Raw genomic sequence first — 61,002 nt, forward strand, 5'->3', positions numbered from 1 at the left:
TTGTTTAATGATCTGTGTGACAAATATGCGATAAACTAAGAAATCAGGAATACTTTTTAATGGCAGTATAAGTGATACTGAATAAAGAGCTACTCAAGTACTCAGTATCAGATGTCAAAAAATAGTCTGACAAGCAAACATACTGTCTCATTTGAATCTTCTTTCTGGTTTTGTATTACTTGAACACTAAAGTGGCCCTCCAATGAGATGACAGTGTTTGCAGTGGCCCACAGCTCATTTAAGTTTGAGAACCCTGATTTAAAGGGTAAACAGTTTCATCAAAAAGTACATTTCTCTGAAACTTTGAGGAGTATCTCTCTGAAACTGCTCCTGATCAACAAATTGGGATAAACATTTATTTTGGAGGTGACTAACCAGCCTGAGTAACAGCTTGAAGACCACCTGAGCAGCAACTGCTTTTATTATTGTAGGGTCTACCTTACTATATAAAGCACCTTGAGGTGACTGTTGTTGTGATTTGGCGCTGTATAAATAAATTTAATTGAAATTAAGAAAAACTGAGTGAATAATGAGCATTGGAGACACATCATCAAATACAGTCTTGCAAAAAGAAGTTATCAGTTACCACATAAGCTATGAAATTATTTCTATTAAATAGAAAATTGCTATATTTTATTGTCTGGACAACCAATACTATACGGATCATATGGTAAAAAGTACCTGTATTTTGAGATTTTCCAATTATTTTATTTATTTATTCTTATTTTTACGTGGAATTAGATTAGATTAGATTAGACTGATAATCAGATAGGTGTGGTAAGACTTACCTTTTACTAACTAAACCCATGGCTTGAGTATAATGCCTTTTCGACTATGCTCATAGCTGGACTGGCCATCGGGCATACCGGGCATTTGCCCGGTGGGCCGATGGTGATTTTTCGTTTTTATGGGCAGATGATTGTTTTTTATTATTATTATTTTTATAACAGTATAAACAATGAAAGGTGGTGGATTGGCCAGATGCTGGCCCATGTGTAAAAATAACTCAGTTGTTTGGTGGTGGCTTTGGCAGAGCTGCCACAAGAGGCCAGGTGGATGAGGGAAAGGGGAGGCAGGAGGATCAGAGACCCGAGGCAGCCACCGGTCCGAGTGTCAGGTGAACTGAACTTCAGGTAAGAAGTTATGACCTGCAGTCTATCTGGGTCAGATATAAACCAAGTTTAGGTGGAGTTTATTTTCGTTGTGCTGACTTTTTACCGTCAGTTACAATAACTCGTACTGCGTACTAGCTAGCATGACGGAGTTTCTATACAGCTGTTCGGTTGTTATGATGTTACTGATAGTGAACTTTATTTTATTCATAAGGTTAGTTAGTAGAGATGCCAACCATCCCCTAAAAAATGGAATCGTATTGAGGTGAAAAGGAGCACAGTTTGTCCCGTACTTCAGCTAGAATGGAAAAAAAGACACAAAGGTGGATTTATTCTGTGTCTTTACACTGTCAGCTGCCTCTTCTTCTCTCATTCAATCATGAAACTGATCAATGATCAGCTGATCGGCTTTTCTCGTTTTTTTATTGCCCACTTTGCACCAGAAAGAGGAAACCAGTGAATGTCACGCTAAACAACAGCAGCACGTTTAAGCTTGATCAGCTGTTGTTAGAATTTATTTATTATTAATTTCTAGTATCAGCTGGTGTTTGCTGGAGCCACAGCTGTAAAGCTGCTGGTCATGATGCCGGTTTGGATATGTGGTGAGAGGGAAACATGAAGATGAAACCAGGAGATGCCCTTACTGAATCATCAAAGCTGAACAGGTGATGGAGAAACAGGTTTACATTTTAAGTGACATGAATGAGTTGAAGGGAAGTTATGAACTGTTTCTGAGAGACAAATAACACCAGGATCCTTTTCTATGTAGCTGACAGCTGGTAACTGTGCAGGGGCGGGTCTAGCAAAGTTTTGCCAGGGGGCCAGGTAGGGCATTAACAGGGAAAGGGGGGCACAAAGAAATACTTTTCTTTCTTATTCTCATTTAAAATGTCTAGCTTTTATTAAATAATTATCTGAATCTTACAACCAAAATTTTTATCTGATGTAAAATGTATAGAAATCATTCATATGTTCCTTTGTCCTTTAAGCATGCTGTAGTCCACCCGATTCTTAAAAAAAGAAATTCTGACTGTTATGACCTTTCAAACTATAGACCGATCTCTAAGCTTTCGTTCTTGTCCAAGATCCTGGAGAGACTAGTTCTCTCCCAACTCCAGGCGTACTTGGACACGAACAATATTGCTGAGAAATTTCAATCTGCCTTTAAGCCATTGCATAGCACTGAAACAGCGTTGGTTAGAGTTCTTAATGATATTCTTGTAATCACTGATACTGGACGCTCTATGGTCCTAGTTTTACTGGACCTCTCTTCGGCCTTTGATATGGTAGACCATAACATTTTATTACTAAGACTTGAGCACACTGTGGGTATTAGAGGCACTGCCCTCGACTGGTTTAAATCATACCTCGCTGATAGATCCTTATCAGTTCACTTAGGCACCTTCTCCTCTTCCTCTGCTCCGGTCTGTTGTGGTGTGCCTCAAGGATCAGTTTTAGGCCCTATTCTCTTCTCATTGTATTTGCTCCCTCTAGGCACAATCTTTGAAAAATACAATATCGCCTTCCACTGTTATGCCGATGACATACAGATCTATTTTGAACTTACTGACGACCTTGCTGTGTCCCTGCACTACTTTCAAGAATGCATGCGGGAGGTCAAAGAATGGTTCCTGAGTAATTCCCTCGTTTTAAATGATAAGAAGACTGAGATTGTGGTGTTCAACAGTAAAATCCCTCGTGCCCAACTCTGTGCTGCCCTGGGTTCCTTTGCTAGTTTTTCTTGTGACTATGTCAGTAACTTGGGTGTACTGCTGGATAGCTCGCTCAAACTCGATAAGCAAGTGTCTGCTGTAGTGAGATCTAGCTTCCACCAACTGCGCCTTATCTCTAAGGCTAGGCATTATATTCCGCATGAGGACCTGGAGAAGCTTATTCACGCTTTTGTGACCTCCAGGTTGGATTATTGTAACTCCTTGTACTATGGTCTTCCCTCTTCTCTTCTTCTTAAACTGCAAACAGTCCAAAATGCAGCAGCCCGCCTTTTGACTGGTACCAGGAAATTTTGCCATATTACCCCTGTCCTAGCTAGCCTGCATTGGCTGCCCATAAAGTACCGTATTCAATTTAAAATATTACTCCATACTTTCAAAACGATTAATAAATTAGCGCCAAGTTATCTTAGTGAACTTCTCAAACCACATACTCCTGCTAGAACACTCAGATCTGCCACTCAACTACTTCTGACCCAACCCAGATCTCGACTGAAGTCCCGGGGTGACCGTGCGTTTGCTCTGGCTGCCCCGGTACTGTGGAATACCCTTCCTCTCGACCTCCGCGCATCTGACTCCATTGCACTGTTCAAATCACGATTAAAAACCCACTTATTCAATCTTGCCTTTCCCTCTAGTTAATATTTCTTTTATGATTTTATATCATGCACTTCTATGCTCATTTAAATTCTTGTTTGCTCTGTACCTGTTGCTTTCCTATGTATTAGTGACAGTTATCTGTTTGCATATTTAGTACTTGCTTTGGTCCTATTTCTATTATCCTCCTCCTATACTCTATTTTACTTGTTAAGCACCTTGGCATACCCTTGGTTTTTAAGTGTGCTTTATAAATAAAGTTTATTATTATTATTATTATTACCAACAAGACAGTGTACATCACTGTCACAACAGTGTTTGTTTTCATTCAAAGGCTTTATGTTTTTTTCCTATAATACCTGGTGGGCCAGTCTCTAGTCAAAATGCCCGGGCCGATTTTTTGTCCCAGTCCAGCCCTGACTATGCTGCTTGTCAGGGTTCCTGGGTCGTTGACCCAGTGATTTCAGTTTGTTCATGTTCAGTTTAGTTCGCCACATTAATGTTTCACTTCCTGTTTTTTCCCCGTGTCAGCTTGTCTCTCGTGTCATGTTTCCAGTCATTGTCATCATTCAACCTGAGTATTTAAGTTCCTCGGTTTCACCAGTTCTTGGTCGTGTCATTGATGTTAATGTCGTCTCTCCGTCTGTATGTTCAGTTAGTCAGCCATTCATCCAGTCTTTCAGCCAGCCAGCCACTCCATCGTTCCTGCTTTGTTCATTCACCCGCTCCAATAAATCCTCTTCATTTCTGCACCGTGAGTCCTGCGTTTGGGTCATCTCTTCCACGCCTCCACACACAACCTCTGACAGAATGACACGACCCGTGCCAAGAAGACACGCTTTTGACCCAGCGGACTCGGACCTTTTCGAGCGGCAGGACGCAGCGCTCTCCATTTGGACGGAGAAGCTCAGGTGGAAACAGCGGCTCTTCTCAGAGAGGGAGCACGTCTTTGAGGGGACCCGTCTGGCTCTGGGCGGGCCTCGGAGACGCCGCGGTCCTCCACTTGCTGCCTCACCTGCATCGGAGCATTCGCCGCAGAGAGTGGGCGTCACAGGCCAAGCTTCGGCCACTCGCTCTCCCGCTGCTCCGCTCCTCGCTCGCCCGCCAGCCGTTTTACTCACCGGACCTTCAACCTCGCCATGGCCCAGCGGCTCTGCCTCCCACCTCAGCTCAATGGAGGCTCCCGTGCCAGAGGCTCGGCTGTGTACCCCGCCCGCTGTCTCTTCCCGGAGAAAGCGGCGCACACGCCACCATAACATGGACTATTTTCAGGTGGTGAGTTCCAGTGACTGTCTTCCACCCTCCACATTCGACTCTTCACTTAAAACAAATAACAAACTTATCTCTGATCCGTGGGGTGTTTCCCTCCTGGAGGAGGATGTGGACTGGGAAGAACTTTTCAGCTCTGCTCCCTCTGAGCTGGGATTTATTAAGGACAATATCCGCACTTCAACACCCTCGAAGACCGTTCAATTAAAGACTGTAAATAGTGGTGGCAGGAGGACCAGAATAATCCCAGAGAAACCTTCCAGTATCACACACCCAGTCACCATTTCCACACCCATCACTCAGCCTTTTCCTACCAGCGCAGCGGCCCAGATTTGGCCTTCCTCTTCAGCCGTTTCACCTCCTCAGATGACTAGGGCCCAGCCTACACCCACACCAGTGCCAGCTCCCAGGAGGAGGGCAGCTGCGACCCAGTCTACCTCCACATCCGCTCCTGTTTCTCGGGTGGGGGTGACTGACAGCCACCTTCCGTGCCTGTCCCAGCGCCCAGGCTGAGGGCAGCCAGAACCCAGCCTGACCTCCCTAGAGGCTTGGGAGCTAACCGGTCCATCTGCTACTTCACCCCTTCATCTACCTCCTGATCCAGTTTTTCACGCCCTCGCACTATCACTGGTAAAGCTAGCTGAGGTGTCCCCTGCTCAGGCACCAGCTTTATTAGCCCAGGCTGCAGTTTTGTCCCCTTCACTAGCTCAGTCTTTAGCTCAGCCATTAGCCTCACCGACCTCTGCTTATCCATTAGTCTCCTCAGTCCAGTCAGTTCACTCACCTGCTGTTCAGCTTACAGCACCGTCAGCTCACACGCCTGCTGTTCAGCTTCCAGCCCCGTCACTTCAGTCACCTGTAGTTCAGTCTCCTACTGTCCTCCAGTCTCCTGTAGCTCAGTCCCCTGTCCAGTCAGTCCAGCCTGCTCCTGTCCAGCCTGCTCCTGTCCAGCCTGCTCCTTTCCAGCCTGCTCCTGTCCCCCAGTCGCCCGTCCTCCAGCCTGCCCGTAGTCCAGTCTGTCGTCCAGTGCCCTGTAGTCCAGTCGCCCGTTGCCAAATCTCCTGTTCAGTTCCCGGACCTGCAGCCACAGCATCCAGGGCCGGCTGCGAGCTCTCCCGCTCCTCAGCCAGGGGTTTCCGCACCCGCTGGCCCGGCCGCCCCTCAGCCAGGGGTTTCTGCTTCCACTGGCCCGGCCGCTCCTCAGCCAGGGGTTTCCGCGCCTACTGGCCCTGCCTCTCTCCAGCCAGAGGCTTCCGCGCCTACTGGCCCTACAGCTGTGGCTCCGTCACCCCCGGCTCCCCTGCCGTCGCCTGGTCGAGCATCAGACTCAGCCTCTGCCTCGCCTGGTCCAGCATCAGACCCAGCCTCAGCTTCGCCTGGTCCAGCCGCAGCCTCAGCCTCAGTTCGCCTGGTCCAGCCTCAGCCTCTGCTTCGCCTGGTCCAGCCTCAGCCTCTGCTTCGCCTGGTCCGGCCTCCGCTTCAGCTTCTGCTTCGCCTGGTCTGGCCTCAGACTCAGCTTCGGCTTCTGCTTCGCCTGGTTCGGCCTCAGACTCAGCTTTGGCTTCTGCTTCGCCTGGTTCGGCCTCAGACTCAGCTTCGGCTTCTGCTTCGCCTGGTCCGGCCTCAGACTCAGCTTCGGCTTCTGCTTCGCCTGGTCCGGCCTCAGACTCAGCTTCGGCTTCTGCTTCGCCTCGTCCTACAGCTGCTCCTCAGTCTCCGCAGGTTCCCGCGCCGCCTCCTGCAGCTGCTCCTCAGCCGCCTTCTCCTCGTCGCCGGCGTGGTTGACCACCGGACCGGCTGAGCGGCCGCCGCCGTCTTCCTCGTGGCTGCCCACCGGATCGGCTCAGCGTCCGCCGCCGTCTTCCTCATGGCTGCCCACCGGATCGACTTCAGCGTCACTGCCGGCCACTTGGCCGCCCACCTGAACTGTTTGGGCTCAGCCACTGGCCGCCTGGCCGCCCACCTGAACTGTCTCTGTTTGAACTCAGTCCCTCCGTCCTGGGCCCCCTCCGCCCGCCCTGGTCTGGTTTTCCTTTCTTTCGGCCATCAGGTGCCGGCCTTTGTCAGGGTTCCTGGGTCGTTGACCCAGTGATTTCAGTTTGTTCATGTTCAGTTTAGTTCGCCACATTAATGTTTCACTTCCTGTTTTTTCCCCGTGTCAGCTTGTCTCTCGTGTCATTAGTCAGATTATGTTCAGCCCTGTACTCACCTGTTTCCAATCATTGTCATCATTCAACCTGTGTATTTAAGTTCCTCGGTTTCACCAGTTCTTGGTCGTGTCATTGATGTTAATGTCGTCTCTCCGTCTGTATGTTCAGTTAGTCAGCCATTCATCCAGTCTTTCAGCCAGCCAGCCACTTCATCGTTCCTGCTTTGTTCATTCATCCGCTCCAATAAATCCTCTTCATTTCTGCACTGTGAGTCCTGCGTTTGGGTCATCTCTTCCACGCCTCCACACACAACCTCTGGCACTGCTATTACAAATAAGAACAACATACAGCAAGTTTCTTGTTTAAGGACCAGGTATACTTTTAAAATGTCTTCATTAATTTATCTTAAACTATTTCAGTTGCAGGGAAACTTTTTTTCTCTTTTTGAATTTGGTAAAGAATTGATTGGTGAATACATGTAAGTCATGATAATGATCATGTAAATAAAGTCTATGTGTATCCATCTACAGTAACACAATTGTTTCCCATGAGTAAATTTCACAAGTTGTTGACAAGTTGATGACATTTGTTTCTCTCAAGTCAAATGTTAATGTGTTTCTACTGCAACTCTGAGCTTCTTACCTTAAAGAAAACTAAGTTTGTACCCAACTTTTCTACTGAAAAAAATGAAAAAGAAAAACACCCAAAGAAATCCTGATCCTGATTAAGTGTTGCATTTGGAGTCAGATTAATCAAATGTCTGCATTGAGAGTGTCTCAAGACACTTTTGGCTGATTGAGAGTGGCCTAGCCCTGTGGATTCATGGAGTTCTTTTTTTATAATCAGGCCTATGGCACCTTCCTGCATTAAGTAGGGAGGCAGTAAAATATGGCTCCCCCAGCTGTGGGCCGCAATCCCCTAGGTAGATGATCAGTTTCACAGGCTGGCAAATGCCTTTGTGGGAAAGGTTGATGGATTTGGCAGATACAATGGTTTCTTCAAAGACACAGTGGAGCAGAATGAGTGATGGTGCTACTGCCATTTGCTCACTGTTTGCTGAGAGCAGCAGTGAGCTTGATTTCCTGCTCAAAACCTCATCTCAACCCTTAGTCATAAGAGGCCACCACTACAACAATTACAAAAGAGCTACTCTGTTTCCAGATTCATAAAGGCTCATTCTTAAAAAACAAAACAAAAAGAAAACAAAGGAAACTTTAATTTCTTCTGTGGAAACCAAAGTTTCTTTTTGTTGGAGGCCACTCAAGCAACACTAAAAGGAGTCACATGAAATAAAGCAAAAGTGTTTTAGCAGAGGAATAGCACCACAAAATAACAATATTGAGGGCCTCTAAAGGCAAAGACATTAGTGCAAATTAGCAGTGAGACCAATTGAACATTAAGTCTAGATGTATTGTCAGCATGTACACCAGTCCTTGTCGACTGCTTTCATCTTTGTTCTTTTCCAACAGCTTGCATGGCAGCAGTCTGTATTAATGATCTGATTTAATGACTAATTGACTTTTGTAGTACCATGGAGCAATATTTGGAAAAGTTCCACAGATTACGGGATGGCAGTAAGACACTGACAGTTAGAAAAACTAAATAGTTATTGTGTTGATATATTCAGTATAATTAAGAGTGCTCGGTGTGTGGTTTGATTTTAACTTAAAGTGGGGATGAAATAGGCCAGGCTGAATGGAATACACAGAAACGCAAGAAAAAAGTAATAAGTGAACACCTGAGACCTGGTCAAATAATCCCTGAGAAGGTATTGTTAAAATATTCCAACACTCCTGTAGGTGAATAATTATCTAATATCTTTTTTTTTTTTATGCCTGGAAAAATGACTCATTCTACATTGTCCATTTTAGCTGTTCAGAGCCTTAAAACCCTTGCCATTCTTAGTGGCAATTTACAAATGAACTAAGTATGTTTCAACCATATCCACTAGGGTGGCTGTAGCTCAGGTGGCAGAGCAGGTCAGCCACTAACCAGAAGGTCAGTGGTTCGATCCCAGGCTGCCTCCTGGCTGCATGCCAAATATCCTTGGGCAAGATACTAACCCCGTGTTTGCCTACTGGTGGTGGCCAGAGGGCCCGGTGGCGCCAGTGTCTGGCAGCCTTGCCTCTGTCAGTGCGCCCCAGGGCAGCTGTGGCTACAATGTAGCTTGCCGTCACCAGTGTGTGAATGTGTGTGTGAATGGGTGAAATGTAGTGTAAAGCGCTTTGGGGTTCTTAGGGACTGAGTAAAGCGCTATAGAAATGCAGGCCATATCTGAAAAACTGGAGTTGGACCATTAGTTTTAAGCCATTACTGGTTCTTTGACCGATAAATGAAAAGTACTTTATCAACCATTACATGAATTAGTATGCAAGTATTCTTACGTAGTCCAATGACTACGGTTATCATTCCCAGGTAAACATAATATGACAACACTGGCACTATCATGTAGACTGGTCTGCCCAACCAGTCTACATGTGTTTTGTGGACTCGGAGAAGGCATTCGACCGTGTCCCTCGGGGTGTCCTGTGGGAGGTGTTGTGGGAGTATGGGGTGTCTGGCCCATTGCTACGGGCCATTCGATCCCTATACAACCGTTGCAAGAGCTTGGTTCGCATTGCCGGCAATAAGTCGGACTCGTTCCCGGTGGGTGATGGGCTCCGCCAGGGCTGTCCTTTGTCTCCGGTTCTGTTCATAATTTTTATGGACAGGATTTCTAGGCGCAGCCAAGTGGCGGAGGGCTTTCGCTTTGGTGGCCTCAGAATCTCATCTCTGATTTTTGCGGATGATGTGGTTCTGTTGGCTTCATCGGGTGAGGGCCTCCAGCTCGCACTGGAACGGTTTGCAGCCGAGTGTGAAGCAGCGGAAATGAGGATCAGCACCTCCAAATCTGAGGCCATGGTTTTCAGCCGGAAAAGGGTGGAGTACCCACTCCGGGTCGGGGATGAGTTCCTGCCCCAAGTGGAGGAGTTCAAGTATCTCGGGGTCTTGTTCGTGAGTGATGGGAGAAGGGAGCCGGAGATCGACAGACGGATTGGGGCTGCAGCTGCAGTAATGCAGACGCTGCACCGGTCCGTCGTGGTGAAGAGGGAGCTGAGTGTAAAAGCGAAGCTCTCAATTTACCGGTCGATCTACGTCTCTACCCTCACCTATGGCCATGAGCTGTGGGTAGTGACCGAAAGAACGAGATCGCGGATACAAGCGGCAGAAATGAGCTTCCTCCGAAGGGTGGCTGGCCTCTCCCTTAGAGATAGGGTGAGAAGTTCGGCCATCCGGGAGGGGCTCAGAGTAGAGCAGCTGCTGCTCCACATCGAAAGGAGCCAGCTGAGGTGGTTCGGGCATCTGACAAGGATGCCCCCTGGGCGCCTCCTGGGTGAGGTGTTCCAGGCATGTCCCACCAGGAGGAGGCCCCGGGGCAGACCCAGGACACGCTGGAGAGATTCTATCTCTCGGCTGGCCTGGGAAGGCCTTGGTATTCCCCCGGATAAGCTGGAGGAGGTGGCTGGGGAGAGGGAGGTCTGGGCCTCTTTGCTTAGGCTGCTGCCCCCGCGACCCGGCCTCGGATAAAGCGGATGAAGATGGATGGATGAATGGATGGCACTATCATTAAGTACAGCTTTATAAATCAGTAGACTCCCAGGGCTCTGTGTAAACTATGCAAATGTGATTATAAGTTCAAATCATCTTGAGACAGTAGGAGAGGCCCAGTTAACAGGACATTTTAGGGCATATTACAGTGCAAAGTGAACAGATTGCAAATGTGGACAGAGGCCACTGACATCTTTTTCCCTCGTGTCTTTTGATTTGGCTATGACCAGCGTTACAACTGATAGTCAGAGACAAGACCTGTACCCTACAGATTCTGTACAAGTGGTCCATCTCAATCAGAAAAAGACTTCATGATGGTGGTCTGAATGTCATGGTCCGGGTGAGTACGGGGTTTTTCCACTCCGCTGGGCTCCACCTTCAGGCAGAGACTCCAATCAGCTTCCACACCTGGTTCCAATCAAGTCACCAGCATATAAGAAAAGCATTCACAACAGACCTCTGCCAGATCTTCTGCTAACTCACGTTAGTGCTAGGCCGCCAAGCCCTTGTGAGAGCCCTTAACTACTGCTCTTCTCCTCACCGTGTTTTCTTTGTCATAGGACCCACCTGGCAGTCGCACTTCCCAAGCTAAACTACTCACATCCAGAACCTGGACGCTGGTTCTGTCATCTGGTTGCTTCCTTTCCATCATTGGACTACACCTGCCTGCCTCCCTGCCAAGTCCCTCACTCCAAGTATATTCTGGACCCTCTCTGGACACTCCTCACCCGGAACCCCTTGGACACCCCCTCCTCGCATGACTCTTTAACCTGCAACACGTAAGCCCTAACTACCATAGTCTAATCCTTCAGCTGTGATTCACTAGACTGCCACTGACTACTCTTCTCCTCTCATTATAGTGACTGCGTACCTCCATCCAAGCCGCTGCACCTTTTTCCATTCCCAGGATCCACCCGTGAAATCTATCACCTAGTCATAGCACTCAGAGTTTCATGTTCATAGTTTGACCTCATAGTTCTCAGTTCATAGCTTCCACGGTTCATAGCATTCTCCGTTCATAGCATTCATAGTTTCCTGCTTTGTAAGTTAACTAGGCACTGTAAATAAAGCTGTGTCTGCATTTGAGTCCACACCCACAGCCTGGCCCTCTCGGTTGTAACACTGAAGGCCTAATGTCTAGTGCTAATTGCACAAAAATGAGGACAAATGGAGAGTCCTCTTCACACACTAAGGTTAATTATGGAGTTAACAGGGTTCTGTGCTAGGACCAATTCTGTTTACATTATACATGCTTCCAGTACCGTCAGAAGGCATAGCATCAATTTTCACAGATATACAGATGACACACAACTTTATCTATCCATGACGCCAGATAACACACACCAATTACTTAAACTGCAGGGTGGAAGACCTGGATGACCTCTAATTTTCTGTTTCTAAATTCAGATAAAACTGAGGTTATAGTACTCAGCCCAGAAAATCTTAGTAATATGGTATCTAACCAGATTATCCTAAATGGGCATTCTTAAAGTCAGCAAAGAGGCACAGAAAAGAAGATCAGACACCAGCGAGGGAGGATAAGAAGGACAGATGCAACAACATTGTCATCCCCTATGTAGCCGGTGTATCAGAAAAACTCAGGAGGGTTTTCTCCAAGCATGACATCCCGGTGCATTTCAGACCCAGCAACACGCTCAGACAAAAACTGGTTCACCCGAAAGACAAAACTCCAAAACACAGACTTAACAATGTGGTGTATGCTGTACAGTGCAGGTTCTAGGTTCTTTATTATTTGTCACATGCATAGTTATACAAGTATAACACACAGTGAAATGTAGCCTGACACGCTCCTCGACATGTGCAAAAATTGGGGGGGGGGGTGTAGAGGAAGAACATATATATATATATATATATATATATATATATATATACAGTGTTGGTCAAGTTACTTGAAAAAAGTAATCAGTAATTAATTACTGATTACTCCCCCCAAAAAGTAATCCCGTTACTTTACTGATTACTTATTTTCAAAAGTAATTAATTACTTAGTTACTTAGTTACTTAGTTACTTTTTAAAAACACGATTTACAACCTGAAGAGGTGATAAAGTGATAGATCTTTCAGCCCAATTCTACTTTTTCTACATAATCCATCATACAAAATGTAATCAAATGGAAAAGTCTCTTTTTTTAACTTGTTTTATCAGTTTTAATCTTTTAACTTTATGCATCAAGCAAAACATTTAATTATATGCAACATTCTCTGACTTGAATAAATTAGTTTAACATTTAAACCTATTTTCTACACATTCCAGCACATAAAATAAAATATTTTTTGTGTTTTCACTCACTCTTTCAAGCAGATGCAAGTAAAACACAGCAGAAAATAAATAAAGTCAAAGACTCAGTGGTCCTTTTGCTCTATTTTCACCTGTAAAGCAGGAGCAGGGTAGGCGGAGGGTTACCCTGGTGTAGGTGTGCTGCGGTCAGTTGAAGAATCCGCGCGAGTGTCTCTGTGAGTTTCCCATCACGTCGTAGCTACTCGGTGCTTGCTCGGAAGTTTAGGGGTTTTTTTCGCTGTAAAAAGAAGTTTTCTTCCCACGCACGATGGACGCTAATGTTTTTGTCACTTTTTATGGAATCAAACTCAAAGTAAGGTCAGTACTTCCACACTTTAAACGCTGCACGCTCATACTCTCTCCTGTACTCGATATATTATCCATTGTTGATCTGCACACAGCTGCTGTCACCAACATCGCACTTGTTTACGTCACTGTCATGAGACATTCTCGCAAAAAAAATCACGGTTTTAGTAACGCAGTAACGCAGCGTTCCTACGGGAAAGTAACGGTAATCTAATTACCGATTTTGCAATAGTAATCCCTTACTTTACTCGTTACTTGAAAAAAGTAATCAGATTACAGTAACGCGTTACAAGTAACGCGTTACTGCCCATCTCTGTATATATATAGTATATACACTGGGTGCAGCAAGCAGGTGAATTCTGTACATTAATATGAATAGACATCTGACTATTTTACAGGATAGACAATATAAACATATTTAAAATTAAAGGAATTGAAATGTACATTGTGCCTTGGTTTAGTGTCTGGAAGAGTCCTGTCTCAGTCAATTATAGATGATGTGAGAGGGCGGGTGTGTGTGTTTAGGGCACGGATGGCTTGGGGATAGAAGCTCCTCTTGAGTCTCTCTGTCCTTGCCCGGAAGATGCGGAACCTTCTACCAGATTGCAGAAGTTGGAACAGTTTGTTGCCAGGATGGGACGGGTCCTTCAGTATCTGCGCTGCTCTAGTCCGGCATCTCCTGGTGTAGGTGTCCTGAAGCGGGGGGAGAGCAATCCTGCAGCAGCGTTCTGCTGTACGGATCACTCTCTGGAGAGCTTTTTGGTCCTTCACACAGCTGTTCCCGAACCACGATGTCATGTTCTGTGTGAGGATGCTCTCCACAGCGCCTGTATAGAAAATCCTGAGGATCTTTGGAGAGACCCTGAACTTCCTCAGTTGTCGTAGGTGATACAGGCGCTGCCTAGCCTTTTTGGTCTGGACCAGCGAGGAATGCACATTGGAGAGACCAAACAGCCACTTCACAAGCGCATGGCACAACATAGAAGAGCCACCTCCACAGGACAAGACTCAGCTGTCCATCTGCATCTTAAGGATAAAGGACACTCTTTCGAGGATGCCAATGTTCACATTTTGAACAGAGAGGACAGATGGTTTGAAAGAGGAGTGAAAGAAGCCATCTATGTCCACTGTGAGCGACCATCTTTGAACAGAGGCGGTGGTTTACGACACCAACTGTCTGCCATCTATAATCCAGTTTTGAGTTCCCTCCCCAGACGCCTTAACGCCCACTCACATCCTGGGCCATCTGACCTCAGGAATTCGCATGATAAGGTGGGGCCAGGTTTCACAATGAACTCACCCGAAACTCTGGCTGATTGGGACCCACACCCAGTTTCACATCTTAGCTCAGGCGATTAGAGGATCATCAGGGGGTCCTTTTGTCCCTCTGTGGGGGGATACTCCCACTAGGTTTATATCTGGGACTCTCCACCATTTGACCTTAGAACTGAAGAAGCTTCTCGGATGAGAGGTGAAACGTCTTCAAGTAACTTAAAGAAGTCCAGACGCTTTTCTTTGCAAGCTCCTTTGACTAACCAGATTCTTACTCTGGATGGCAGTACCTTGGCCTCCAGTAACACTGTGAGGAACCTTGGAGTCATTTTTGACCAGGATATGTCCTTCAATGCACATATTAAACAAATATGTAGGATTGCTTTTTTTTCCATTTGCGCAATATCTCTAAAATTAGAAATATGCTGTCTCAGAGTGATGCTGAAAAACTTCATGCTTTTATTACTTCAAGGCTGGACCACTATCAGGATGTCCTAAAAACTACCAGAAAAGACTTCAGTTAATCCAAAATGCTGCTGCAAGAGTACTGACAGGGACTAGAAAGAGAGAGCAGATTTCTCCTGTATTGGCTTCCCTTCATTGGCTCCCTGTTAAATCCAGAATTCAAAATCTTGTTCCTCACATACAAGTCTTAAATAACCAGGCCGCATATTATCTTAATAGCCTTATAGTACCATATCACCCCATTAAAGCACTTCGCTCTTACACTCCAGGCTTCCTTGTTGTTCCTAGAGTATTTAAAAGTAGAATGGGAGGCAGAGCCTTCAGTTTTCAGGCCCCTCTTCTGTGAAAACCAGTTTCCAGTTTGGATTCAGGAGACAGACACTATCTATACTTGTAAGATAAGGCTTAAAACTTGGCCACCCCTCTCGAGCCTGGTTCTGTAGAAGGGTTTCTTCTGGGTAAAAGGGAGTTTTTCCTTCCCACTGTCACTAAAGTGCTTGCTCATAGGGGGGTCATATGATTGTTGGGTTTTCTCTGCTGTATTATTGTATGGTCTACCTTACAATATAAGTGCCTTGAGGCACTATATCAATCAATCAATCAATCAATCAATCTTCATCATATAATCATGCCTCCCCTATCTGGGTGGGATGCCGAGGACCTCACTGAAATAAGGGATCTCAAAAGCTAAAAAAGCAGAGAGATCAAAGAAACACTGCAAATAAACATTTTCTTGTCTGGCAACACTGTGTGCATCAAGTCCTTTCTGTTACATTAACCAAAACAAATCCAAAAATACAATTGTAACCTGGACACAGATTACAGCAAAAATATTCCACATTGTATTCCTCTCAGAAAGCCTAATACCCTGGCAACAACTGGGCCCTATTTCAGGAAGCCGGTTTAGAAAACTCAGAGTTAAAAATGATACGCAGGGTTGAGTAACCCCGAACTGTCCAACTCGGAATATTCGGTTTCAGAAAGGCTGATAACAATTAGTTCAATCAACGCGGAGTTGCTTTAACCCCAAGTGAAGCGCGCGGACGAGGATACATAAAGCCCTGATAAGCGGAGCACAGATTAAGCGAGTCACCATGGAGACGGAGGGAAAGAAGGCGCGGTCAATGTATTTCACAGCGCTTGAGGCCGAAATTCTGATGGCAGCATATGCCGATAACATGCAAATTTCTCAGAAAAAAAGTAACACAGCCTCAGCTGCAAAACAAAGGGAGCATGCATGGCAAAACATAGCCGACAGAGTCAATGCGTGAGTGTTAATATAAACATTGATCTAGGGATTTTCACCCATTTAACACGTTATTTTATCATATGTTATTTTATTTGTTATTTTATACATTTTATTTTGTGATGTGATGTGAGCGCAGGTGCAACCCAACAGGCCCCAAACGTTCCTGGCAGCAAGTAAAAATTAAATATAAAAATATAGTCCAAACAGGTAAGGTGTAATTGTATTATGAGCCATAGTGCTTGGTCTGTTTGTCCGATGTAAATCAATTGCAGTTAGAGGCTACATTAATTTCCCCTCTGTAAGCACTTATTGAAATTATCTGAGCACATTACAAGTACATATTTGCTTACTCTGTATGCTCAAATGTGACCCCGTTATAGCCAACAGAAAAAAAGCGGAGGCCCGAAAAACAGGTGGGGGTCCTCCACCACTCACAGAGGCTGAGCAGTTGGCCCTCAGCCAAAACAGTGGGCGCCCTGTGGCCGAAGGCATCTCTGCGGGGACATCCTCTGAGTCAATAACCCCGCAAGACACAAGTGCCTACATAGGGGGTAAATTCAAAATAATACATGATGTGCATACATCCTTTCTTCACAGTCACCTTTGCAGTGCTACTCATTCATTTGATAAACTCTTTACCATAATGGATTATTTTGTAGTGAAGTTATTTTCCTACTGATTTTGCCTTCCCTCAGTCTTGGTTGTCTTTGAGAGCATAATGACAATGAAGTGTAAGGTGATTGGTATGTTTGTTAATTGCCATTTGGTCCCTTGTAAGTTATAAGTGACCTGTATAAACCTCATATTCTATCAGTTGATGGTGGTGGTGTACTGCATCTGGTGCAGCCTCCTGTTGAGCCAGACCAACATGCAGTTGTGAGTAATACTCCACAGATTATATGAGTGTACAGTAGAACAGCAATGTTGTTAACTTCTTTACTACAGGAAAAATAATGAAGAAACATTGACAGCTGTTACAGAGGAGGAAGCAACAGAGACACTTTATGAGGTTTACATCTTTTAATACTTTGTGTACAGCAAACACAGGCGACCAATAAAGCCAGTTGAACAAAAAATCTGTTTATTCTTCTTTCAACATGTTGAGGTGATGGGTCAAAGGAAATGATTGTGACATATGGTGTCTCTGACTGCGCTTCCATCTTGTATGTCCGTGGGAGGGTCAGGATGTTCATGGTTTGGATCACTGCTGATGTTTGGTTCAGAAGGACAGTGTTCTCCTCTAATTGTGGCAATGTTGTGAAGAATCACACATTTTATTTATTTGTATGCCACAATAATGTCACATGCCCTTTCTGGGGTGACCCTGAGTCTTTGCAGGCACTGGAACCGGGCCTTAAGCATTCCGATAGTCATTTCAATTCTGGCTCTTGTCCTGCAATTAGCCAGATTATATCGCTGCTGTGGGCCCGGTTCAGGGTCAGGGTTAGGGGTAAGCAAATAGGGTAAACATGGATACCCCCTATCACCAAGCAAGTAGCCAGTGAACTCTCCTAAGACAGAAGGATACACTTCAGTTCAAATGTCCCTGAAGCAATTGGTCTTTATATATTTTACAGTATTCTCAACTCACCATGTCCAAATTTTGTGCTCAGTGTACATTCACGGAATATTTGTGAGTCATGGACAGAGCCTGGCCACTTGGCTTCCACATTTGTGATAATGTTGGCAGCATCACATATGATCTTCACAGTGCAGAGAACACAAATTAGCATCCATTACTATAATGAAATAATTTGTTAGTTTGAAATGTTACAGGGAACTATGTACCTGCACATTAATGCTGTGGAAAGACTTCCTGTTCACATAGTCTCCTTCATTTACTGAAGGAGCAATGATTGGAATGTGAGTGCCATCTGTATAGCCAATCACGCCTGGGAACCGTGAAAATAAATGTAAAATTTAAGTAGTAGTCCAAGTATCACCACATCATAAATTAAGTTTTGTTCATCCTGATACCTGCAATTTTGTGGAATCCCTCTTTGATAAATCTTGTGGGTCTATGACCAGGGAACACCACAAACCAGTACAGGAGACGTTTCAGTGCAACTGTAACATTCCTGACTGCCCGACAGACGGTAGCCTTGGAAACGTGCTCAGCGTCACCAATATTATAGAGAAAGCTCCCGTTTGCAAAAAACCGAAGTGCAATACAAATAATATGTACAGAACTGAGAGAATGTCCACGATGTGTCACATGCGTAATATATGGCCTGAGGATGTTATCCAAATAACTTATAGATTGTGCTGAGAAACGGTAACATTCACACAGGAAATCATCAGGAAATGATAAAATGTCCAAACGCGCTCTAATCACTCTCTCCCGGCGGTGAGCTCTGCGGAGAATTTGGGCTTCACGATCTACTGGCTCTTCAAGGAAGTGGCACGCCATGTCCGACACTTCCTACTGTCAGGTTTCCGACAAAGGGGCGGAGACAGTCAGGGTTAGTTGTAGTAAACCTGCTAGGGGGCAGGTTAGCTTCACGGAGTGTGTCGTCATAGTGACTCACTGAGGCTTCATCTGAACTCGCTTTGTGAAACCGAAAACCCAGAGTTTTCGTTAACTCAGGGTATACTTACTCAGTTTTTCCACTAAACCGGCTTCCTGAAACAGGGCCCTGGGGCCCGTTCTTCGTACGTCGCTTACTACATCCAAGATCAAATGACACATCCAAGATCAAATCATCGCGCTAACCGTGAGCTCGCTAATCCGGTTCCCCGAACACACCTGCTGTTGACGATTACTACAGCTGGACGCAGGAATGTGACATCACTGGGTGTCGTAAAAGGGGCTACGCATCGATAGTAGAAACATTGATCGGCAACCCGCTGATTGGTCGGCGAAAATGTCGAAGGGGCGTGCTCGGTATTTTCCGGCAGCAGAGCAAGAACTCTTGAGTGAGGGATTTCAGGAGTTTCAGAGTTTAATTAAAACGCAAGAGAACACTGCAAAGGCTGCAAAAGCAAGGAGAGAGGGCTGGCAGAAAGTTGCTGACAAATCAAACTCGTAGGTAATTTAATAATAATAATAATAATGGATTGGATTTATATAGCGCTTTCCAAGGCACCCAAAGCGCTTTACGATACCACTATTCATTCACTCCCACATTCACACACTGGTGGAGGCAGCTACGGTTGTAGCCAGGCTGCCATATCGCGCCATCGGCCCCTCTGGCCAACACCAGTAGGCGGTAGGGTAGATCTATCATATGACACTATATTGTCCAATATCATATGGCATTATATTATATTATAATATGTTATATTATATCCCCTTTCACATTAGAGCCACAACAGGACCCACAAGAACATGGGAACAAGTAAAAGTGGAATACAGGAGTATTCTACAGAATGGTAATATTTATCTCTTAGATTGCTTTGCGTCTCTTGGCAAGGTAATACTGGCCTGTAATACTCTGTTAGTTTGTTCATAACAGCAACCAAGAAAAGGGCAGAGGAAAAAAAGACAGGTGGTGGTCCTGCACCCCCTCGTCAACAAGTTGGTTAAGTAAATAATACCCTCACGGGAAAATCGATATCTCTCTATGAGCACACTGTCGCGCTGAGCTAAAGGATCCTGTCTATCCCGCAATATACGCTGAATTCTGAGGACTCTCCTTATCAATCTTGCACCTTCCGCAATGGGCTGCTCGCGTATACGGACAGGACATGGCTGCGACAGACTTCCCAAATCCACCTTCGCTTTTATAGCCGTGGTCTCTCATCTTGATTACACGAAGTAATTTACAATTACTACTCTGAAATATGAATTACATCTGTAATAATCACATACATGTAATAGAATGTTAATAGTACATTTCCCTTTTTTAGGAAATGACCTGTATGTATCTGTGTGAAATCAATAAATGGATCAGGTGCTGCATTGTCTTTAGTTACATTGATAATATTTATTTATGGTGAAACAGTGGTGGAATATCGCTGTTGCTTTCGTATAAATGAAGCGGACATACCTGCGTGGCCGCGATCTAATCCTGTTTACATAAAGTGAACCTGCTCCCGAGCAGGTTTACGCTTACGGCTCTGTTGCTATGACAGCAAGTCCCGGATGAGCTTCGGGGAACCGACTGATCCAGGATCACGCGAAATCGTCAACAATCTAATCCGGCTAACCTACTTAGCGAGGTACGAAGAACGGGCCCCAGGACACAGAAAAAAACAAAAACAAACAAACAACCAATGCAGATTTAGATGTCACAAAGCAGACCACACAGTCATGACAAAAAAAGGCAGAGGAACACAAATGCCAATTAAAACAAAAGCTGTTTATTTTACATGGAGAAACAGGAGAGACCTTAAAGTCAAAGGAGCTTGCAAAGAAAAGCGTCTGGACTTCTTTAGTTGCTTGAAGATGTTTCACCTCTCATCCGAGAAGCTTCTTCAGTTCTAAGGTCAAATGGTGGGGAGTCCCAGATATAAACCTAGTGGGAGTATCCCCCCACAGAGGGACAAAAGGACCCCTGATTATCCTCTAATCGCCTGAGCCAAGGTGTGAAACTGGGTGTGGGTCCCAACCAGCCACTCACATCCTGGGCCATCTGACCTCAGGAATTCGCATGATAAGGTGGGGCCAGGTTTCACAATGAGCTCACCCAAAACCCTGGCCTACACTAACAGGCCTACATTAGTTAGGCTTTAGAAAAAATGGCCTCAGCATTTATTTCACCTTACTCTATTTAGGAGCATTAAGTACACAGAAGAAACAAGATTAAGATTTACAGATATATATTTAATTTTTAAGATATAGTTTTTGTTAAAAGCTTGGTTGTGTTTTTTGGTGACTATTTGTTTTTCAGTAATTTTGGATTAGTTTGAATGTGTAGTTCTTAGTGCAATGGGCCTATGTATAGATGTTGTCTTTAGTCTTTATGTATATAATTTACGTTCAGTTTTAACACAACAGAAGAGCTAAAGAAATATATTGTGTGTATATTCTAAGCATGGATTCACATGTTTGTAACAGGATTTCAGCAACAATGCAATTAGAGAGTATTATGTTCCCTGGACTTTGAAGACCCTTGTCCTCCATGAAAATGCAGTAGCCCTAACAGCAAGTAAAAACTGTAAAAGAACTGTCAGCTACAGCTTAATCAATTTTGTTAAAACACTGATTACCAACTGGCATGTAGCTTTTCAGGTTCCGATTCAAGTCAATTTCAATTTTATTTATAGAGTGCAAAAAATCAAATCTCAGACATACGCTATGAAAAATGTCTGAATCTTTTTTGTGCTTTAGAGAAAGAAACATTTACATTCCAGGTCTACAAAAACCCAGGTTCAAAACATATGAAAAGCTGAAATGTGTGTTTTATTGTGTTAATTACTTATTGTGGAAAGTAACAGTCAATGATATAGTAGTGATTAAAATGTGTTCAGAATTTGCAAATTGCGAATTCATCTCATAAGTCATTGCACACTACTCTCCCCCAATTAACTGCCTGAATAACTTCGGCAATACTGGCCCTGTATTTACTTGGTATTGGATCGATACCAAAATTTGTAGTACTACTGTGAATGAGGAAAAATGTGAATGTTAAATGTTTTTGTTGAAATGTCCAGGCAAGTATGTATATATTAAATGACAAAATGACAAGATGTACGTGTTCAAATAGCATCAATTAAACAACTTCAGGTTTTTTTAAAATTTCTAGATGATAATTCTTTATAATTAAACAATAAGAACAAATAGTCTGATGTCCAGATAGCCCTGTTTTCAAAAGATGGCGCCAGTGTGTTCGGCAGGCCGTCTCCACTGTTCTCTGCTGTTTCTTACCTTTCTGCTAATATGCTATTCAGGTGGCTCTGCATTGCTAACTTATGACTGGCTTACTCTTCTAAGTCTCCGGCCACCCTATACTTAGGGGTCATACTTCCATGGATCGAACCCGTGGTGGAATTTAGGAGATACCACTCTGCCGCGGACGGATCACCTCTCAGGAACGTACCGCCGATCTCCGCTTCCTCCGCTTCCTTTGCACAGGAGACGCTACAGGAAAAGGGGTAAACGGAGTGGTGTCCTTGTCCACATTAAGACTTACCTAAAGGCACGGTATGTGGCTGGCTTCGACATCAATGTGGATGCTCTCTGCCTTCCCCCAACTTTCTGGGAGCACTTTAGATTGTTTAGGCATCGATGGATTCGCCATGCTGAGTTGCAGGCCCGCCCTGCCGCCACAGTGGTTTACTCGCCGGCTCGATGTTGGATTAAGCCCCCTAAAGGCGGCGTGTGCTATGGCAACCTATGCCGCCCGAGATGTGCTTCCAACTGCGACTCGGTGTCTTCTACTCGGATGGCGCTATTAAATGTTAGGTTGCTGACGAATAGGACTTTTATTGTGAGCGATTTTTTTACTGCTACAGGACTGGATTTACTATTCATGACGGAAACTTAGATTCGTCCCGGTGAGTCTTTCCCTTTATCAGAGCTCCTTCCTCTGAATTGTGCCTTTTTTAACTCACTGAGACCTTCGGGCAGGGGTGGAGGACTGGCAGTGGTCTTTAGGAATAAATTCCGAGTACGGCACCTGCCTACCCCTATGTTCCCCAGCTTTGAAGCTCAGCTGCTGGAACTTGCTGGTCCCCCTTTGACTCTCTGTGTTGTGATTTACCGTCCCCCGAAATATAATAAGACTTTCATTAACGACTTTGGTGACTTTTACCTAAATTATGATTGTGTTCTTATCACTGGCGATTTTAACATTCACATTTGTTGTAAAGATGATGTGTTTGCCAAGGATTTTCTAGCCTTAGTTGACTCTTTTAATCTTATCCAGTGGGTTAATGCACCTACCCACCTTAAAGGACATACCCTTAATTAGATTTTTTTCTTATGGACTGGACATTAGTATCAGGGACATCAGCAACATTGGAATCTCCGATCATTTCCCAGTCATCTTTGATGCTGAGTTATGCAAATTGGACCAGAACTTTTAGGGTCCTTGACGTCTTGTGCGCATAATCAATCCTGGGACTGTGGCTGAATTTTTGGCTGCTTTCTCTAAATCTGTTCTCCCTGACTTTGATCGTTCTACACCCTCTTCAGTTGATGATTTTGCTAACTCCTTTCTCTCTACCTGCTCCACTTTACTGGACGTTGTGGCCTCTATGAAAGAAGCTGCTCTCAGCCATGGCTAAATGACTCTTTACGTGCTTTACAACGCGTTTGCCGCCAAGCTGAGAGACAGTGGAAAAAAGATAGGCGCCAGGTGTCTTTTGATATCCTTCGCAGGACCCGCCTGCAATTTCAGAAATCTGCTAAGTTGGCTAAAGCGGCTTTTCTGTCAGGTGTCATTGCGGATAATAGTCACAACCCACATATTTTATTTAAGACTTTTAACTCATTGATCAATCCTTGTCCTGAAACGCCTAGATTGGCTTCCTTAGCCCTTTGTGAAATTTTTTTAACTCATTTTACAGGCAGAATCTTATCTCTAAGAGTCTCACACCCCCCTGTGATGAGTCAGGCCCCAGCATTACGATGCTCTACTAACCTCAATCAGTTTGATCCAGATTCGCTCCCTACTCGTAAGGGTATAATTGATCACCTAAAAAACTCAAACGCTGCTCATGACATCCTTCCATCTCGCATTATTAAATATGGGTTTAACATTATTGGGCCCTGTATTTTATCATTAATTAACCTGTCACTGTTATCGGGTTGTGTTTCGGCTGCTTTTAAACAAGCTGTAGTGCAACCTATACTTAAAGAGTTCCCTTGATCAGAATGACCTCGTTAACTTTCGACCCATTTCCAAACTCCCGTTTCTGTCTAAAATCCTAGAGAAGATTGTTCATTCCCAACTTCAAACTTATTTGGATGCAAATAATATTGTGGAAAAAATTCAGTCGGGTTTAAGCCACGCCATAGCACGGAAACTACATTACTGAGTCTTTAATGATCTTCTCTCAATTGCTGACTCAGGGCGCCCTGTGGTGTTAATTTTGCTTGATTTGTCCTCTGCTTTTGATTTGGTGGACCATAATGTCCTTTTAATGAGGCTTGAGCATCTGGTGGGCATCACGGGCAGTGCCCTTAGCTGGTTTAAATCCTATCTCTCAGAAAGGTCCTTTTCTGTCACCATGGGTACCTACGCCTCCTCCATTGCCCCTGTTACCGCTGGTGTCCCCCAGGGGTCTGTGCTGGGTCCCATGCTGTTCTCTTTATACTTGTTACCCTTGGGCCGAATCTTTGATAAATACAATATTTCTTTCCACTTTTATGCGGATAACATTCAAATCTATTTTGAACTAGCTGAGGATGTCACGTCGTCGTTGCAGCACTTCTCCAATTGTATGAACGAAGTTAAAATCTGGCTACTGAGCAATTCCCTCATTCTAAATGATAAGAAGACTGAAATTGTAATCTTTGATACTCTCTTCTCTCGGGCTGAACTAATTGGTATTTTTGGGCCCTTTGCTGACTCCCTTTCTGACACTGTGAGGAACCTGGGTGTTGTCTTGGACAGTTCCTTCAAGTTGGACAAACATGTGTCCTTTGTAGTTAAATCGAGTTTCAATCAATTACGTCTAATCTCTTTCTCCAGGCCCTACTTACCACATAAGGACCTGGAGAAACTTATCCATGCCTTTGTTACATCAAGATTAGGTTACTGTAATTCCCTTTATACTGGTCTCCATTCTGCCCTTGTTCACAAACTGCAGCTCGTTCAAAATGCGGTTGCGCGTCTTTTAACTGGAACTGGCAGGTTTGAGTCTATTACTCCAGTTCTGCACTGGCTCCCTATTAAATTTTGTATTGATTTTAAAATCTTATTGCTCACTTTTAAAATCATAAATAACACCGCGCCCAGCTATCTTACGGATCTCCTCAGCTTTTATACCCCTGGGAGAGCACTTAGATCAGCAGGCCAAATCCTCCTGGTGCAACCTAGATCTTGGCTCAAGACCAGAGGTGACCGCACATTCGCCGCTGTCACACCCTACCTCTGGAATAACCTCCCTCTAGCTATTGGGCGTCTGATTCAATTCAATCTTTTAAATCTCGATTAAAAACTTATTTGTTTAGCCTTGCTTTCCCCGCCTCCTAGAGCCCGCATTTTTGGTGTACTGTAAGTTATGTTTTTCGCTTTATTAATGTTTATAATGTTTTAACCTTCAGCCTTTCGGGTTGTGCCTACTATGCCTGGTTAGTTATGTCACCCGCCTGTTAGTATATTTTATTTGTATTTTGTGTTTTGTATTTGTATTTATTATTGCTCTAACTTGTTCTGTGAAGCACTTTGGCACTATACCTGTGTTTTTTTAAATGTGTTATATAAATAAAATTGTATTGTATTGTATTGTCCTGTAATCATTATGAAGCTGTAATTTGAAATACAATAAAACAATACGTTTTTGTACAAATTATCGGTATCGGATCAGTATCATCGATACCACCCTGAATTTTACTTGGCATTGGATCGGAAAGGAAGATTAGTGGTGCACTTACCTGTTCTGAATTATTATTTTAAGTGTGAATTTTATCATTTTTTTTATTGTATTTTATTTTGAAAACCCAGAAACCGGATCTCACTCTAGCGTTTAGAAGCTGCTAAGGCTTCCGCTCATCACAGCGCGCGTTTGCACTGTGATGGTAAGTTCTGTAATGAAAGGCTCTGGCATTTTTATGGTTTCTGGTGTGAATGTTGTTACATAAGTTGTACATGTCGATGTATATAGGTTCATATTGATGTTAGAAAGTTTCTGTGTAACCGAAACAAAGGCTGGTTGCTGTTAACCAGTGTTTCGGCCGTATTTATGCTCTTTGGCAGTAAGCTTTTGCCAGCCCCCTAGTGGTTGCTGTGCATAGCAGGAAATGTGTTTGGATTTACTGTTTTTCTGTGCTTTTTGTGATGTTGTTTTACATTGTAGGAGCTACAATTGCTGGTACCATCAGAAGACACCTGTTGAGTGTGTTATCCTGTTATTTTGTTTTATAAGATTGTGAAATGTATTTAGTCATAAAATTTACTTTTGTATACAAGTTCAGTGTGACAGACTGTAAAATGGGAAAAAATATTATTTTCCATCTTTTCTTTATAAAAAAATTAATTGTAAGTCTGTCAAGACAGCGCGCGTTTGCACTGTGAGGGAGCTACAATTGCTGGTACCATCAGAAGATATCTGTTGAGTGTGTTTTACGTCTTCTGCAGGAATAAACTGTGAAAAGCCAACCTTTCTGAGTGTCTGCGATTTATGAAGAGCTGGAAGCGTTACATTGGAACAGGAACAGGAAGTGATATTCTACCCCAGAGAGAGTGAACACCAAGTGACAGCGCCACCCTAAAGAATGTTACTGTGAACTGGAAATTCCCAGCACTCTTGGCCAGTCTGTTGGAGGATTTAAGAGCAGATAGAGAATTTAAAATCTTTAAATGTAAAACTAAAATTTACGTTTTCAGCCAATCCTCTGGCTGAGTATGCACTATAGACAACACTTTAGCTTTGTTATTAGAAAAAACATTTTAAAAAATGGTTGTGTTATTTATAGGTTTTATACTTGGGAGGTAAAGTGGGCTGGTACTAGTGCAGATGTCCCTAAGCTGTGTTCACGGTACTTCAGTTTTTTTAAGTGGCAAAATTTCTGTCATCTCGGCAAACACACAACCTGTTTGTGTGCAGTTTGTTGCAGTGTGTTGTTAGCTAAAGGTCCAGCTGCTTATTTCACAGGGAGAGAAAAGAAAGAGAGCTAACTTTAGATGGAGAAAGATGTAATAAAAGACAGGAGAGGAAAAAAGATGTTAGATTTAAAAGTAAGCTCACCCGAAACCCTGGCTGATTGTGACCCACACCCGCTTTCATACCTTGGCTCATGCGATTAGGTAGAGGATCATCGGGGTCCTTTTGTCCCTCTTTGGGGGGATACTCCCACGGGGTTTAAATCTGGGACTCTCCACCATTTGACCTTAGAACTGAAGAAGCTTCTCGGATGAGAGGTGAAACGTCTTCAAGCAACCTTTTGAATTTGAATATGGGATGTTTTAAATGGTATCATTAAAAATAATTCTGGACAACAAAGTTATCCTCAATACTTTATCGACAATGGCAATATTATGGAAAACACTGCTGATAAGGTCAACAGCTTTAATCATTATTTTGTAAATATTGGACCAAAACTGGCAGAACAAATTCCTGAGTCACTGCCATCAGTAGACTGTAGTGAAAACCTGATTGATAGGAACCCTAACTCAATGTTCCTCACATCAGTGGAGGAAAAAGAAATAATTGACATTGTACACATGTGTAAATATAAAACATCTACTGATTTTAATGATATTGACATGAAAATCTGTCATTGAAGGAATTGTAGGACCTCTAACATATATTTGCAACTTATCATTTCAGATGGGAAAAGTGCCAAACAAAATTAAAATAGCTAAAGTTGTGCCGCTGTATAAAACCGGGGATAGACACCACTTCACAAATTACAGGCCTGTTTCTTTACTACCACAATTCTCCAAAATCCTAGAAAACCTGTTTAATAAACGATTAGACAGATTCTTAGATAAATATAAATTACTCTCTGACAGTCAATATGGATTCAGATCAAAAAGATCAACATCTCTGGCATTAATTGAATCAATTGAGGAGATTACGAATGCTATAGATCAGAAACAGTATGCAGCTGGAGTATTTCTGGATCTCAAGAAAGCATTCGACACAATCAATCATGACATATTAATTAATAAACTGGAACGGTACGGGAGCAGCGGGGTTGTACTGCAATGGGTGAAAAATTATTTAAGTGACAGGAAACAATTTGTGAAGCTGGGTGTCCATTCCTCATCATGCTTGGACATTGCTTGTGGTGTTCCACAAGGCTCTGTACTGGGTCCAAAATTATTTATTATTTATATAAATGATATTTGTAAGGCATCTGATATATTAAAATTAGTATTATTTGCAGATGACACAAATATTTTTTGTTCTGGGGGGAATCTAAAGGAGCTGCTGGATACAATTACTTCAGAAATGTGCAAAATTAAAAAATGGTTTAACAGGAGCAAACTATTGCTAAATCTAAGTAAAACTAAAATTATCTTATTTGGGAATTCCTTTAGAAATGCACAAGTGCAGATTCATTTAGATGGTGTGGAAATTGAAAGAGTACTTGAACATAAGTTTCTTGGTGTGATTATAGATGATAAATTAAACTGGAAGTCTCATATAAATCATATACATAACAAAATTTCAAGAAGTGTCTCAATCTTGAGTAAAGTAAAACACATTCTGGACCACAAATCACTTCACATTCTCTATTGTTCCCTGATTGCACCGTATTTGAATTACTGTGCAGAGGTTTGGGGCAATACTTACAAATGTTCGCTAGCATCAATCTTTATATTACAAAAAAGGGCCATAAGGATAATCCATAAAACTGGTTACAGAGATCATACAAATCCACTATTCTTAAAATCAAAAATTCGAAAATTCACAGATCTGGTTCATTTTCTCACAGCACAAATTATATATAAAGCAATAAATAACCTGCTTCCTGACAATATTCTAAAAATGTTTTCTAAAAGGGAACGGGGATACAATTTGAGGGGGGAATTAAATTTAAGACATCCTCGTATCCGTACAACATTAAAAAGTTTTTGCATCTCTGTGTGTGGAGTGAAGCTGTGGAACAGACTAAGTAAAGATATGAATATATATATATATATATATATATATATATATATATATATATGAACGAGTGAACGAGTGAACGAGACATCGATTTACTGATCCACACTACCAGGCTATACAGCAATGACATTGGAATGTCATTCGGACTGGAGAAGTGTAGTCGGATGGTAACAAAGAGAGGGAAGGTAGTCAGAACTGAGGGGATTGAACTACCAGAAGGCAACATTGCAGACATAGAGGACAGTTACAAGTACCTGGGGATCCCGCAGGCGAATGGGAACCATGAAGAGGACGCTAGAAAAGCTGCAACCACCAAGTACCTGCAGAGGGTCAGGCAAGTCCTGAGGAGTCAGCTGAATGGTAAGAACAAGATCCGGGCCATCAACACGTACACCCTGCCCGTGATCAGGTACCCTGCTGGGATAATAGGCTGGCCAAAGGAGGAGATAGAAGCCACTGACATAAAGACAAGAAAGCTCCTTACCATGCATGGAGGGTTTCACCCCAAGTCCAGCACCCTGAGGCTGTACGCTAAGCGGAAGGAAGGGGGCCGGGGACTGGTGAGTGTCAGCACCACAGTCCAGGATGAGACAACGAACATCCAAGAATACATTGGGAAGATGGCCCCAACTGACCGAGTGCTCAGTGAATACCTCAGGCAGCAGAAACCCAAGAAAGAGGAGGGAGACGAGGAACCATCATGGAAGGACAGGCCCCTGCACGGTATGTACCACCGGCAGATAGAGGAGGTGGCTGATATCCAGAAATCCTACCAGTGGCTGGACAAAGCTGGACTGAAAGACAGCACAGAGGCACTAATCATGGCAGCACAAGAACAAGCTCTGAGCACAAGATCCATAGAGGCTGGGGTCTATCACACCAGGCAAGACCCCAGGTGCAGGCTGTGTAAAGATGCCCCAGAGACAATCCAGCACATAACAGCAGGGTGCAAGATGCTAGCAGGCAAGGCATACATGGAACGCCATAACCAAGTGGCCGGCATAGTGTACAGGAACATCTGTGCCGAGTATAATCTGGAAGTCCCGATGTCAAAATGGAAGATGCCCCCAAGGGTGGTGGAGAATGACCGAGCTAAGATCCTGTGGGACTTCCAGATACAGACGGACAAAATGGTGGTGGCTAACCAACTGGACATAGTGGTGGTAGACAAACAGAAGAAGACGGCCGTAGTGATCGATGTAGCGGTTCCGAATGACAGCAATATCAGGAAGAAGGAACACGAGAAGCTGGAGAAATACCAAGGGCTCAGAGAAGAGCTCGAGAGGATGTGGAGGGTGAAGGTAACGGTGGTCCCCGTGGTAATCGGAGCACTAGGTGCGGTGACTCCCAAGCTAGGCGAGTGGCTCCAGCAGATCCCGGGAATAACATCGGAGATCTCTGTCCAGAAGAGCGCAGTCCTGGGAAGAGCTAAGATACTGCGCAGGACCCTCAAGCTCCCAGGCCTCTGGTAGAGGACCCGAGCTTGAAGGATAAACCGCCCGCAGGGGCGTGCTGGGTGTTTTTTTTTATTTGTAGGTTGTGTATCCTTGAGGTGTTAATGGGGTTATTGTGAATGTGTATATGTGCGTATGTGTATATACGTATGTATGGATAGACAGAAACATATATGTATATATATAAAAAAAAAATACACATGACATATAATGTAATTGCAAGGAGGTATTTCTGTAGTCTATTGATACTAGATAGTGGAAAAGGGGTGGGATTAAATAAGCTTATGCTTCTTCCTGCTCCTTTTTGAACAAGAACGTTATTTGGAGTTGTGGTTGCTCGTTTTCCTTTTGTTTTGCTTTATTCATTTGTCTCTTTTAATTCTATTTTGTTGTACTTTTTCAACATGTTCAAAATAAAGATTCAATCAATCAATCAAACCTAAAGAAGTCCAGATGCTTTCCAAGCTCCTTAGACTACGATGACCTGGATGACTGAGAACCTTCACAGACATTTAAAAGTAAGGACTGCAAGTTTAAAGTTTACATGTAAAGTCATAATTTTGTAACATATCAGGAATTCCTGTAAAACACAATCAGCTATATTAACTTTGTGTTATTCATATGCAGCATGAAAATACTCAGTAGTTTATATGGGATAAAGAGATTAGCTTGCTGTACTGTGGTAAATTTATTGTAAGGCACCGTGTTGGACTGGTGCACAATGGCTGTGCCCATGGTCAGTGTTTGTTTACATTAACTGCAGTAGACTAATTTACATCTAAGATGCTGATTGTTAGATTCATTCACTAAATTTCACCTTTATACCAATTGTATACTGTGTTGTATAAAGACAATACACAGTATATTATCAGTGTAGCAAATGGAAATCAGCCAGGATAGCTGTGAAACATCTGTTGACATCTAGTTAAATTCAGTTATGTAAATACACAAAGAGCAGTAAGTCAGCTGGTCACAGCATGTACACATAAGAAAATCTATTGGAGCTCTCAATAGAAATTATTGCGTTGTGGTTTTTTTCCATGCTGAAACACTACACAGATCTTAGGGTTCCCTCACCTGCTGAATCCCAATGTAACCTTTGATTGTACTCATTTTACTATTCATGTCACGATCCTGGGTCTTATGACCCAGTGTTTTGAGTTTTAGCTCATTTTGATGTTTATAGTATGTTTAAGCTCATTAGGTGTGTTCATTTGCTTATTAGTTCCCCCTTGTGTTTTCAACCCCTGTGAAATCTCCCTTGCCCTTCATGTGTTTCATGTCTGTGAGTCTCATGTTGTCAAGTTCATGTTGTCATGTCATAATGTTGTCATTATGTTTCCTGTTTTATTTTGAAGGGGTCCTGTGTTCCTATGTTCAATGTTTTTAGTTTTACTACATGGGGCGATCGTGGCTCAAGAGTTGGGAGTTTGCCTTGTAATGGGACGGTTGCTGGTTTGAGCCCCGGCTCGGACAGTCTCGGTCGTTGTGTCCTTGGGCAAGACACTTCACCTGTTGCCTACTGGTGGTGGTCAGAAGGCCCGGTGGCGCCAGTGTCCGGCAGCCTCGCCTCTGTCAGTGCGCTCCAGTGTGGCTGTGGCTACAATGTAGCTTGCCATCACCGGTGTGTGAATGTGTGTGTGAATGGTTGGATGACTGGTTGTGTAAAGCGCTTTGGGGTCCTTAGGGACTAGTAAAGCGCTATACAAATACAGGCCATTTACTCTCCTCTTGTGACGTCGTTATGTTCATGTGTGTCAGCTGTTTCCCCATGTGTTTCCGTTTCCCTCATTATCCTCCTGTGTGTATTTAGTCCGTGTGTCTTCAGTCATTCTTTGTCAGGTTGTCTGCTCATCCACGACACGACTTCAGGTATCCATGTCAGTTCACCATGTTTAAGGTTTTTTCATGTTTAGTTTTAGTTCACCCAGTTTAGGTTATTGTTTAGTTTCACCTATGCCCTTTGTTTGTACCTTGTTTCCTAGCCTCAAACGGCTTGTTTTTTGTTAAATCCACATCACGTTCAGTTTTTGGTTTGCGTTTGAGTCCTCTCTTGCAAACACATACAGTCTGCCTCAGCCAGACTGTGACAATTTAGGCATGGAGGCAAAGTCACCCTGTACAATGTGGACAACAAAACTTCTCAAATTCTCTTTCGCTGCTTGTGTCCCACATTCATTAGAAATGGTACATAATACAAATATTTTAATCTAAATTCTAATATTCCTTTATTATGCTATTGATATAATGCAAGGTTCACTTACCTGAAAAAATGGTTAGCACAATTGTCCTTCAACAAGCTACTTCTTACTTTCTTATTTTTCCTCTTTATTTTATTCTTCTGTACTTTTTCACTTTTACTTGAGTAAAAAAGTTAACATGAGTATCTGTACTTCTAATTAAATAAATTTTAAAAAAAAGTCTGTACTTTTGCCACCTCTGACTATAATACATGAGTAGAAAAAGAATGCACATATAGAGGATGGAGTTTGATGGAGAGGGGTGGCATTAGACTAAGGGCCCATAGGATCATTGTCTCCAAGCTAGACCCAATAAGGCTTCCTAATGAGGGTTATATTACTCCTAGCACTTCAAGAAAGGGTGAGCTACTGAGCCCTTGTTTCACAAAGGTGAATTAATATAGTAAATCTTGATATAGTATGGCAGCTGAGAAGTTTCCTTCTTAAAAGGAGGAGTCTGTGACTACTTCCCTCTACCTCAGAGTAAGTGCACACAGCAAACAGCTATGATATATAGTCTACATGTCTCCTAATGACCTTGATGTGGTATATTGAATGTAAACTAGCTTCCTGAATGTGCTTGCACATAAAGTATGGCAGATAAAGCTAAAGGGGTCATCCTCAGTCTTATGACTAGATAAACAAGCAGCTCGTGTAGCTCAGGCTTGGGCAACAAAGATGTGGTGTAGTCGGGGTTACTTAAGACGTATTTAGAGCTATGTCCAGTGCGAGTGCAGAAAGTGATAAGCAATATAGGATAGTACCCATTCGTTTCCAAAAATGTCAGGTCAGTGTGAAAAATGGAAATAAAAACTGTAAATAGTGATTTGCAAATCACTCAAAGCCCAGATTTAATTGGAAAATAGTACAAAGAAAGTTCAATTACCACTGAAATTTCAGAGGCTGCCCAGGTCTAGCTGAAGATCCTTGGATTGTACGAGGAACAAAACTTAAGGCCACAGCCAGTTCTACATCCTACATTGGGCCTACTGATAATTGGACTGTAGTAGGTAAAAGGAAGCACAATGGGAGGTGATATTGTCACTATTAACATCAACTGTGAATCCAGCTTAAAAAAAAACCTCCATGATGACCATGAATTCACCCCACTGACTCACCCACTCACTCAGCTGCACCCTAGTTATCTTAACATCTGCATCTTCATTGTGTCAGATTCTACAACCAACAAAGTATTGATGAAAATCTTTTCTGGCCTTTCTTCCTTTCTCCAGCTTGCCTCCCTTCCTTGGCTGCTAGTTCACCTCTCAGAGTTCGTCTCCCTCTGGACATCCGTCTCCCCGTCCGCCCGCATTGCACCCAACCCGCACTTATCTCACCACAGCCACCAGCTACTCACACCCCCGCCCGAGCCTTTAAACAAACTTGTGACAAGTAAGCTCTCCAATTCTCTTAACTCACATTACTTTTGTCCTCCTCTTGCCATGTCACTACACTAATCACTACCCTCTTTTCTTCTCCAGATTTGCCTGATTTGGTTACACTTACCCAGATGACCTCTACAGGCATTGATACTTTACATCACACAACAATACTGCTCCAACTAAGACTGGTGCCACCTCTCCAAGAAATTCACTATTTCTATATTTACTCTCTCTAATATAGGTTTTCTTAATAGTGTTCAGCATAGAACACACACATATACACATGTAAAATATACAGATAAACTCACTGCCAATAACAGGCCATTTGCTTGCCTGCCTCGATCATATTATAGACCAAATGATTCCATTTCAGATAATCCAGTAGAGATTAATACACAGCCTCCTGAGACAACTGATACCTTCACTGCAATCATTCCTACTGAAATGACCTCTCTACACAATTTCAAAAACAAAGTCTTGGATTATTAGATTCACATCTCAGAAGATAACTCTTTATTGTCATTGCACAGTCATACACAGTACAATAGTACAATGAAACTGAAAAACTGTCTCACATCGGCACTATGTACAACACAACACAACAGAGTAACTTAAGTAATAAAAAGAAGAATAAGTGTATGTTTATTGCACATTGATATTATTGCATATTATTATTGCACCTTGTGCATGTGGAGTGCTGATCTATAATAAAGATTAATTTCAGGCTTCTTTAGTCACTGCAGCATGTCTACCAAAAAAATTTGAATATTATTGTTATTGATGTCAGTCCTGGAGGTAATGATCACTTTACTGTAATTGCAATTTATCATCCTCCTCCTGCAAATTGTGATGCACTGGAAACAAATGCTATATTAATTTCCTCATCTGTTAGTTTTGAGGTTGGTTGGTTGAGGCTAAATTAGATTTCTAAAAGCTCGGCCACACTGACAGATCTTAGAGCTTAACTTACATTAATTGATTTCTAGCCCTGTTAGACCACACAAACACATTGCTTTTAAATCCACCTTAATAGATCTCATTTTAAAACTAATAATTTACTACTACTACAGTCTTCCCTGCAGACATCAGTGACCATTGCCCAAAAGCATGTGTCAGAAATATTCACAACCTTCAGATTAACAACTACACATTTTAGTGAAGAATAGAAATTTTTTAACTGTAGAAGTCCTCATCTAAAAGACGTTGCAAACATTTACAATCCCGAGAAAGCTTTTAAATTCATGATCTGTGTGAGTCTTGCCATATAACATTTTTATTTCTCAAAAAGTGTGCTTTTCTGCACAATTTTTGAGAATAAATCAGAACAAACTGTCACAGCAGGATTCACCAATGTGTTTGGCACAAGACACCAACACAGATGCAGAAAAGTATAGCTGGTTTCAACAAAAAGCAAGCCTTTATTTGGGCTGAAGGTAGTTACATGAAACTATGAACAAACTATTAAAAACTATGAACAATATGACAAAACTATGAAAAAACTATCTGCCTCTGAAAACTGTGACGAGTAAGTAAGTAAAAAAAAGTAAAATTTATTTATATAGCGCTTTTCACAGATAAAAATCACAAAGTGCTTTACAACACAGAAAATGGGAATATAAAACAATATAACAGTAAATAAAACAATGTAAAACAATAAAACTATAAAAACAGCATAAGAAGAAATTAATCAAATGCTTTTCTAAATAAAAATGTCTTCAGCTGTTTCTTAAAACAATCAATGGAGTCCGTGCAGCGAAGAGACAGTGGGAGAGAATTCCACAACCGTGGTGCCACAGTCTGAAAGGCCCGATCACCACGAGTTTTAAAACGAGTGCGTGGTACCACCAACAGTCTCTGATCTAATGACCTTAAAGCCCGAGAAGATGTATGTGATTTCAGCAGGTCAGATAAATATTGAGGAGCCTGACCATGCAGGGCCCTAAAGGTTAGAACTAAAATTTTAAACTGAAACCTAAAATTTACAGGCAACCAGTGAAGGGAGGCCAAGACTGGAGTGATATGCGATCTTCTCTTGGTGCCTGTTAAGAGACGTGCTGCAGCATTCTGCACAGTCTGAAGACGATTTAAGGCTGACGAGCATAACAGGCGACCTAACAAGGAGTGAACAGAAACACACAGACTAAATACACACAAGGGGTGATTAGGGGGAAGAGAAAACACATCAGGAAACAGCTGATACACATGAACCTAATGACGCTACTGGGAAGAGAAACTAAATACAATGACAACGGCACAATAGACTCCTCCAAAATAAAACAGGAAACATGAGACATAGAAATGACAACAGAAGCTTGACAATAGGGAACACACGGACCTGAAACACATAACAAACTAGACAAGAAACAAAACACAAAACACCAAAACATATGAGACAGATAATAATAATGATAAATCAAAACTCAACTAAACCCTAAATAAGAATAACAAAGGAACTTATCATCACAACCTTAACATAAGGGTCTCAAAAATACAAAATAAAGCACAAAATGCTGGATCAGAGACCCAGATACACCACCTCTTTTTTGGCGGTTTATCTGATATCCCCATGTTGGACTTGTTTTTGCATAATATCATTTCATAATAATGTTGGTCCAGGGGTCCGTTCTTCGTACCTCGCTTACTACATCCAAGATCAAATGACACATTCAAGATCAAATCATCGCGCCAACTTTGAGCTCGCTATTCCGGTTCTCCGAACACACCTGTTGTTGACGATTAGTACAGCTGGATGAAGTAATGTGAGATCACTGGGTGGCTTAAAAGGGGCTATGCATCGATAGTAGAAACATTGATCGGCAACCCTTTGATTGGTCGGCGAAAATGTCGAAGGAGTGCGCTCAGTATTTTTCGGCAGCAGAGCAAGAACTCTTGATTGAGGGATTTCAGGAGTTTCAGAGTTTAATTAAAACGCAAGGGAACACTACAAAGGCTGCAAAAGCAAGGAGAGGGCTGGCAGAAAGTTGCTGGCAAATTAAACTCGTAAGTAATTTATTATATTATATTATGTTACATTATATCCTCTTTCACATTAGAGCCACAACAGGACCCACTAGAACATGGGAACAAGTAAAAGTGAAATATAAGAATATTCTACAGAATGGTAATATTTATCAATTATATTACTTTTAGTTTCTTGAAAAGAGACCCTGAAATAATCTGTTTGTTTGTTTATAACAGCAACCAAGAAAAGGGGCAGAGCAAAAAAAGACAGGTGGTGGTCCTGCACCCCCTCGTCACACCCCGGCAGAGGAGCTGGCCCTAGGGTTGAATGCCACCAGAGCCATTGTTGAGGGCATCCCTGGGGGCAGCTCTTCCTTAGACCAGCAGCCGGGGTGCAGTTGCAGCAGCACCCTCATAACTGGTAAATGAGCTCATAATTCTATTTGTACAATGTAAAATATTTGGTTGTTGCCTTAATTAAAATGCTTTTTGTACTTTGACATTTATTGACATTGTGGGTTTTTTTGTGTGTAGTTTTACATAACACTCCATCACTTTTACCTGTTCCCATGCAAGGGGTGACTGAAGCATGCACAGTAAGTTGGGAGATATATATATATATATATGTGTATATATATATATATATATATATATATATATATATATATATATATATATATATATATATATATATATATATATATATATATATATTTTTTTTTTTTTTTTTTTTTTAATTATTTAGACCAATAGGCTGTACCACATCCCTTTGTAACACCATTTTGTTTCCATTGCACAGGACAGTGAAGCAACCCTGTCAGATGACTGTGGTTTGGAGGAAGTCCCTGTAAGTGCATGTATAATTTGGCCTGAATTTGTATCTACTTGTGTACTTCTATGTGTTTCTGACTGCAGTATGATTTGCAGGCAAAGAGGCCAGCAGAGAGGCCTGATACAGAGGTAGGCAGTCTTGTAATTAATTTTACTTCCTATATGACATGCATTGACCGTTAAATGTTGTCTCTACAATTGAAACAGGGTGACATTCGTTTTCTCTATAAGAGAAGTCTCCAGCAAAAAATGGAGTATACTGAGCTAAAGAAACAAAAGCTTCTTGGTGAAATCGAACTTCAAGCTCTAATGAGGCAAAAAGTTCAACTAGAAATCGAGTTGCTTCAAAAGGAACTTCAGAGTAAGTAAATATACACTTTCATACAGAGCACTACTGATGACCTTGCGTGATACAGTATATATGATTTTTTTCCTGGCAAATGATGACTGGCTTTTTTTTGATGAGACAGAAAAAGATGCTCAAATAAATTTCAATGAAAAATATGTTTTGTCATGTTTTTTATATTCGAAATTGTGTTGCACAATTCTGTCCCGTGCAGCTCTGCCACTAGGTTGGTCCAAGTGCACTGGCTGGAGGTCATCATCAGGCTGCACCTCCACCACAGGAGTCCTCTCTTTTCTGATGGTGGCAATGTTATGCAGTACGGCACATGCAACAATAATGTCACATGCCCTGTCAGGTGCAACCCTCAGACTTTTCAGACACTGAAATCTTCCCTTTATTTGCCCAAAGCTCATTTCAATGCGTGCCCTTGTCCTGGCTAGAGCTGCATTGTAGCGGGTTTGTGGCCCAGGGTTGGGGTCAGGGAACGGTGTCATGAAGTACTGCATGCATGCATAACCCCTGTCTCCAAGGAGAATCCCATCGTAGGCCCCTGTGTAATGGAGAGATGCTGTTATGTTAGGCCCAAAATAAGTATGAAATATCAAAACAAGTCTCTTTTTCTTACCACGCTCAAATAATGTGCATAACCCTGATTCTCTGAAAATTCTTGAGTCATGCACTGATCCGGGCCATTTAGCTTCCACATTTGTGATATGGCACATAGAGTCACACACCATCTAAGAGATTTCATTATATGTGAACACACTCCTTTTCATTATATATTACCATCTAAAATATTAGTATTACTCACCTGCACATTTATACAGTGAACCCCCTTTCGATCCCCTTCATTGGGGCCTGGGGGGGCCTTGATCGCAATGTGTGTGCAGTCTATGGTACCAATCACATTAGGGAAGCCTGCGGACAATCGAGCTATAGTTACAGACATAGGTCATGATTGCATCACATTCATTATCGAATTTAATGTACCTGCAATAGAAAAAAAGCCCTGTTTGACAACCTGTGGTCTTAAATGGCTTGGAAAAACCACAAACACACCCAGGAAATGCTTGAGTGCCAGGTATACTTTGCGAATGGAACGGCAGACAACACTTTTGCCGATGTTCTATGCGTCTCCAACAGCGTACAGAAACGTGCCACTCGCAAAGAAACGCAAGGCAAAGCACACAGTTTGTGCAGTTGTTAATGCCCGACTACGGTGAGTGGAACTCTTAACATAGGGATCCAACAAGTTGGTTAAGTAAATAATACCCTCACGGGAAAATCGATATCTCTCTATGAGAACATTGTCGCGCTGAGCTAAAGGATCCTGTCTATCCCGCAATATACGCTGAATTCTGAAAACTCTCCTTATCAATATTGCACCTTCCGCAATGGGTGGCTCGCATACAAACAGACAGGACATGGCTGCGACAGACTTCCCAAATCCACCTTCGCTTTTATAGCCGTGGTCTCATCTTGATTACACGAAGTAATTTACTATTACCACTCTAAAATATGAATTACATCTGAAATAATCAAATACATGAAATAGAATGATTAATAGTACATTTCCCTTTTTTTAGGAAATGACCTGTATGTTTCTGTATAAAATCAATAAAAGAATCAAATACTGCATTATCTTTAGTTACATTGATAATATTTATTTATGGAAAAACAGTGGAAAAATATCGCTGTTGCTTTCGTATAAATGAAGCGGACATACCTGAATGGCCGGGATCTAATCCTGTTTACATAAAGTAAGCCTGCTCCCAAGCAGGTTTATGCTTACGGATCTGTTGCTATGACAGCAAGTCCCGGATGAGCTTCGGAGAACCGAACGATCCAAGATCACGTGAAATCGTCAACAATCAAATCCAGCTAACTTACTTAGCGAGGTACGAAGAACGGACCCCTGGATCATCATCGTAGTTGTTTATTTATCAAAAGAATCAGATTCAGTAGATACTGACATTTTATTAGAAATATTATTCTTATTTGGTTATGATGAGCAGTTCCTCAAATGATTTCATGATTACCTTTCTAATATTAATCATGAAGTCCATAGTTTCCCAAGGTTTCAGAACATTTTTACAGGTGTTCCACAAGGATCCATACTTGGATATCTTTTATTCACTGTTAAAATATTATAATAATAATAATAATAATTATGGTGATTATGATTCTTATTATTAAACTGTGATCTTCCATTCCTAAGGGATCTTTGCATTAAAAGTAGATGATTCTCTAATGGAAACACTGGTATTTAGAGGCAGCAACAATGCTGAAGAATATATACACATTTTGGATCAACATATGCTGCTTTCACGGAAAGAAAGCAAGTCAATACAAAACCGTGTTCAGCACATATAACAGTAGCATGCCTTTTTATTTTTTAAGTATGAATATAAAAAATAATTACCTTATACCAGTCCCTTTTATATAAGCAGTTTTTGTCATCTTTGCAGAATTGTTGTAATTCAGCCACGAACTGCGTTTATAAGGTCATCCCACATCCTCTCAATCGGATTCAGGTCAGGACTTTCTCTAAGCCACCCCAAAGTCTTCATTTCGTTTTTCTTAGGGTATTCATAGGTATTGTGTTTTGGATTATTGTCCTGCTGCAAAACCCAAGTGCACTTCAGCTTGAGGTCACGAGCAGATGGCTGGACATTCTCCTTCGGGATGTTTTGGTAGAAAGCAAGATTCATGGTTCCATTTACCTCAGCAGTCTTCCAGGTCATGAGTCACCAAAACAGCCCCAGACTATCACACTAACACCACCATATTTTACTGTTGGTACAAAGCTCCTTTTCTCAGATGGTGTGTTAATCTTACACTAGATGATGCTGGTGAGGCGCGAGATATGTGAAGACTTATCAAAGTGTCTGAAATGTAACATTCCAACTTCCCCCTTAGTGTGTTTGTTGGGCAGCTTAGATAATGTCACTTCAGAAAAGAATATAGCCCATATGGTTTTCACTGCCCTATGCATAGCCAAGAAAACAGTCCTCATGAACTGGAAAAATAAAAATAATCTTAATTCTAACCAATATAGAAATTATCTATTAGATTACATTAGTCTCGATACAGCCTCTGCCACCACATCAGATCAATTGCTCTGGGCTCCTTTGATCAGCTCCATCACCTAGTGGGGGTGGGGGGCAAAGCTGGACTGGGACAAAAAATCGGCCCGGGCATTTTGACTAGAGACCAGCCCACCAGGATAACGATTGAAAATGTGACGTCATTCAGGGGTAAAACCGCAAAGGATTCTGGGAACTTGTGGCAAGAGGTACTAGCGCACGCAGGCTTTCAATTGAACTCAGTTACACAGCGGTAAAAAGAAACCCAAAAAATGGCAAGAAGCTGTTGTATTATTAACTGCAATAGCCGGTCGCATGACAGCCACGGGAAGCCTACGGGTAATGAGATCTTTTTTTTTTTTATCGGATTAGTCGTTGAAGAGAAATTTTTTAAGCCATGTTTCCGAAGTAAGCCGACAGATGGTCTGGATATACCAAATATAACGTCTCAGAATACTCCAGCTCACATGTTAGTCTGCTCCAAGCATTCCCACAAAGGTCAGAGTTTTGTAGTAGTTAATACGTCATTTTTCTTAACATTGGTGATATAGGTTACAAGCAAGTCTGGCGCTGAACAGAAATTGTCGCGCTATGCTCCTTTATTTATTGTGCATAAATAGTGAATTGTCCTGACACAATATTGCGTTTCGCTTCTGTTATTACCATGGTACATTGACAAAACCATATACTTTTATTCACAGGATAAAACAGTTGTTTTGTATCACTAATTGTCCAGTGCGATTACAACATACAATATTATTGTCACTGCTACATTTCTGTAATGCTACCAGAAATTATTTCCACTACTAATTAATTACCGTTGAGCTCAAAGGTTATATTAATAAACGGTTAACGAATGTGTATTTATGACGACGATTTGTGAGACTGGTAAACTTACCTTTGTTCGTACGATGGTCTTTCGTTCTACACGGTGCATTTCAAGGTCCTGTACCCATCCTTCGGTAAACTGTACCTGGGCTTGTTGCGGTGACCTGAAGTTACTAAACTTCATGAGTGTATGCACTCACTCCAAGAACCGTATAATTATAAATATGAGCGTGGTGAAAGTTGGGCAGCACGCTAACGTCTTTTGTCCACTCTGTGTGCTCGTAAGGGTCTGACCCTTTCACTCCTTTGATTTTTCCTCGTATCTTTTCTTTGTCTTTTCGTCGAGTCTGTCTTTGTACGGACCGGCATTGTTCTCCTTTTGTTTTGTACATTCCTTTTTTGTGCGGCAAAGAAAAAACAAGAAGGTATTGGAACCGGAGAATGAACGTTTTGCGGTGCTGCAAGTGCTTGCATTTGATGCGGTACTTGTATTGTTTTGCCACGAGTTCCCGGCATGCAGTGCGCGAAAATCACGTGATTGCTAAACAAGGGGGAGGGTGCATCCGGCCTCCTCGGCTGTAATTGGTCCAGCCCAGAGTCGATCATGACCAATTGGCCAATCCAACACCTTTCATTATATATACCCTTCCTAAAAAAAAAAAAAATCCATCGGCCCATAAAAACAAAAAATCGCCAGCGGCCCACCGGGCAAATGCCCGGTATGCCCGATGGCCAGTCCAGCTATGGTGGGGGGTCATAGTTTGGTCCCGCCTTCACTGTTGTGATTGGTGTGGGGGTAGGGACAGGCTTAGGGCGTCGGGGGGTTCCCCGGAGGCATCTTCCTTGGGGGGCTCAACCCGGGGTAGCGGTCATGGCCAATTAGGGGCTCTGTTGGCTCTTAGGTGACAGTTTCCTCGTGGCTGCGTGCAGCGGGGCTAAATGAGGGTCTGTGCTAATGGACGTGGGTTACTGACCTGGTAGCCTGGCTGCCCCTGGGTGGGTCCGGGATGGGCGTGGGGTTCTGGGGGCGCTCCGGCTCTGGGTTGGGGCCCTGGCCGGGCCACGGGGGCTTGGGTCTTGGTGGGTGTTTCCGGGGTTGTGGGCGGGTGGGTGTATGGGGGTTCAGCCCTGGCACAGGGTGCCGCCGGTGCGTCGAGCCACCTGGGGGGCTCTTCAACTGGTGGGGGAGGTTGTCATATCTTGCAAGAGCTTTCCTCTCTTCAGGAACTCTCTCTGCAGGAGGGGGAGATACAGGAGAGGTGGAGGAAGATCTCAGCCTGGGCGTCTATTGTCTTATGTAGTCTGGAAGATGAGTGGATGGTGGGGTGGGTGCAGTTTTCTCTGTGGTGGAGTTGGGTGGACTGTCCCGGGCTCTGTGGGGCCGGGCGGCGCTGCTGCACTGGGTCACTTGCCCCTCCCTTCCTTCCCTCCCCATCTCCAGCTGCCTCCCTCTTCCCGCTCCACCACAACCACCCACACATGCAGGGCCTTGGAGTAGGGGTGTGTCACCAGGGTGCAGAGGAGGCTACCCCCCCCCCGTCCCCTTCTGGCTGCCTCTGCCTCAATTTTATCCCACAACTTAGACATTCACATTACTCACACTCTCATTACACATACATATAGGATCTTGGGGGTGGGCACACGCTACACGGAATCCAAATTACCATCAGGGTGTACACTTCACCCCTGGCATCGTTGCCCACCTCTCAATTTTAAATACACGTAGACATTGAGGGCTAGCAGGAGGGACTGTGCGCTTACCTGCTGCTCTCTGGCAGGTAGCGCCATGCCCTCCTGGGTTTTAAATGCACCTTAGAACACACATGCATCAACACTACAATGAGCGGGTGGAGGGAGGTTTTGAGTCTTCTCTCACCCCCGTTCTCTGCGGCCTGCTGGAGCGGGGGGCTAGGAGGAGGAGTTGGCCGTCTGACTGGGGTCTGGAGTGTGGGGCCTCCCTGCCCTGCGGAGTCGGGGCGGTCTGCTTCTCCCCACCGCAGGGAAAAGGGTAGCACCACCTGGGTCTGGGTGCAGTTCCCCTCTCCAGGGGCAAGGGTACCTAGACCCGGTTCGTAGAGTATGCTTGGGGAGTGTGATTGTGTGTACAGCACCTCTTTATGTCTGTCTCCACATTGGTTGAGTGTGGAGTAAGTGCATATGAGAGCATGAGGGTGGGAATGGATGTTTGTATCTGTGTGAGCCTGTACGTCTGTGTCGATATGTCAGGTTGGGTATCAGACGCCACCTCTCTGGGGACATCTCAGGCCCTCCAAGGTTTGGAGGCCTATCTCCCCCCACCACCACTTCCCCTGTGGACTCCCTCAGACATCGGTGCGTTGGTGGTTCTTTGTGTCCGGGGATGGGCGTCCAGGTACACACCGGCTCACTCCTTGGTGGCCGCTTATCGGGGCCTGGAGCCTGGGGCTCGGGAGGGAGGGTGCCCCCGGCCTCTCGGCCTGGGGCTCAGTCACTCAGGCACAGCTGGCTGCCGGCGGAGCTCACGGGCGCGTCACTGCAACTCCCCCTGGCTTCTGCTCCGCGGCTGCTGAGTGACCCTTCATCTGGGACTCTCCTCACCTCTTTCTGGGACAGTGGCGCGGCTGCCCCTCTGTTGGTCTTCCTTGGTCTCTTGTGTTCTGGGGGCCTCTGGATGTCTGGAGTTTTGATCTCCTCCATACCTGCTTCATGCCCTGGAGGACGGGGCAGTGGAACCCCACAGCCTCTAGCAGATCATTACATGAAGGAACCTTTTAAAAAAACAAGCGCGCTCATGCTCACAGGTGTACACACGGGTGATCACACCCACAAACTACACCCTTTTTGGCTCCTACCTGAAAGCACACTGTGTTCTGTCAATCTTACGTGCTGCACAATAATGATTAATATTTAGTATTTACTGTCATATTCCCATACATCATTGTGATGCTGTTTATTCTATTACTCTTGTTCTCTTCTGCTTGTTTTCTTTTTTCTTTCTCAACAGGTGATCCAGGTGATCGATATATGCATTTTTTTTCTCTGCTCATTCTGTTGGTTTTTGTTTTTTGCCCTTCTCCCCCGTCCCTCTTCTCAGCTGTTTTTCTTTCCCTCTTTCTCCCCTTCTTTCCCCCAGTCAAGTCTGTCCTGTATTCAGCAAGTGAAAATAAAATAAACAATAAAAGGTGAATCAAATGGACCACTACGGCAAGGCTGGGATGGTCAATTTGGTAAAGTAAATCCATTGGGCATCTTTCTTCGCCTTTAGACGATAATTCTGATGGCAAAAGAGCCAAATGGGACAGACAAAAAATAAATAAATAAATAAATGAATAAATTTTACACCAGATACAATGGGACACATGCCTTTCAAAAAGTTTAACTTTGGGATCGTCAGTCCACAGAGTATTTTCCCAAAATTCTTGGGGATCATTAAGATGTTTTCTGGCAAATGTGGGACTTGTTGTGTTCTTTTTGGTCAGCACCGATTTTCTTCTTGAATTCTAAAATTGATGCCATTTTTGCCCAGTCTCTTTCTTAGTGTTGAATCATGAACTCTGACCTTAACTTAGACATGGGAAGCCTGTGGTTCTTTAATGTTGGTATGGAGCCTGTTGTCACCTTCATGTGCTCCTGGAGTAATTTTGGTAGACCGGTCACTCCTGGGAAAGTTCATCACTGTTCCATGTTTTCTTCGTAGTGTCTCACCATGGTTCACTGGAGTCCCAAAGCCTTTGAAATGGCTTTGTAACCCTTTCAGACTGATAGACGTCAGGTCAGGAACGTTGTTTCTCAGCATTTTCTTTTAGATTGTGGCATATTTTTTGAGATCTTTTAGCCATCTTCACTTTGTCAGACATGTTCTATTTAAGTGAATTCTTGATTTATCTTAGTATTTCACATTCCTTTTTTTCCACTGTCATAATTTATAACAGCTATATTTACTGCATTCACTGATTAGCAAATTAACCCTTATATCAATATTCAAACATAATTGTTAACAAGATATGTTTGCTGACAATTGCTCATTCTGTTTCAGCCACTATTGCAGCTGTCAGCTGTGGTGCACATTTGCAAGGAAACTAAATTTATGGGACTAAGAAGCAGAAAGCATATAGATGCTTTCCAAAATGAGAGTCCTACTCTGCAGCATGTAAAAAAGTTTGTGGAACTTTAGATGATATCACCCAGCTATGATATACGAGAAACGTTAACTAAATTCATGATAAAATGATCATCATCAAGTTCTTTTCTGCTGATGTTTAGTGCGTTGCCTAAGGTTAGCAAAAGCTTAATTTTTTTCATATTCTAAGACTGACTCAGTCAACCTTACTGCTTAAATATTATTATTATTATTATTATTATTATTATTATTATTAATAATAACAATAATAAGAATTATTATTGTTAAATCTTTTTTTTAAAGTTTTATAATTATCTAAATCAAGTGACTATAAGATAAAATAAAATCAGATAAAATCAGTCAAATGTGCAATAAAAGAGACCCCCTCAGAATCAACTGTTTTTTCAGTAACATTTTATAATAATGACACACAATTAACCATTAGTAAGTTGTTAGTAAGTTATTATTGCTTAATTCATCATCAGAGTAGTACTCCTTATTATGTAATTTATGCGACTAGAAATGTTTATCCCTGATTCAGCTCATATATTATATAAGTATTTCACAGAGCTTCACAAACAACTCATATTAAACTGATTCCCATCATATTAAACTGATAATGCAAATGTCGGGTGAGTCCCCACGTCCTCAAGGCCTGTTCCACCCAGCTTTGTGGAGTCTTTCATAAACTGTTCATGTTGAGTCTGAGTCTGCAGAGAAAGACAGAAAGAGTTGTTCCCGTCGTACCCAGACTATGCTTCCTCCACAGAAGACGGGTCATAGGAAATTCTCGAAATATTCAAGTATTTCCTCATGAATTAATAAAGTAGTCTGATTCTGATATTCCTTCCACCGTCCAACAATGTTCTCAAAGTCAGCAGCGCTCCACCCCCACTATACACAGTGTAGGTAGAACACCACTTTCCCCTCCTGCATCACCTGATGGTTTGCCAGAATATCTTTGAAAAGTCTTTTTCCATGGCCTCTCTGAACTCTTCGCACACCCAAGTTTTTGCTTTAGCCAGTGCCCAAGTCATGTTCCGATTGGCCTGCCGGTACCTATAGGCTGCCCCTAAAGTTCCACAGGCTAACCAAGCCTGAGAAGACTCCTCCTTCAGCCTGATGGCTCCCTTCACCTCTGGTATCCATTTGGTTTGGGGGTTACCACCACGACAGGCACCAACCACCTTTTATTTATACAGTGCCACATTACAACAACAGTCGCCTCAAGGTGCTTTATATTGTAAGGTAGGCCCTACAATAATACATACAGAGAAAAAACCCACCAATCATATGACCCCCAATGAGCAAGGACTTTAGTGACAGTGGGAAGGAAAATCTCCCTTTTAACTGTAAGAAATCTCCAGCAAACCCAGGCTGAGGGAGGTGCAGCCATCTGCCACAACTGGTGGGGAGGATAGAAAGAACACAGGACAAAATACATGCTGTGGAAAAGAGCCAGCGATTAATAACAAGTGTGAGTGCAGAGAGGTCTATTAACACATAGTGAGTGAGAAAGGTGACCGAAGAAGGAATACTCGATGCATCATGGGAATCCCCCAGTAGCCTACACCTACTGCAGCATAACTAAAGGAGGATTCAGGGTCACCTGATCCAGCCATAACTATATACTTTAGCAAAAAAGAAAGTTTTGAACTAGTGATATCAGCGTTAATCTTGTTAAAATGACATTAACACCATAACCGCATTAACACGGTAATTCTCCGTAAGCGAGTTAACGTGGTCGGCGTGGTTAGCTCATTAACACGTTAGCACCGTGTTGCCCCTCGCATGGGGCGATCCGCGTTAACTCACTAATGGAGATTTGCCACATTAATGCAGTAATTTGTCATTTTAATGAGAGTAACGCTGACAGCACTATTTTAAACCTAATCTTAAAAGTAGATATACTGTCTGTCTCCTGAATCAAAACTGGAAGAAGGGTCCGCAGAAGAGGGGCCTGAAAACTGGAGGCTCTCCCTCCCGTTCTACTTTTAAGATAAGATAAGATAAGATAAGATAACTCTTTATTGTCATTGCACAGTCATACATAGTACAGTAGTACAATGAAATTGGAAAAACTGTCCTACGTCGGCACTACATATAACACAACACGACACGATATGACACATCACAACGTAACAAACAACACAACACAGTATATTAACTTAGTATAAAAAAGAAGAATAAGTGTATGTGTATTGCACACTGTTATTATTGCACATTAAGTATTATTAATTAAATGCTCTAGGAACAACAAGTAAGCCTGCAGTGTGAGAGCAAAGTGCTCCAATGGAGTGATATGGTACTATCAGGTCATTAAGATAAGATGGGGCCTGATTATTTACGACCTTGTACGTGAGGAGCAGGATTTTGAATTCAATTCTGGATTTAACAGGGGGCCAATGAAGGGAAACCGATACAGGAGAAATATGCTCACTCTTTGTAGTCCCCGTCAGTACTCTTGCTGCAGCTTTTTGAATTAACTGAAGTCTTTTCAGGGAGTTTTTAGGACATCTTGATGATAATAATAAATTATAGTAGTCCAGCCTGGAAGTAATAAATGCATGAAGTTTTTCAGCATCACTCTGAGACAGGATTTTTCTGATTTTAGAGATATTGCACAAATGGAAGGAAGCAGTCCAACATATTTGTTTAATATGTGCATTGAAGGACATGTCTTGGTCAAAAATGACTCCAAGGTTCCTCACAGTGTTACTGGAGGCCAAGGTAAGTTCTCCTGTCCTGTCTTTCTTATCTTTCTCCATCCATGAGTGAAGTGAGTTTTCTTTCTTTCCTCTCTCTGTAAAATACAGCAGCTGGAACTTTACTAGTATCACACACTGCACACAAACAGTTGTGTATGTGTTTGCTGGCGTTTGTTGAGCTGAACGAAACATTGCATAATATCCGCCACACAAAAAATGTTACTCCCTTTATGCTCGCTCCTCATTTATGGCTATAGCTAGACGGCTGAAGCACCATAACCATAACTTTGGACATCTGCACTCATTTCTGTGTTGTGCCAAAACAAACAAAAAAACAACAGCAAAATAACACCCTGATTATTCCACACAGTTTTTCCAGTTTTTCTTCTCTTTTTCTGCAACATCCCCTGATGATTAATACTTGAATAAGACTGCCTTTCATGTGTTAAGGTTTAGGTTCCAATCGATTAGATTTTTGAAGGCCTGCAGTAATGTGAAATAATAACTGTTTTCTGTTATCAAACTGTTCTCCCACTAGGAGCTCAGTCTGAGTGGAGTTTTTTTTCTCCTCCTCTTACCTCATGTTATGTATTTTCGTTGTTTTTTTCCTATCAGCCTACCTTTCTGACATGTCTCCCCAATGTGATGTTTGTGTAAAGTTGGTCAGAAGGTTCCTTTGTAAGTGCACATGCGCCATTAGTGTGCTGCCTGCTGTAACCCTAATTTCCTTCGGGATTAATAAAGTATTCTGATTCTGATGATTCTGATAATAACTCCCCTCAAAAGGATAAAACCAATCAGCAGGGAGTAAAAAGTTGTCAGAAAACTAACTACTTATGTAAAATACAGAGAAATGAAAATTACAACTGTATTCTAGTACAGTAACAAAGAGTTTGTACTTCATTACTCCCCACTTCTGATTATTTACCATAAATATTTTTTTAAAACACTTTTAGTCGTCTGATTTTCTCTAATATTAACAACACTAAGGTATGTGCATAAATATGCAGCTGATTACCATAAGGAAATGTGTAAGAATATCCATCCATCCATTCGCTTCTGCTTATCCTTTTCAGGGTCGCGGGGGGCGCTGGAGCCTATCCCAGCTGTCATAGGGCGAAAGGCGGGGTACACCCTGGACAGGTCGCCAGTCTGTCGCAGGGCTGTGTAAGAATAGATTTTTAAAAAATAAATCAATTAAGTGCTACATTCCCTAAAAAGCCTCTGGTTGTATATGAACAAATAAAGACCTAAACTATTTGCATCTGTTTATCAAGCAGAAGTCAGATTTCACATGGAAAGCTGAACTGGAATTGCAGTTAGATGAAAACAATTAAATCATGCCCGATATATGTAGCATTCATCACACACAAAGCGTAGGAGAAGATGGATTAAGTGTTCACAGGAGCAAAAGGAAACAGGCTTCCTCTTGATCTGTATGTCACACATTCAGAAGAGGTGAGGGATGGAAGCAATTAACACTGTGTCATTGGTTACATTATCATAAATATTGCAAGGTGAGGGGTAATTTGTATGATTGATAGGAGTCTCTGACCAAAGACTCCTCCAAATATTAGTTTTTATATGGTTTCCTCTCCTAAAGGCTGATGGTAGATAAACAACAAAACACTCCAAAAATATCTCAAATATCACTCAAGATTTCCTACCATTGTTAGAAACTTGACACTGGCATGAGATAACAAATGTTACTATAATATTTCACAATATTAACCAGAAGCCGGTACAGCTTTACCGCTTACCAAAAATAACACTGCCTTTATAAGTATTCATGATGTAAGGTACTTATTGTGTAAGTGCCGTGGAGTGCCTGAGCCTGGTATCCAAGTTTCTTCTTGTTGCACTGCCACCAAGTGCGTGGGGTTCTTGCAAAGAATGTTCTTTGATAGGAATCTAGCAAATGCTCACCAAATCACATATGGTAGCATTCAAAGGAACTTACTGATCCTAGTAGTGACTTATGAAATAAGTTAATTTTTGTTTGTTATTATGTTTTTGTTGCTGCAAGTGCTTTTTATGCAAATTTTGCAAAGCCATATGTGGAAGGAAACTGTGACCTAGGACAAGCTGATGGCATAAGATGTAAGTACAACTCCACCGGTTTCATATGCAAAAAAAATTATTGCGCTAGCTTACGTGGTTGCAGTGCTACTGGGATTTAAAAATAGTTACACAAAACGGAGCGTGCCCGCTCCGACCGGCTTTAAAGGGTTAATGATCTCTGTGTACATGCTGCAAAACTGTGATTCCATACGTGAAAATTAACAGGTCATTACGATTCATGCTGAAGCTGTAAACTATAAAATAAGCCTGTTTCATAGAAATATAATCTTGGTCTCTATCTGTAAATGGTATAATCATATTCAAATTTGACTCAATTGATTTCATCATTCAGTAGCACCTATATGTTCCACCTGTATTATTTGCCTAACACACACACACACATAGGGGTTTTTCATAATTGCCAAGTGGGAAGCATTGTGGCCTTTCTGTGTTACGTTTGCATGTTTTCTCTGTGTCTAAGTAGATTCTCTGTGGGTAGTGTCTCTCTCTTTGTTAGCCTTGCAACACACTAGCAATCTATTCAGGGTGTACCCCCATCTTTCGCCCGATGGCAGCCTGCTCCAACCACCCTGTTACTGTGGATAAATGGAAGAAAATGGATGGATGGATTTCATTCTTCTGTAGCACCCACATCACTAGTGACTGTCTTTTTAAAAATTGTCTAGGGCTGAGAACAGATATGACCTTGCCTGGAAGAAGCTGTTCACCCATTGTCAGATTTTATATTCAAGGTCTCTCCAGTGGTAGAAACAGGATCAATTGTATTCATGTCATTTCTGCTGACACTGGTGTCTTATCGTGGGTCAGGTCACTCACTCACTCAACCTATCATCACACACTACCACAGCCTATGTGGAAGCATTGCCTACATCTTCATCCAGACAATTCTGCTCTTGCCACTTACTTGTTTAACATAACCACCATAATCTTCTGCTTTATATAAAGTATTTCAGCACATATTTCTTTTTTTCCTCTCTAACATGAAGAAGACTCTACTACACCCACACAATTCAAAGTCAATGCTATCTCCTCTTTTAAGTATGAGTTTACAGGGCACACTTTATTTATAGTATCTATTCACATATGTCCAAATTCCACAAAAAAGTGGGCCCCAAAACAAGAGCGGCAATGATAATTTTGTTTGTGCCTACTTAATAATCAAGTAATTATTACATTAGCCTTCAAGACTAGAGGGCATATCTAAGAGGAAGAGGAAGATCTAATACATAAAATATGTGAGCTGACCCCTGAAAAAGAAGATGAGAAAAGAAGGTGCCTCCCACAATCATAGTTTAATAGTAAGTCACTGACAAGAGCAGAGCAGCCAAGGCTCAAGAACAATTTTGCTGAGGGATGTGCCAGAAGACAGTAGTGGAGCATCTGTTTGGGATAAATCCATTCTCTACAATAGACAGGGGGAAATCTGATATGGGTTGTGTAATGATTCTAAGACACAAACTATTTCATGGCATGCATTTTTAATTTCTCTTTGCTATTTGGGCTGATTGGGACCTGATGAATGTAGAAACAACGAATTATCTTTTTACCTGATTTTGCTCTACAAGGTCCGGATATCCACATATGAGGACATTTGTTTTAAATTTCGAAAGAACCGTGGCACTATAATGTCCTCGTAAGAGATATCAGGCCCTTATAGAGCAAAATTTTGTATTGTAGTCTAGACAACCAAAATGTGATGTCAACATATGTGGACGCCAGGTCGTAGGAGGTTAAGAAAGCCCAGTATTCATGTGTGTAAAGAAATATATTGAGCTATCATTAGGCTCTGCAATATGTTTTGTGGTCAGAAATTCACTGGGTCATCTGGCAGATAACGCCAGCCCTAACTAAAATTACCTTGTGTTGCCATCAAATCATATGCTCAACCAAGCAAAGAGAAGGCACTCAGTGGTTCAACTGCTATTGTAAGGGTGAGCCTCTGTTTTTTTGTTTTTTTGTGTCCCGTTTGGATCTTTAGCCATTAGAATTGTTGTGTTAAGGCCAAGAAAGATGCCAAGCGGATTTATTTTACCAAGTGGATCATCATGGCCTTGCCATATTGGTCCATTTGATTGACCTTTATTATAATTATGTATTTATTTTATTTTCGGTTGCTACAACCGGGACAGACATGACTGGGGGATAGGACAGGGAGAAAGAATAAAAGAAAGAGAGGGAGAGAAACAAAAACAGAGGGGAGAAGAGACGGTGAGAAAGGGGGGAAGAAAGAAAGAAAAACAAACAAAACACCTGGATAACCTGTATGGAGAAAAAAAAACAGAAGAGAAAGCAAACAAAAAAAGAGCAACATAATAAATACAGCACCATCACAATAAACTAGCTAGCAGTAGATAACAGTAAATACTAAATATTACACGCTATTGTGCAGCACGCAAGATAGACAGTGCACAATGTGCTTTGACGCAGCAGCCAATAAAGGTGTAGTCCGAGTCTGTGAACACCCGTGTGTACACCTGTGTGCACACCTGTGTGGATCAGCATGCTTGTATTCCAAAGGTTTCTCCATGTAACGATCTGCTAGGGAGTGTGGGGAGCCATAGCCCCGTCCCCCAGGGTATGAAGCAGGTATGGAGGAGATGTCTGTGAAGGTTCTTAGTCATCCAGGTCATCGTAGTCAAAGGAGCTTGCAAAGAAAAGCGTCTGGACTTCTTTAAGTTGCTTGAAGACGTTTCACCTCTCAGCCAGAGTTTCGGGTGACTTCACAGGTTTCACAATGAACTCACCCGAAACTCTGGCTGATTAGGACCCACACCCAGTTTCACACCTTGGCTCAGGCGATTAGAGGATCATCAGGGGGTCCTTTTGTCCCTCTGTGGGGGGTATCTCCCACTAGGTTTATATCTGGGACTCTCCACCATTTGACCTTAGAACTGAAGAAGCTTCTCGGATGAGAGGTGAAACGTCTTCAAGCAACTTAAAGAAGTCCAGACGCTTTTCTTTGCAAGCTCCTTTGAGTATGGAGGAGATCCAGGCCCCAGACATCCAGAGGCCCCAGAGTACGAGGACCTGAGGAGGACCGCCAAAAGGGGGGGAACCGTGCCACCCTCCTGGGAAGAGCTGAGTAGAGCCCCAAAGGAGAAGTCACCCAGCAGCTACAGAGCAGAGGCCAGAGGGGGTTGCAGTGGCGTGCCCGCGGGCTCTGCCAGCAGCCAGCTGTGCCAGAGAGGACCGAGCTTCAGGCCCAGAGGCCAGAGGCCTGAGTGCACCCCACCCCCCGGAAGTGGCCCAGCCGGGCCACAGGCGCCAGGCCCCGCTAATCGGCCACCAGAAGTGAGCCGGTACATACATGAGTGCCCAGCCCCAGTCGACAAGAACCACCAACACACCAACGTCTGAGGGCATCAGCCACCGGCAGGGAGTGTGGTGAGGGGAGATAGGCCTCCGTACTTAGGAGGGCCTGAGATGTACCCAGAGAGGTTGAGTCTAAGACACAACCTGACATATAGACACAGACGCACACACAAACGTGCATTCCCACCCCATATACACAACCAAATACTCGGCACTCACCCAACGTGTAGACAGACACAAAGAGACACTGCACAGACAGTCACACTCCCCAAACATACTCTATATCCCAGGTCCAGGTACCCCCGCCCCCATAGGGGCAAGCCGCACCTAGACCCAGGAGATGTTACCCTTCTTTCTGGGGTGGAGGCAAGCAGACCACCTCCTTATCTGCAGTAGCAGGGAGGCCCTGCATCCCGGACCCCAATCTGACGGTCAGCACCTCCTCCCAGCCCCCCAGCCCTGACGGCTAACAGAACCGGGGTGAGTGAAGACCCCAAACCTCCCTACGCCCGCTCATATAGTGTAGTGTTGCTGTGTGCTGTTCTAAAGTGCATTTAAAACATCAGAGAGCAGCACGGCTCCTCCCGAAAACCCTTAGTGTCTATATGCATTTAAAATTGAGGGTAGGGCACCAGCACCAGAGGTGGGTTGGAATACACCGACCATCCTCTGGATGCTGTAAAACGTGCCCACCCCCAAGGCCCTATATGTATGTGTTATGTGAGAGTGTGAGTAATGTGGATGTCTAGGTTGCAGAATAAACTTGAGGCACAGGTGGCCAGAAGGGGACAGAGGGGAGTGCCTCCCCTGCACCCTGGTGACATACCTGCACCCCAAGCCCTGCGTGTGTGGGTGGGTGTGGTAGAGTGGGAATAGGGAGGTAGCTGAAGATGGGGAGGGAAGAAAGGGAGGGGCAAGCGGCCCCTCCCTGGGGCCGCTTGCCCGCTGACCCCAGTAGGCACCCCCACACTCTGGAACCCACCAGGGCAAGGGGGCCCAGGCCCATCCGGACCGGGGCCCGCAGCAGCAGCACCGTCCAGCCCAGCCCCACATAGTCCGGGGCAGCCCACCAGACTCCACCCCAGAGAAAACTGCACCCACCCCATCATCCAATCATCTCCCAAACTACACAAGACAATAGACACCCAGGTTGAGTTCATTCTCTACCTCTCCTATATCTCTCCCCCCACCTGCAGAGTGAGCTCCTGTAGAGAGGAGACCACCTGCAAAGATATAACAACCTCCCCACCAGTTAGAGAGCCCCTTAGTTGGGCCGATGCACCAGAGGTCCCCTGCACTGGGGCTGAGCCCCCCTGCACCCACCCGCCCACAGCTCCGGTGACACAACAGCCAGGACCCAAGCCCCCAAGGCCCAGCCAGCACCCCAGACCGGGGACGGAGCACCCCCAGACCCCAAGCCTCCACGCCCGTCTCGGACCCTCCCAGGGGCAGCCAGGCTACCAGGCCAGTAACCAGTGTCCGCCAGCACAGACCCTCCCCCATCTCCGCTGTACGCAGCCACAAGGAAAACACCATCTAAGAGCCACCAGAGCCCCTAACCAGGTCATGGCCACATACCCGGGTTAGGCCCTCCAGGGAAAACGTCCCTAGGGACTCCCCAGACGCCCTAAGGCCGTCCCTACCCCCATATCAACCACAATAGTGAAGGCAGGACCAAACCATGACCCCCCACCCCCACTAGGTGATGAAGCCAATCAAAGGAGCCCAAAGGGATTGATCAAATGTGATGGCAGAGGCTGTATCAAGACTAATGTGATCTATTAGATGGTTTTTTATATTGGTTAGAATTAAGATTATTTTTATTTTTCCAGTTAATGAGGACCATTTTCTTGGCAATGCATAGGGCCATAAAAACAACATGGGCTGTGTTTATTTCTGCAGTGACCTCTTTCAAGTTGCCCAGCAAGCATACTAAAGGGGAGGCTGGAATGTTACATTTCAGACACTTTGATAAGCCTTCACATATTTCACGCCAAAACTTCTGAACTGGTGGACAGAACCAAATAGCGTGGATGTACAATCCATGGAGAACAAGCTCGATGACCTAAGAGCAAGGGTCACCTTCCAACGTGACATGAGGGACTGCAACATTCTGTGCTTCACGGAGACATGGCTGACCCCCACCGTGCCGGACCAGGCCGTAACTCCGTCGGATTCATTCTTTGTGCTCCGCGCGGACAGAACGGCAGAGTCGAACAAAACCAAAGGTGGGGGAGTGTGTTTCATGATAAACAGAAAGTGGTGTGATGCCAGGAGCATTTCTACTCTCTCCAGCGGCTGCTCGCCACATCTGGAGTTCCTGAGCATTAAGTGCCGCCCTTTCTATCTGCCTCGTGAGTTCACCTCAGTCATCGCCACGGCGGTCTACATCCCACCCCAAGCGGACACAGGTATGGCTTTGTCCGAATTACATGATGTGCTGAGCTCGCTTCAAAACAAGGACCCGGGAGCAGCCCTCATTGTAGCAGGAGACTTTAACAAAGCGAACCTCAGACAAGTCATGCCAAACTTTTACCAGCATGTCTCGTGTCCAACGAGAGGGGATCGGATTTTGGATCACTGCTACACGCCATACAAGCAGGGCTACAAAGCTGTCTCACACCCGGCTTTTGGGAAGTCTGACCACAACGCCATCTTCCTCATTCCCCAGTATAAACAAAGCATACGGAGGGAAGACGTGACCAAGAGGGAGGTAAAACGGTGGACTGCCCAATCAGAAGCTACGCTACAGGACGCACTCAACGACGTAGACTGGGACATGTTCAGAGCATGCGCAGTCGACATCAACGAGTTTACGGAAGTAGCAGTATGCTTCGTCAATATGCTAGCGGAGGAGATTATCCCCACTGCGAGAGTCACCACATTCCCAAACCAGAAACCGTGGATGGACAGATCGATCCGCACTGCAGTAAACGCCAGGACCGCCTCCTACAACGCGGGTTTCGCCACTGGCGATATGAGCGCCTACAAAGCGGCCTCATACGGCGTGCGGCGCGCGGTGAGAGATGCCAAACGCAGGTACCGGGAACGTGTGGAGTCCCGCTTCCACCAGGGCGACACACGGAGTATGTGGCACGGACTACGCACCATTACGGACTACAAAGCCAGGGACACTGCGCCGATCAACGCCGACTCTGCATTCACCAACGAGCTGAATCGGTTCTACGCCTGTTTCGAGGTTAGCCAGGCGGCTAATGCTATCTACCGCCTGACTACCGAGGACAGTGACGTCATCAGCGAGAGACCGGTGACCAGCATCGCGGAGCATGACGTCCGAGCGGCACTGAGGAGAGTGAACACAAGGAAAGCGGCGGGGCCAGACGGCATCACCGGCCGTCTGCTGCGCTGCTGTGCTGACCAGCTAGCAGGTGTGTTCACTTACATCTTCAACGAGTCCCTGGCGAAGTCTGTGGTCCCCACATGCTTCAAAAGATCCACCATCATCCCTGTGCCCAAGAACAGCAACCCCTCATCCCTGAACGATTACTGGACATCATCTCCTCCTCCATCCCAGACACCACAGATCCGCTGCAGTTCGCCTACAGATCCTACAAATCCACAGAGGATGCCATCGCCCACGTCCTACACACCACTCTCAGCCACGTGGACAAGAAACAGGGTAACTATGTGCGAATGCTGTTTGTTGATTACAGTTCAGCGTTTAACACAATAGTGCCCTGCAGACTGTTCACAAAGCTGAGGGATCTGGGACTTAACAGCCGTCTGTGTGCATGGGTGTTGGACTTCCTCACTGGCAGAACTCAGGTGGTGAGGGTGGGCAGGTGCTTCTCCAACAGCATCACCATCAACACAGGAGCACCTCAGGGATGTGTCCTCTCGCCACTGCTCTACTCCCTCTACACTTCAGACTGTGTGGCCGCCCATGGCTCCAACACCATTGTGAAGTTTGCTGACGACACAGTGGTGTTGGGTGCCATCTCCAACAACGATGAGGCGGCCTACATGGATGAAGTGAAGAATCTGGCATCGTGGTGCCAGGACAACCACCTCCAGCTGAACGTCAGCAAGACCAAGGAGCTGGTGGTGGACTTCAGAAGGGGTCAGCACAGAGACTACAAGCCCATCATCATCAATGGAGCGCCAGTGGAGAGGGTGCAGTCCTTCAAGTATCTTGGTGTCCACATCTCCTCAGACCTGACATGGGCTGCCCACATTCAGGTCCAGACCAAAAAGGCTAGGCAGCGCCTGTATCACCTACGACAACTGAGGAAGTTCAGGGTCTCTCCAAAGATCCTCAGGATTTTCTATACAGGCGCTGTGGAGAGCATCCTCACACAGAACATGACATCGTGGTTTGGGAACAGCTGTGTGAAGGACCAAAAAGCTCTCCAGAGAGTGATCCGTACAGCAGAACGCTGCTGCAGGATTGCTCTCCCCCCGCTTCAGGACACCTACACCAGGAGATGCCGGACTAGAGCAGCGCAGATACTGAAGGACCCGTCCCATCCTGGCAACAAACTGTTCCAACTTCTGCAATCTGGTAGAAGGTTCCGCATCTTCCGGGCAAGGACAGAGAGACTCAAGAGGAGCTTCTATCCCCAAGCCATCCGTGCCCTAAACACACACACCCGCCCTCTCACATCATCTATAATTGACTGAGACAGGACTCTCTTCCAGACACTCTAAACCAAGGCACAATGTACATTTCAATTCCTTTAATTTTAAATATGTTTATATTGTCTATCCTGTAAAATAGTCAGATGTCTATTCATATTAATGTACAGAATTCACCTGCTTGCTGCTACTACTGCACATTCACCCAGTGTATATATATATATATATATATATATATACATATATATATATATATATATATATATATATATATATATATATATATGTATATATAATGTTCTTCCTCTACACCCCCCCCCCCCCCCCAATTTTTGCACATGTCAAGGAGCGTGTCAGGCTACATTTCACTGTGTGTTATACTTGTATAACTATGCATGTGACAAATAAAGAACCTTGAACTTGAACTTGAACCTTGAATGTAATTGTCCGGTGTATTTGCTGTGCAGTGTGAGCAGTTGTTGGAAGGCGTATAGCTCATCTTGAACATCCTACGACCAGTATATTGCACTCTATGTAATATTTTGTATTGTATTAATTGCAAACTGGGATTTCTGATCCATTGAAAGGTTTTTAAGCATATCTGAGACCAAAGGTTTTGGTCTAAGCTGATCGATAAATCTGCTTCCCATTTTGCAATTGGAAGGGATATTGATTCATCTATTTTAGAAAGTGTTCTGTATATTTTAGACAATAATTTGGGGGGGTTTAGATTAAAAAATTGTACCACACTTGGTGGTGTTTGTAATTCAGCTTCGCTGGGATTAAATTTCTTTTTTACTATGGATTTAATTTGTTGATATTCCAAAAATCGTTTCTTGTTGATCCCATACTGTGTAACTAGTCTGTCAAACGAGATAAAGTCTGTTCCTTCCAATATATGTTCCAAGTATTTAATTCCTTTGCAACTCCAATCTGGAAAGTTTATCATATTATTGTTTTGCAATATGTCCGGATTGTTCCAGATAGGTGTACGTTTGCATGGGATTAATGAAGACTCTGTCATTTTTAGAAACTCCCACCATGCTGTCAGAGAAGAGCTGATGTTGATGCTTTTAAAGCATTCATGTCATTTGATGTTTGAGCTGATAAATGGTAGGTCTGAAATTTCTAGGTTATTACATAGTGCCTGTTCTACATCTATCCAAGGTTCATCTAAGAGGGTGTGTTTAGACCATCTAGAGATGAACTGAAGCCTGTTGGCTAAAAAATAGTGATTAAAGTTAGGCAGATCTAATCCTCCTTTATCCTTGGTCTTTTGTAGTGTTTTTAAGCTGATACGTGGGGGTTTATCTTTCCAAAGGAATTTAGAAATATACGAGTCTAGAGATCTGAACCAATCTTGTGATGGCTTATTTGGGATCATTGAAAATAAATAGTTTATTTTTGGCAAGACCATCATTTTTATAGCGGCGACCCTTCCCATGAGTGATATGGGTAAACATTTCCATCTAGCCAGATCGCCTTCTACTTTCTTTAAAAGTGGGATATGGTTTAATTTAGTTAGATCTGCAAGCTTGGGAGAAACATTAATACCTAAATATTTTATATTTCCAGATTGCAGTGGGGAAGGAGAAGAATTATGAAAGGAGCAATTAATCAGAAGGACTGTAGATTTTGACCAGTTAATTGAGTAATCTGATATTCTTGCAAAAGAGTTTATCAATTCAATCACCCCAGAGATATTGGTGTGTGAGTTTTGGAGAAAAAGTAACACATCATCCGCATTTAGGCTGATTTTATGTTCCACGTTCTTGCATTTTATGCCCTTAATTACTGAATTCTGTCTAATTGCTGCTGCTAGTGGTTCAATAAAAATTGCAAACATTGAAGGGGAGAGTGGGCATCCCTGCACCAGGCAGGGATGCCCACTCTCCCCTTCAATGTTTGAAGGGGTCAGGATGAGGGGGGTTATTTTGAAAATAACCCCCCTCTTAATTCATCCTGACCAAACTGGTTTCATAAAAGGTAGGCACTCATCAACAAATACACGTAGATTACTTAATTTAATAGACTACTCATGCAGTAAAAACATTGAAACTAGAGCAGGGCGATATGGCCAAAAATATTTATCACGATATATATTTGAAAATTTGCGATAACAATATAACTGACGATATAATTGATGCGAGACAAAATAAAACTCCTCAACTCCTCAATGGAGTCTTCATTAATCCCATGCAAACGTACACCTATATGATAAACTTTCCAAATTAGAGTGGTAAAGGAATCAAATATTTAGAACATATATTAGAAGGAACAGAATTTATTCCATTTGACAGACTAGTTACACAATATGGGATCAACAAGAAAAGATTTTTAGAATATCAACAAATTAAATCCATAGTAAAAAAGA

At 43.4% G+C, this 61,002-nt stretch overlaps 1 long non-coding RNA gene across 1 annotated transcript; it reads left to right on the top strand.

The window, feature by feature from the left end:
• The first annotated feature begins 37,175 nt into the window (after nucleotides 1–37,175).
• LOC113037287 (uncharacterized) lies at nucleotides 37,176–37,746 on the top strand. The gene is made up of 3 exons (XR_003274610.1): nucleotides 37,176–37,336; nucleotides 37,540–37,587; nucleotides 37,668–37,746. It is a non-coding gene; the product is annotated as an uncharacterized LOC113037287 (long non-coding RNA).
• Nucleotides 37,747–61,002: the final 23,256 nt, after the last annotated feature.

The sequence above is a fragment of the Astatotilapia calliptera genome, chromosome 15 (assembly GCF_900246225.1).
Source record: "Astatotilapia calliptera chromosome 15, fAstCal1.2, whole genome shotgun sequence".
Classification (NCBI taxonomy): Eukaryota; Metazoa; Chordata; class Actinopteri; order Cichliformes; family Cichlidae; genus Astatotilapia; species Astatotilapia calliptera.